This window comes from Thamnophis sirtalis, unplaced genomic scaffold (assembly GCF_051295495.1).
Source record: "Thamnophis sirtalis isolate CommonGarterSnake01/CBP01778 unplaced genomic scaffold, rThaSir2_p1.2 scaffold_3, whole genome shotgun sequence".
NCBI lineage: Eukaryota > Metazoa > Chordata > Lepidosauria > Squamata > Natricidae > Thamnophis > Thamnophis sirtalis.
This window is the reverse complement of record NW_028261383.1, coordinates 23,509,669-23,577,770: the sequence shown is the minus strand read 5'-3', so window position 1 is coordinate 23,577,770 and position 68,102 is coordinate 23,509,669. Positions and strand designations below refer to the sequence as shown.

The 68,102-nt window shown below is 44.3% G+C and overlaps 2 protein-coding genes across 2 annotated transcripts; both read left to right on the top strand.

Annotated features, from left to right (window-relative positions):
• The first annotated feature begins 1,777 nt into the window (after positions 1 to 1,777).
• Positions 1,778 to 19,092, top strand: LOC148047607 (uncharacterized). The gene is made up of 2 exons (XM_087708419.1): positions 1,778 to 1,846; positions 16,781 to 19,092. The coding sequence occupies exon 2, from the start codon at positions 17,601 to 17,603 to the stop codon at positions 19,032 to 19,034; it is 1,434 nt and encodes a 477-aa protein (XP_087564545.1). The 5' UTR covers positions 1,778 to 1,846; positions 16,781 to 17,600; the 3' UTR covers positions 19,035 to 19,092.
• A 16,778-nt stretch (positions 19,093 to 35,870) lies between these two features.
• Positions 35,871 to 62,454, top strand: LOC148047606 (uncharacterized). The gene is given in 7 exon segments (XM_087708091.1): positions 35,871 to 38,251; positions 38,335 to 39,161; positions 40,946 to 40,996; positions 41,494 to 41,679; positions 57,478 to 58,564; positions 58,648 to 59,249; positions 62,033 to 62,454. Coding segments are annotated over 7 exon segments (4,221 nt in total). The 5' UTR covers positions 35,871 to 37,074; the 3' UTR covers positions 62,324 to 62,454.
• The last annotated feature ends 5,648 nt before the right edge of the window (positions 62,455 to 68,102 follow it).

The following is a 68,102-nucleotide window of genomic DNA, read 5'->3' as shown; positions in this document are numbered from 1 at the left end:
GGGGGGTTGATTAAAAATTTTATACGGAGCAACAAAATTTTTCATACAACGCAAAAATAGTATTGTAATATTTTTTTTTAATTTCAACATAACTACAATTTACAAATATAAATTGTAACTGTTGCCAAACATCAAAATTTTGATCACGTGACCATGAGGATGCTGAAACGGTCGCTAAGTGTGAAATGGTCGCTAAGTGTGAAAAATGGTCATCAGTCACTTTTTTCAATGCCATTGTAACGTTGGTCACTATACCACCTTTCTGGCCACAGTTCTTAAGTAAATAATTGCAGCTGATAAGTTAATAACATAAGTGAATCTGGTTTCCCCATTTGACTTTGTCAAAAGGTGATTATATGACCCCAGGACAATGAAACCATCATAAATATGAATCTGTTGCCAAACATCAAAATTTTGATCGCGTGACCATGAGGATGCTGCAACGGTCGCTAAATGTGAAAATGGTCGCTAAGTGTGAAAAATGGTCATCAGTCACTTTTTTCAATGCCATTGTAAGTTTGGTCACTAAGCCCATTATACCACCTTTCTGGCCACAGTTCTTAAGTGAATAACTGCAGCTGGTATTTTGTATTTTGGATAGAATCTTTTTTTAAATAGCCCAAGCCACGATGTAAAAAGATGTTGAGATTCTAGAAAGAGTGAAGACTAAAATATATAAAGAAGGGTTGTTGGAATTGGGTATGTAAAGTTTAATGAAAAGAAGGACTAGGGGAGACATGATAGCAGTCTTCCAATATCTCAGGGGTTGCCACAAAGAAGAGGGAGTCAAACTATTCTCCAAAGCACCTGAAAATAGGACAAGAAGCAATGGGTGGAAACTAATCAAGGAGAGAAGCAACTTAGAACTGAGGAGAAATTTCCTGATAGTTAGAACAATTAATCAATGGAACAACTTGCCTCCACAAGTTGTGAATGCTCCAACACTGGAAGTTTTAAAGAAGAGATTGGACAACCATTTGTCTGAAATGCTACAGGGTTTCCTGCCTAAGCAAGGGGTTGGACTAGAAGATCCCTTCCAACTCGTTCTGTTATTTCTTCTACTATATATTGACAATTGTCCCCTTAGCCCCCATTTTCTAGGCCCTGCTGCTGCATATCTTCTTCTATCTGTGACCAAATGGAGACTTCCCTGCAAACAAATTTACAGAATTTACACATGGGTTTTAACATTTAGCAGATATCCAATTTCCTCTTTCAGGAATAAAGCTTAATGCTGGGTGCTCTTGGATGTAGCCCTGGTTAGTAGAAGTGAAGCTGGCTCCCCTGGGACGTCTTGCCTGATGGTGCTGCCATATCCTAAATCCTTGGGAGCCACATTAAATACGTTATAAAGATTTGGGGTGTAGAAAGGCTTTGATCTCAATTGAGAGACACCCCCAAGGAAGCTTAGTCTGTAATTCTGTAAGAAAAAAAAAATCATAAACTTTTAGGGCTCTGCACGTAGTTAATCTTCATAAGGTTAAGTGGCCTCACATTTCACTATTTCACTTGACTCAGTTGCAAAGGTCGGTTGCTAGAAGTCAAAAACAACTTAATAGCAATTAAACAGTGAAAACATCTTGCAAACGCCTTAGGTAGTAGAGACGGGACAAGCGAGGTTTTTCTACCTCCTACTTGGAGATGGCGATCAGGTAAGCAACATCTATGCCTTTAAAATACATAGTGCATAATAAAGGAGTTAAAACCATCGAGTACCTTATTGCTAGAAAGGATTGGAGTAGATGAGAAGCGCAGAGGAACTTCCTGTTCCGGATGACTCGTGGGAGGAAGGTGGTGTGCAGACCGGCTTTTGTGCTGTTCCCATGGTCGAAGCAGCAGCTGGAAGGTAAGTGGAGGGCAGGAGGGAAGAGAGTCAGGGAGCAAGTCGGGCTGTTCGGTTTCCTCCACGGCCTGGAAGCAGAGAAGCAACTGGGCTGAAGCATCTCAGCTGCTGCTGCTGCAGATTCCTTACCTCACCAAATTAAAGCCCACGTGCTGCATGCTGTGAAACTGGTGGCTGCAATTTTCCTTCTGGTGAATAGATTTAAAATGCCTCTTTTAAGCTAAGGTTGATTCTCCAGAGGTGGTAGGTGCTCCATCACTAGAGGAGTGTAACAGAGGAACATAGTTTGAAGGATTCTTGGAGGTCTTCTATTCCTACGCCATGATCAAGCAGGAGACCCAATATCATTTCAGACAAATGGCTGTCCAGTCTCTGCTTAAAAGCCTCCAGTGATGGATCACCCACAACTTCTGAAGGCTAAGCTGTTCCATTGGTTAATTATTTTGGGTGTCAGGAAATTTCTCCTTAGTTCTAGGCTACTTATCTCCTTGCTCCATCCAGTTTCTTGTTCTATCTTCAGTTGCTTTGGAGAATAGGTTGACACCCCCACTCTTTCTTTGTAGCAACCCCTCAAGTATTGGAAGTTGCTATCATGTTCTTTTCACTAGATTAGACATATCCAATTCCTGCAACCAGTCTTTCTTTGTTTCAGTGTCCAGCCCTCTAATCATTCTTGCTACTCTTCTATGGGCTCTTTATGGAGTCTCAACATCTTTTTAATAATAGTTGCGGTACTAAGTGTGGTCTTACCAAAGCAATATAAATTCGAACTAACGCTTCACTTGATCTTGACTGTATCCCTCTGTTATTACAGCCTAAGATTGCATTGGCTTTTTTAGCCACTGCAACACCCTGCTGGCTCATATTTAAATGATTGTCCACTAGGATTCAATGTTCCCTCCCATAGGTACTGCCAGGTTCCACCTATTCTGTACCTGTACATTTGGTTTTTCTTGGTTAAGTGTAAAACCTCTTTTTTTCTCCATTGAATTTCATTTTGTTAAATAGGGCCCAGTGTTCAAGTCTGTTGAGATTCTTCTGTATCTTGACCCTATCTTCTGGGGTGTTGGATATTCCTGCCAGCTTGGTGTCATCTGAAATTTGATGAGAATATAAATCACCAGGACCTGATTCTCAGAACACCAGGGTTCTGAGGAAGCTGGGAGAAGTTATCTCAGAACCATTGTACTATATCTTTCAAAAATCCTGGGGTACACTGGGATATTACCTGAGGATTGGAAAAGAGCTGATGTAATTCCCGTCTTCAAAAAAAGAAAAAGAAAAACCAGACCTAGGAAACTACAAAACTACAGACCAATCAGCATGTCAGATTTATGTATCTGCAATTCTTTGGTAGAAGAAGGGTGGGTGGGTTTGGATTTGATACATGTTGTTCTTTCTCCTTTCTGTGTATCCTAGGTATCCTATTTCTTGCCTTGACTTGACTTTTTGCATAATCTTTTGCCTGATTTATTACTGTTGCCTGGCACCTCAGATGCCTGGAAAATTCTCACCTCTTGGGGAATGCAGGGGAGGGAGAGCCATGTGGATTGCAATTCCGGAATATGACCCTGAGAACCTCTTCTTATCTACTTCTCAGAGAGGCCAGTAGAATAACATCTTCATATGTGCAGATTGGTGGGAATCCACACCAGACTGTTGGGAAGAGTTCCTAATTTCCTTTATCATGGATTGTATGGCCTGAGAGCCCTCATAGCCTGCTTTGCATTTTGACTAGCTTTCACCTCTTTCAATTTCCTTTTGAAATACAAAGTTTTCAAGAGTCTATATCCGTGATGCCGAACCTATGGCATGCGGGCCATAGTTGGCATGCAGAGCCATTTGTTAGGACACGCGAGGCTTCCCTGAAAAACCACCCAACACACAAATCTGAAGCTTCCGGAGGGCGAAAAACGACCCTACGGGCAAACCGGAAGTTTGGGAATGGACTTTTGTTTTTCCCATAAGGCCGTTTTTTTTGGTTCCACCACAAATGCGCGCACAACAAAAGCGCGCCTGACTAAACCGCGGTGTCTAAAGCGCAGTGACAAAACCGCGCGACGAATGAGCAACTAATTAGCCCAAAAGCGCGCCGACAGAAGCGCGCTGTAACGTAACCCTAAACCTAACCCTCAACCTAACCCTAAACCTAACCCTAAATCTTACCTTAAATGAAATCGCGCTTCTGTCGGCGCGCTGTTGTCGGCGCGCTTTTGAAATCGCGATTTTAGCGCCGCGGTGTTGTCGGCGCGCTTTTGACGGGTCACGGTTTTTTTGCCCTCTGGAGCCTTCAGGAGGCTTCCCTGAAGCCTCCGGAGGGCAAAAAATAGCCCTACGGGCAACCTGGACTTCCATTTTGCCCATAGGGCCATTTTTTGCCCTTTAGAGACTTCAGGGAAGCCTCCTAAAGGCTCCGGAGGGTGAAAAATGGCTCTATGTCACCGTTCCCAAACTTCCAGGTTGTTTGTAGGGCTGTTTTTCGCCCTCCGGAGCCTTCATGAGGCTTCCCTGAAGCCTCCGGGGGGAGGCTGTTTTCGCTCTCCCCAGGCTTCTAGAAAGCCTCGAGCTTGGGAAGGGCAAAAAATGGGTCCATCGCGCACCAAAAGCGGGGGAGAAGGTTAGGGTTAGGGTTGCATGCACATAGCATTATGGGTGTGGGCACGCATGCACATGACCCCCCTGTGCTCCTCCCGCTTTTGGCACGCGATCCGAAAAAGGTTAGCCATCACTGGTCTATACTTTCTTGGAAGGGGGAAAGGCTACTCCTTACACTAACATCGATACTGGAAAAAATAATAAAAAAGAAAATCTGCGAACATCTAGAACCAAAAAAAGTTTTAATTAAAAGCCAGAATGGATTTGTTAAAAACAGGTTATGCCGAACTTCTTATTTCATTTTTTGACAAGGTGACTAAATTAGTAGACCAGAGAAATATATTTCGATTTCAGCAAGGCATACGATAAAATAGACTACAACCTACTTTTTAATAAGCTAGAAAAATGTGATTTGCAGCTCACCTGATTCACGTGGCACAGTGGATTGCTGCGCCTCAGCTGTTTTACTCACTGGCTCTGCAGCAGAAGGTAAGTTTTAGAGCTGAAAATGGGCGGTTTTCAAATGCTGCGGACGTGCGTAAAGTGTGCACGCAAATCACATGGTCACCGAACCAGTTTTTAAACCAGTTGAATCCCATCACTGCCAACAGACAAACCATACTCAATAAGTAATCTTTAATGGTACTACATCTACTTGAAAGGAGGTAAGCAGTGATATGTCACAGGGTTCTGTCTTAGGCCCAGTACTCTTCAGTATCTTCATACATGACTTAAGGGAATAGAAGGGGAACTCATCAAAATTGCAGATGACACTAAGCTGGCAGGAATAGCCAACACCCCAGAAGACAAGCTTAGGATCCAAAAAGATTTTGACAAGATTTGAACAATGGGCCCTATCCAACAACATGAAAACCAATGTGAAGAAAAGCAAGATTTTATACTTGGGCAGGAAAAACCTCTTCTTAAAAACCTCCAGTGATGAAGCATCCACAACGTCTAAAGGCCAAGATAGATCCAAGATGGTGCCGATGACTGCTGCCTTAGTAAAATGCGCTCTAATGGTTTCTTTATTTTTTAATATTCTCTGCGATTCTCTAAGGATTTCACACTCACAAGACCATCTGCTAAGAATTAAGCAATGTTTCTTTAAGGAGCAGTGCTCTGTAACCTCACCCCCCACCCCCCACCCCGTCTTTACAAACACAGAGGATATTCTAACACGGGAGGAAGCAATTTCCCCGAAACTATGGATCACCAAAAGCAAACAAAGACAGCAGAGATAGAGAGGTAAACGGATGAGAATTTTCAATAGACTAAGGCATAGCGGAAATTAAAAAAAAACCCCACTTCAATCCAACCCTTCAATCTTTCTGATTAATTTACGTTCACTTGCTAATAAGATGGATGAAATACTCCTTTTAAACAGATGCAATTTCAATTTTTACAACACATCTTCCCTATGCTTTTTTGAATCCTGGCTAAACAAAGAAATTGGTGTAAACAGTATGCATATACCAGGGTTTCAGATACTTAGAGCAGGCAGGATTGCAGAATCAACAGGTAAAAAGAAGGGAGAAGGCTCATGTATATATATCAACAACAATTGGTCTCAAGATATAACTATAATACATAAGTTCTGTGATGAAAACTTAGAGTCTTTATCAACTGCAAATCTTTTTATTCTCCCTGAGAGTTTTCCTGATTTCTCCTAATTGCTGTGTATGTTCCTCCACAAGCTTGTATAAACAAGGCATTATGAACTCTAGCTGATCAGATTAGGGTTAGGGTGAAGGCTGAAGCCAAATACCCAGATTCACTGGCCATTCTAGGTGATTTCAACAAAGGTAACTTAAGGAAAGAGCTTCCAAAATATTTTCAGCATGTCAGTTGTTCCCCCAAAGGCAAGAATACTTTAGACCATTGCTGTGCTGACCAATTGGCCCCCATCTTCACCCAAATTTTCAACAAATCACTAGAGATATGCCACAAAAGATGCTTATTGGTCCTTACCATGAGTAGCTGTGGACCACTCTGATCATTGCATGATTCACCTTGTACCTGGGAGTTGCGGGGGCCACGGGGGTGGTTGAGGGGACCAGAGACACGGGAGAGGGTCGGGGTATTGCGGTCGTAACAGGGATGGGCAGATATGGCGGGGACTTTAGGGCAGGCCATTACCGGGGAAGGAGGGTTCGCTACATTACAGAGATCCCTCCTTCCGGCCCTAGGAGTCCCACTCCAAGACCAGATGGCGCAAGTAGTCAGGACCCTGGTCTCAGGCTGTTGCTGCTAAATGCCAGGTCTGTAGTTCATAAAGCTCCTCTCGTCCAGGACTTAATTTTAGACGAGAGGGCAGACCTGGCATGTATTACTGAGACCTGGCTGGGCCCAGAGGGAGGAGTCCCCCTTGTAGAGCTGTGCCCAGAAGGATTTCAGGTGCTGCATCAGCCGAGAGCCCAGGGAAGGGGTGGGGGTGTGGCCGCTGTTATCCGGGAGTCGTTAGTTCCTCGTAGGGTCCCTGCTCCGGAGATTGTCGGGTGTGAGTCTTTGCTGTTAAAGTTGGACCTCAAGGGTCAAGTGGGTTTGCTGCTAACGTACCTGCCTCCCAACAGCGTTGCAGCGGCCCTCCCCTCGCTCCTCGAGTCGGTAGCCGAGCTGGCAATTGAGTTCCCTAGGTTGATGGTCCTGGGGGACTTTAATTTGCCGTCGCTCGGTGAAAACTCTGATGGGGCGCAGGAGTTCATGGCTTCCATGACAGCCATGGGCTTGACCCAAGTAATTCGAGGCCCAACCCATTCAGCGGGACACATGCTTGACCTCGTATTTCTCTCGGAGCAGTGGATGTATGATCTTGGTCTGAGGGGGAACGACATCATACCCCTGTCGTGGTCAGACCACTGCCTACTGAGGCTCGACTTCCGGAGGCCAAACCCCCACTGTAGGGAGGAGGAGCCGACCAGGTGGTTCCGCCCCAGGCGCCTTATGGAGCCGTCAAGGTTCCAGACAGAGCTTGGGGTTATTCCTGACACTTTCGCCCACAGCCCGGTTGAGACTCTGGCTGCTGCGTGGCACTCGGCAGCGTCGGAGGCCCTCGACCGGATTGCGCCACTGCGGCTCCTCCGAGGCGGCGGATCCCGGAGACCTCCTTGGTTCACCGAGGAGCTCCGGGAGATGAAGCGCCGGAGGAGATGCCTAGAGCACCGTTGGAGGTCCGATAAGTCCGAATCGAACCGAGCAATGGTAACCACCTGCACCAGGGAATACACCAGGGCACTTAGGGCAGCAAAAAGATCACATATAGCCACCCTGGTTGCATCCGCTGAGTCCCGTCCAGCCGCCCTGTTCAGGATAACCCGCTCCCTATTGAACAAAAGGGAGGCGGGGGAACCCTTGCAGGGCAGAGCTGAAGAATATGCCCAATTCTTAGCGGACAAAATTGCTCGGTTTCGGTCGGACTTGGACTCCACACCCGCAGCTCCAGCCGAGGCACAGGAGGATCAAGTAGAACAGCTCTGGGTTGAGTTTCAGGATGTTACCCCCGGGGATGTGGACAAGGCCATGAGAGCTGTAAGTACCTCCACCTGTGTTCTGGATCCGTGTCCCTCATGGCTGGTTACTAACTGCAGTGAGGTGACACGAGGCTGGATCCAGGCGGTAGTAACCGCCTCCCTTCGGGAGGGGAACTTCCCCGCCGCACTGAAAGCAGCGGTGGTGAGACCCCTCCTGAAGAAACCATCTTTGGATCCAGCTGTTCTTAATAGCTACCGTCCAGTCTCCAACCTTCCCTTCCTGGGGAAGGTTGTTGAGAAGGTGGTGGCCTTCCAGCTCCAACGGTCCTTGGAGGAAGCAAACTACCTAGACCCCTTCCAGTCAGGCTTCAGACCCGGTTACAGCACAGAAACCGCTTTGGTCGCATTGATTGATGATCTCTGGAGAGCCAGGGATGAAGGATATTCCTCCATCCTGGTCCTCCTTGACCTCTCAGCGGCTTTCGACACCATCGACCATGGTATCCTTCTGCGACGACTGCGGGAGGTGGGGGTGGGAGGCACCGTGTTACGGTGGTTCTCCTCCTACCTCTCGGACAGGTCGCAGTCGGTGTTAGTGGGGGGGCAGAGGTCGTCCCCTAGGCCCCTAAATTTTGGAGTGCCTCAGGGTTCGGTCTTATCCCCCCTACTATTCAACATCTACATGAAACCGCTGGGAGAGATCATCCGCAGGCACGGGATTAGATACCATCAATATGCGGACGATACTCAATTGTATCTGTCCGCCCCGTGCCAACTCAATGAAGCGGTAGACGTGATGAGCCGGGGCCTTGAGGCCGTTATGGACTGGATGAGGGTTAACAAGCTTGTACTCAACCCGGAAAAGACCGAGTGGCTGTTGTGTTTCCCTCCCAAAGATTTGACGGATATTCCACCACTCAGGCTGGGGGGCCAAATTTTATACCCCTCAGAGAGGGTTCGCAACTTGGGAGTCCTCCTGGATCCACAGCTGACATTCGACCACCATTTAACGGCTGTGACCAGGGGGGCATTCGCCCAGGTTCGCCTGGTGCGCCAGTTGCGACCCTACCTGAATCGGGAGGCTCTCACAACAGTCACTCGGGCCCTTGTGACCTCTAGGCTGGAATACTGCAATGTGCTCTACATGGGGCTGCCCTTGAAGAGCATCCGGCGACTTCAGTTAGTGCAGAACGCAGCCGCGCGAGTGATCGCGGGTGCACCTCGATTCACCCGCATAACACCTATCCTCCGCGAGCTGCGCTGGCTACCTGTCGATCTCCGGATGCGCTTCAAGGTGCTATTAGTCACCCATAAAGCCCTACATGGCAGTGGATCTGGATACTTGAGAGACCGCCTCCTGCCAATTACATCCCTGCGACCAATAAGATCTCATAGGTTAGGCCTCCTCCGCATCCCATCGGCCAGCCAGTGTCGGCTGGCAACTACAAGGAGGAGGGCCTTCTCAGCAGTAGCCCCGACCCTTTGGAACGAACTCCCCGTGGAGATTCGTACCCTCTCCACCGTCCAGGCCTTCCGCATAGCCTTGAAGAACTGGCTCGCCCGTCAGGCCTGGGGTTAAGGATAGTTACCCCGCCCGAATGATGAGTGTATGTTGCCTACTATTTTATTATATGTTGTATCTCAGTGTTTGTATTCCCCCTCCCCGGTTTTATGTGAGCCGCCCTGAGTCCCCTCAGGGAAAAGGGCGGCCTACAAATTCTAATAAAACCTAAAAACCTAAACCTACCTGCTTGCAGACAAAGACTTAAAGCCACTAAACCAACAATTAAATCAGTGAGGACTTGGACTGAAGAGACAAAGTTAAAGCTACAGGCTTGCTTTGCACTGATTGGAATATTTTTGAAGATACCTCTGCAGACCTAGATGAACTCACAGATACTGTAATATCATATGTCAGCTTCTGTGAAGACCTATGTGTACTGAACAGGAACGTGCGAATATACAAACAATAAACTTTGGTTCACAGCTAAACTTAAGCAGCTACGTCATTCCAAAGAGGAAGCCTACAGAAAAGGTGATAGAATGCTGTACAATCAGGCCAGAAACGTATTAACAAGGTTAGCAAAAAGAAGCTACTCTGAAAAGCTAAGGAATCAGTTCTCAACAAATGAACCAACAAACGTGGGAAGCTCTTAAAAAATATCACCGGTTACGGCAAACCTTCCTACGGCTGAAGGAAATTAACAACTGGCAGATGACCTGAACGTGTTTTACTGCAGGTTGGAAAGGAAACTACAGCCACCTACCTCCACAATCCCCATTCCAACAACAGCCAAGCCTCCTCCAACTAACTCTGTCCTAGTGGGTTCACAACCCCTGGTGATCACAGAAAAGGAAGTGCAAGATCTATTTCACAGACAGAAGCCAGGAAAAGCACCAAGCCCAGACAAGATAACTCATTCTTGCTTAAAAGTCTGTGCTGACCAATTGGCCCCCATCTTCACCCGAATCTTCAATAAATCACTAGAGATATGCCATCTTCCTTCTTGCTTCAAACACTCCACTATCATCCCAGTGCCAAAGAAGCCCTCCATCAAGGAACTGAATGACTACAGATGCTTTAACATTTGTCGTTATGAAAACCTTTGAAAGGTTAGTGCTGTCTCACTTGAAAACCATCATGGATCCGCTGTTAGACCTCCCTGCAATTTGCATACTGAACAAATAGATTGACAGATGATGCTTTTAATATGGCTCTGCACTACATCCTACAACATCTTGAATTGCCAAAGACCTACCCAAGGGTCCTCTTTATAGACTTTAATTCAGCATTCAATGCCATCACACAGATCATTCTTCTAAACTAAATCACCTAGTGGTACCTGAACACACTTGTAAATGGATCATAAGCTTCCTAACAGACAGAAAGCAGCAGGTGAAGCTGGCAAAATCACATCAGATACCTGTACAATTAGCACAGGAGCGCCCCAGGGCTGTGTGCTCTCTCCTCTATATATCAATGATTGCATCTCAAATGATCCATTTGTTAAACTACTGAAGTTTGCAGATGATACAACAGTGATTGGTCTCATTCGAGATAACAATGAAACTGCATACAGAAACCTGGCTGTTCCGGCAGGCCTGGGGCTGTTGATCAGCATCCAGCCCCATTTTATGTATGTTGTATAATTTTAAATAATTGTATTTCTATTTTTAATTTTTTTATATTCCCTTGTTGTCTGTAAGCCGCCCAGAGTCCCCTGGGAGTGGGCGGCATACAAATGCTAATAAACTTCCAAACTTCCAAACTTCCACTTAACATCAAAAATATCATCAAAAAAGCACAACAAAGATTGTTCTTTCTGTGCTAACTCAGGAAGCTCAGAATGCCCAAGGAGCTGCTGATACAGTTCAACAGAGGAATTATTGAGTCTGTCATCTGCACCTCTATAACTGCCTGGTTTGCTTCTGCAACCCAACAAGACAGACATAGACTTCAGAGGAGAATCAGAACTGCAGAAAAAACAGTTACTGCCAACCTGCCTTCCATTGAGGACCTGTATATTGCACGGGTCAAAAAGAGGGCTGTGAAAATGTTTACAGATCCCTTGCATCCTGGACATAAATTGTTTCAACTCCCACCCTCAAAATGTTGCTATATAGCACTGTACAGCAAGACAACTAGACCCAAGAAGAGTTTTTCCCAAATGCCATCACTCTGCTAAACAAATAATTCCCTCATCAAACTATTCACTAAGGCTGCATTACTATTGCTATTACTCTTCTCATCATTCCTACCACTCATCTCCTCCCACTTATAACTGCAGGACTGTAACTTTGTTGCTTGTGTCCTTACGATTTATATTGATATTGTTTCCCGATTGCTTATTTGTACCCTATGACTAAGTGTTGTACCTTATGATTCTTGACTAATGTAGCTTGTCTTTTTATGCACACTGAGAGCAGATGCACCAAAGACAAATTCCTTGTGTGTCCAATCACACGGACAATAAAGAAATCTATCTTCTATCTCAAGCTATTCTATTGGTTAATTGTCCTCACTGTTAGGAAGTTTCTCCTCAATTCCAGGTTGCTTCTCTCCTTGATTAGTTTCCATACATTGTTTCTTGTCCTACCCTCTGGTGCTTTGGAAAATAAATTGACCCCTTGTCTTTATGACAGCCTCTCAAATACCGAATACTGCTATCATGTTCCCCCCCTGATCTTTCTTTTCTCTAGACTAGCCAAACCCAAATCTTCCAACCATTCTTCGTATGTTTTAGTCTCCAGTGGTAGTAATACTTCATGTGATTTTGATTCTATTCCTCTGTTTATATAACCAAGGATTGCATTAGCCTTTTTTGGCAGCTGCTGCACACTGCTGACTCATGTTTAAGTGATCATCCACTAAGACTCTAAGGTCCCTCTCACAGTTACTGCTTTGGAGCCAGGTTTTGTCTAATCTGTACTTAGCAATAGCAGTTAGACTTATATACCGCTTCATAGGGCTTTCAGCTCTCTCTAAGCGGTTTACAGAGTCAGCATATTGCCCCCACAGTCTGGGTCCTCATTTCACCCACATCGGTACTTGTTCCTTTAGTTTTTTTTTTTGTCCAGGTGCAAATTTGATGAATTCTGCTTCTATATTTTCATCTAAGTCATTTATGAAGATATTGATGTAGTTACCAAGAAGTAGGTTGTGGGTCTACTTTGTCAAATGCCTTGCAGAAATCCAAATCCACAGCATTTTGCTGGTCTACTAATGTAGTCACTTCAACGAATGAAATAAGATTGGTTTCGCATGATCTGTTTTCAACAAACCTGTGCTGGCTATTAGTTATAATTTTATTTGTTTCTAGTTGTTCACAGATCTGTTTTTTAATTATTTTTCCAGTATCTTCCCAGGTATTGATGGTAGGCTGATTGGTCTGTAGTTTTCTGGGTCTATATTTTTTTCCTTTTTTAAAGATGTGAACTGCATCAGTTCTTTTCCGATTCCCAGTGCTCCAATATTTTTTTAAAGATATGATACAATGGTTATGAGATAACATCTGCCAGCTCCCTCAAAACCCTGGTTTTCTGATAACCAGGTCCTGTTGATCTATATTCATCAAGGATAGGTGTTCTTTTACCATTTTCTTGCTTATTTTAATTTTTATTTCTAGTCAGTTTTTTACAGTTTTTGGTAGGTTGGACAATAGTTTCCTTTTGTGTGAAGACTGATGCAAAGAATGAGTTAAGCAGCTCTCATTTCTCTCTACTGCCTGTTACTTTCCTGTTGTCTTCTCTCTTTAGTAGACCGACAGTTTCCTTTACTTTTTTTGTTATTTATATGTTGAAACTTTTTGAACTATCTTAGAAATTTTTTTGCAAGTCTTTGTTCATTGTGAGTTGATTTCCCCATCCCATTGGGTTCACAACCCCTAATGATCACAGAAAAGGAAGTGCAAGGTCTATTTTACAGACAAAAGCCAGGAAAAGCTCCAGGCTCAGACAAGATTAACTCCTTGCTTAAAAGTCTGTGCTGACCAATTGGCCCCCATCTTCACCCGAATCTTCAATAAATCACTAGAGATGTATTATGCTCCTTCTTTCTTCAAATGCTCTACTATCCATCCCAGTGCCAAAGAAGCCTACCATCAAGGAACTGAATGACTACAGATGCTCTGTAGTTATGAAAACCTTTGAAAGTTTAGTGCTGTCCCACTTGAAAACAATCACAGATCCGTTGTTAGACCCCCCTGCAATCTGCATACTGAAAAAATAGATCAACAGATGATGCTGTTTATATGGCTCTGCACTACATCCTACAACATCTTGAATCTCCAAAGACCTATGCAAGGGACCTCTTTGTAGAATTCAGCTCAGCATTCAGTACCATTATTCCAGATATTCAGCATTATTCCAGATATTCTTCTAACTAAACTAAATCAGATAGCTGTACCTGTTCAAATTTGTAAATGCATCATAACCTTACTAACAGACAGGAAGCAGCAGGTGAAGCTAGGCAAAAATCACATCAAATACCTGTACAATTAGCACAGGATCCCCCGTAAGGCTGTGTGCTTTCACCACTTCTCTCTATACACCAATGACTGCATCTCAAAAGATCCCTCTGTTAAAATACTGAAGTTTGCAGATGATACAACAGTGATTGGTCTCATTTGAGACAATGATGAATCTGCATGCAGACGGGAGTTTGAACAACTAGTCTTATGGTGCAACCAGAACAATCTTGAACTAAATACACTCAAAGCCGTAGAAATGGTGGTAGATTTTAGGAGAAACCCTCCTATACTACCTCCTCTTACAATACTAGACAACACAGTATCAACAGTAGAGACCTTTAAGTTTCTAGGTTCTATCATACCTTAAGACTTAAAATGGACACCTAACATCAAAAATGTCATCAAAAAAGCACAACAGATTGTTCTTTCTGCGCCAACTCAGAAAGTTCAAACTGCCCAAAGAGCTGCTGATTCAGTTCTACAGAGGAATTATTGAGTGTGTCATCTGCACCTCCATAACTATTTGTTTCGGCTCTGCAACCAAACAAGACAACAGATACTTCAACAGATAATTAGAACTGCAGAAAAAACAATTGCTACCAATCACACTTGGCCAATAAAGAATTATATTTCATTCCATTCTATTCTATCTTTAAAGATTCAGGCTATCTGCTGATATTCTGCCTTAGTTATGTGTCCCTCTTTCCACTTTTTGTACTTATTCTTTTTGCCTTTTAGTTTATCAAAGATATCTCTCTGCAACCATGCTGGTTTCTTGTTGCATTTCTTGCTTTTCTTTTTTAGTGGTATAGTGTTTGACTGGGCTTATTTTTCAATGTTTCCCACGCTTCTTGAGTTGTTTTCTCTTTATGGTTTTTATCCATGAAATTTTGCTTAGGATCTCTCTGAATTTGTTAAAATCAGCTCTTCTAAAGTTTAAGACACTGGTTGGAGTATATTCTATTACTTGTGTTTGCATTGTATAGAATTTCAGTAAAATGTGATCACTCTTGCCCAAGGTTACGACAACTTCAGCTCCTTCTATCACTTCTCTATTAGTAAGAATTAAGTTGAGTATAGTTTTTCCTCTAGTTCCCTCCTCTACCTTTTGGATGATAAAGTTGTCAGTTAAGTTGGTTAGGAATCTATTCTACTTGCTGTAGAGTTTGCGTCCCAGTTGATATCAGGGTAGTTAAAGTCTCCCATTATATTTTGATGTTGCCCTCTTGATATAATTTGTAATCCAGACATATTAAAAATGACAGATGAATAAAATTTACAAGGCTTTTTATTTCCATGTCTCACCTATAAATATGGTATTTCCTGTCCCATCTATGTATTAACCAGGTTCAATTTTGCTTAATCCAGCACTTCCTAAGAAAGAGCTATTGAGAACCTTTGGGGATCTTTGGTTATACAGGTAGTCCTCACTTACCACTTCTTCCCTGACCCTTCAAAGTTACTATGGCACAGTAGAAGCAGACGTGCACCTGGTTCACAAAATTTGCGGTAATCCCAGCCCTTGTTCAGTGACTGCACTTCAGCAGTGACTGTGGTTTTGAAGCTGCAGGAAAAGGAGTTGCACCAATTCGGGTTCTGCCAATAGTTGCATATTTATGATGGTGGCAGCATCCCACACTCATGATCCCCATTTGTGACCTTCCCAGCTAGCTTCTGACAAGCAAAATCAGTGGATATACTGGCACAAAATTGCAAGCCACGGTCATATGAAATTGCCTTTAACAACCCACAGTATATTTGCTTAGCAACTACAGAGGAACAGATGGAAGTTGGCATTGTCATGTGGTATCATGCTTAATGATTAAGCTGCTTAGTGACCTAAATATCAGTTCCAATTGCAGTAAGTTAAGAGAGGACTACTTGAACTAGGGTGTTACCAGAGGGGTAGACAGTATTTTCAGCCCTTTTTTGTAGCTGAGGACTTCCATGAGCAAAAGTGATGCTTCAAAGCTTGCAGATGCTTTCGGCATCATTTCATCAGTCTAAGCCCCCACATCTCTAAATTTAGTGCAGAAGGTTTGACTGTAACCATTTTGGGACATTTTTCCAAGCTTGAAAAACGTAGATTTTCTCCATATATACATATGGAGGTTGGTGTATCTGTATTTCTCACTATGCATATATCTCCAATTACATATCCTATCCCCAGCACTTCAAGATATATTTGATGATAACACTTTGCATTGCTAAGAATTTGTGAAATTGAACATAGTTCTCAATAGTACTCCATGTGTCATGAATCATCAATAATGTAAGTAATTATTCTAGTATCAGCATGTTTTTTTTCATTGTAATATATACTTTTTTTCTTTTTTCACATCATTACTAACCATTTTATAAACAACTAGTTGATAACCCGGTGTAGCCCAGGTTATGGATTTATCCCAATCCTGTATTAGACAGAGCCCTCTTGTGGAGTATGGCAAGTCCACTGTGCTGTACAGTAGAAGTCATTTTAAGGCACAACAGGCTGTATCTTAACAGAACTTGAATCCAAAATGCACACATTGTCAAAAGTACCGTGACTTAACACTATAGGTATAATTCAGTCATTTTCATTTTAGCTCCCAGAGGTTCCGGATTATGCTAGAACACACAGACACAGACGGGACACACACACACACACACACACACACACACACACACCCCGAAGGGTGTTAGGGGTGTCTTACCCCCACAGAGTTTGTTTCCAGGCAGTAAGTAAGCTATGTACCAAGTTTGGTTGAAATTTCTCGAGGTGTTCCAGAGATGCTGGAACATACACACACACAGTCATTTGTAGATAGATAGATAGATAGATAGATAGATAGATAGATAGATAGATAGATAGATAGATAGATAGATAGATAGATTAAATTTGCTCTTTTCTTTGAATCTTACAGACAAAGAGGATGGCAATAAGAGCACTCGTGACAACTGTAAATAACAAGCAACGTTGAAAAGGGAAGGAAATCAAGCCAGAAATCAAAATATTTTCCATTTCCTGCAGAAAACCATACAATTCTGATCCTCCACCAGCGGATGTTAGACAAAAAGAGAAAATCAAGAAAGAATAAGCAGATTATGCAGAACGAAAGGATACATTACGTGAAAAAGTGAAGGGAGATTTTTTTTCATTCAGCAAAAGAGGGAAATATCTGGAAGTCTGTTGGGAGGAAAAGATCAATAGTAAACCCACGTAAAAGGGACAGAAATGCAGGCCTCTTCCTGTGAGGAAGAAGACCGCTTGAATGAAAACACCATTAAACAAGGCATTGTCCATATTTTTTACCTCCTCAAGAATATCAGTTGTGGAAAAGCTCCCTAGATTTGCCTATTGTGGAAAAAGCATAGATGGCAAATCACTGCTGATTATACACACAAGGAGCCAAAAGGAGAAAAACGATACAAATTACATGAATATTGCAAAACTCGAGGTCAACAGCTCCCTTGTGGTTCATGGAAGCACCTCAACACAAGAGGGAAGCCACAAAAGAGCTCCCAATTCAGTAAATGCTTTAGTGAGCATGGCAACAAGGTGCTACATCAGATAACTCACAGGAGGGAGAAAACGTATGACTTTGCAAATTGTGTGAAAACTTCTGTGGAATTTTCCATCTCATGAGACACCAGAAAACACACACAGAATAAAAAACCCTTTGAACGTACTGATTATGCGAAAGTGACAATTACAGATTGGTAATACACCAGAGGATTCACTTCATGGAGAAACCTTATAAGTGTCAAAATTGTGGGGAAGGTTTCATTACACATTCCCACCTCCTGAGACACAAGACCATGCACACAGAAGAGAAACCCTTTGAATGTCCTGACTGTGGGAAAAGCTTTAGTAATAATTCCGGCCTGGGGAAACACCAGAAGACTCACACAGCAGAGAAACCTTTTGAATGTCTTCTCTGTGGGAAAAGCTTTAGACATAATTACAACCTAGTGAAACATCAGAGGACTCACACAGGAGAGAAACCCTTTGAATGTCCTATCTGTGGGAAAAGCTTTACTGATAATTATAGCGTGGTGACACACCAGAGGATTCACACAGGAGAAAGGCCCTTTGAATGTCCTATCTGTGGGAAAGGTTTCAGTCAGAATACCAATCTGGTGACTCATCAGAGGACTCACACAGAAGAGAAACCCTTTGAATGTCTTGGTTGTGGGAAAGGTTTCAGTCAGAATTCCAGGTTGGTTAGACACCAGAGGATTCACACAGGAGAAAGGCCCTTTGAATGTCCTGATTGTGGGAAAGGTTTCAGTTATATTTCCAGCTTGGTTAGACACCAGAGGACTCATGCAAGGGAGAAACCATTTGAATGTCCTGATTGTGGAAGAAGTTTCAGTCAAAATACCCATCTGCTGATTCATCAGAGGACTCACACAGGAGAGAAACCATTTGAATGTCCTGCTTGTGGTAAATGTTTCAGTGATAATTCCAACTTGGTTAGACACCAGAGGACTCACACAGGAGAGAAACCCTTTGAATGTCTCTATTGTGGGAAAAGTTTCAGTCAGAGTTCCTACCTAGTGATACACCAGAAGACTCACACGGGAGAGAAACCCTTTGAATGTCTCTATTGTGGGAAAAGTTTCAGTCAGAATTCCTACCTAGTGATACACCAGAAGACTCACACAGGAGAGACAGCCATTGAATGTCCTGATTGTGGGAAAGGTTTCAGTAAGAAATCCAGATTGGTTAGACATCAGATGATTCACACAGGAGAAAGGCCCTTTAAATGTCCTGATTGTGGGAAAGGTTTCATTGAGAATTCAAGCCTGGTGATTCATCAGAGGACTCACACAGGAGAGAAACCCTTTGAATGTCCTACCTGTGGGAAAAGCTTTAGTAATAATTCTAGCCTGGTGACACACCAGAGGACTCACACAGGAGAGAAGCCTTTTGAATGTCCTATCTGTGGGAAACGTTTTAGTGATAATTCCAGTCAGTTGAGACACCAGAGGAAACACACAGGAGAGAAACCCTTTGAATGTCCTATCTGTGGGAAAAGCTTTCCTGATAATTACAGCCTGGTGACACACCAGAGGATTCACACAGGAGAAAGGCCCTTTGAATGCCATATCTGTGGGAAAGCTTTTAGTCAGAATAGCAATCTGGTGACTCATCAGAGGACTCACACAGAATGAAACCCTTTGAATGTCCTGCTTGTGGGAAAGATTTCAGTCATATTTCCAGCTTGGTTAGACACCAGAGGACTCATTCAAGGGAGAAACCATTCGAATGTCCTGATTGTGGGAAAAGTTTCAGTCAAAATTCCCATCTGCTGCTTCATCAGAGGACCCACACAGGAGAGAAACCATTTGAATGTCCTGATTGTGGTAAATGTTTCAGTGATAATTCCAACTTAGTTAGACACCAGAGGACTCACACAGGAGAGAAACCTTTTGAATGTCTCTATTGTGGGAAAAGTTTCAGTCAGAGTTCCCACCCAGAGGACTCACACAGGAGAGAAGCCTTTTGAATGTCCTATCTGTGGGAAACGTTTTAGTGATAATTCCAGTCAGTTGAGACACCAGAGGACTCACATAGGAGAGAAGCCATTTTAATGTCCTATCTGTGGGAAAAGCTTTAGTGATAATTCCAATGTGGTGATACACCAGAGGACTCACACCCCAGAGAAATCTTTGAATTGGCTAGTCTGTGGACATTACTTCAAGCATACACCATCCCTTATTGCACACAAGGTAATCTATATTAGGAAAAGAAGCTGAGTTTAGAGAATGCTTGATTTTCATTTGTGCTTTATTGAAAGTGTAGGTGAATAATCCCCTTTTGGGTTATTTTATTCTCTTATCTCCATACAACAGTTCCAGAATCAAAATCCACTATCCTCCCCATCCATGCCTTATTAAATCTGCATTAAAAATGGCATTGCAGATTGTCTTTCTAAAAAGATTAGCCTGGTGATCAGTTAACCATGTGGTTTGATGGGCTATTCTATTTTTGCCTCTCTTTTTTTACATTTTTTTGGGGAAGTGGGAAATATTTCTTCTGCCCTATCGAGGCAATTATGCCATCTTTCTTAGGCTCCATTTTCTATGCCCTGCTGTATATGTTTCTCTGTATGACCTAATGGGAGACTTCAGTGCAAGTAAATTTACAGAATTTACACCGGGCATTTAGCAGATATAAAATTTCCTCCTCCCTTCCTTCCTACCTACCAAGAATGAAGCTTGATGGTTGATGCTCTTGGATGCAGCCCTGGCTAGCAGGAGTGAAGCTTGTTCCCCTGGAGTGTCTGGCCTGATGCTGCTGCCATGTCCTAAAATCCTGGGAGCCACAGGAAATCAGTCATAAAGTGTTGGGGTATTAGAGAGGTTTTGATCTCCACTGAGAATCACTTCTAAGAAAGCTGATTGTGTAATTCTGTAAAACCTTCATGAACTTTTAGGGCTTGGCACATAGCTAATCTTCGTAAGCTGAGCACCATCCCATTTTAAGGCTAAGTTACAAAGATCGGTTGCTAGAAGTCAAAAATGATTTGATAGCATTTAATCAGTGGAAACATGTTGCAAATGCCTTAGGTAGAAACTGGAGAAGGATGTTTTTCTGCCTCTTATCTGGAGATGGTGGTCAAACAGGCAACACCTGTCCCTAGAAGGAGGATAATACCTGTGGTTGAGCTTAAAAGAGTTAAAACCATCAAGTACTGTATTGCTAGAAAGGTTGGAAGGCGATGGGAAGAGTAGAAGAAAGAAAGTTCAGTTGCCTTTTGAAAAAAGCACCTTTGGGACAGCTGAACTTCCTGTTCCGGATCACTCATGTGAGGATAGTGGTGTGCAGAGCGGCTTTTGTGCTCTTCCCATGGTCGAAGCAACTGCTGTAAGGTGAGTTGAGGGCAGGTGGGAGGAGAGTCCTTGCAGTGAAGGTGTCAGGGCAATCCAACAGGTGTCAGGGCAATGGGGGGGCTGCCTGCGATGGTCCTAAGGTAAGCGGATAAGACATGCCCCGAAACTAAGACCTGCTGCTTATTTTTGGTCACAAAGGAAAATAAAACTGGGTCTTATTTTGGGGAAAACAAGGCTATGTATAAATGTATAATCTGTCTCCAGCACTTCCAAGTATATTCTATAATAACTCTTTGCAATTCTATGAACTCATGATCGACCCAAGTCAACAAATACATTTCGTAACTGAATGGGTATTTGACATGTATATTGAAAATGTAAATCATGAATGTAAGCGGTTAAGTTAGCATTTTGGCATCTTTGCCTTTTATTTTAATGTATACTTTGGCTGTTTAAAAAAATATTGTGCTGTCATTTTATAAACCATCATTGAACTAACCCTTTTATGTGAATCTTGCAGGCAAAAGAAAGCCAAATAAAGCACTGTGGAAAACTGAATCACAAGCAGCATTAAAATGGAAAGAAAACCAAGGCAGCAATCAAACTCTTATTAGTTCTTCTGGAATATCCAAAACGTTTCTTTCCCAGCAGCTTACAGACAAGAAAGACAAAGCAAGGAAAAGATTTTTGAGCTGGACAAAATACAAAGTACCTGGAAGAAACATGAAAATATCAAGGGGAATAATTTCCTACTTCAGAAAAAGAGGGAAATATATGGAAGTCAGTGGAAACAAAAAGGCCACTTGGACAGTCAGATGAGGCAGACTGTAATGCAGGCCTCGTCCTGTGAGGGAGGAAACAGTTACTTGAATCAATGCTCCATCCAACAAGGGATTGAGAGTATTTTTGATGTCCTTGAGAATCCAAGAATGTCAGTGGTGAAAAATATCCACAGATCTGCCTGTTGTGGCAAAAGCAAAGATTATAGATCACAGCCGATTATGCCTAATAGGATCCACACTGGAGAAAAGCCATATCAGTGTTCCCAATGCAGCAAAGCTTAGTTAGAAGAGCTTCCCTGTTGCTCATGGAAAAGCTCACACCAGAGAAAAGCCCTATCAGTTGTCCCAATGTGGCAAAAGCTATAGCAAGCAGAGGATTCACACTGGAGAAAGACCCTTTGAATGTTCTGACTCTGAGAAAAGTTTCAGTCGTAATTTTGAACTGGTGATACACCAGAGGATTCATACGAGAGAGAAGCCTTTTGAATGTTCTGATGGTGGGAAAAGGAATGCTATTTGGGAGTGGTTAGCGCAAGAAGGAAGTGAGAATTATCAAGAATGTTTGTACTATCTGTCTTATAGGAGTATCGGCACACCCACACTATTCAAAGACACATGGAAGCTCTCCCATTCATCTACCTCCATATTAAGCAGGGGTCCTCAAACTTTTTAAATGGGGCCAATTCACTGTCCCTCAAACTGTTGGGGGCGGATCAGCTGGGTGGGGTGTGGCTAGGTCATCATGTGACTGGATGGGCATGGCCAATTTAGCAGTCCATTAAAGAATACACAGCAGCCCCCTTTTCTTTTTATGCATGAAGTTTTTCCTGTAGGGTTGCTTTCTTTTTACCAGGCGCCCAAGAGAAGCACTGGTTGGCCATTTTGAAAGGGGCGGGAGCAGTTTATGTAGTGAGCAAGCCGCGGGATACACGGCTTCTTGGTTGGGGCACCTCACTGGGAATTGCTGCCCAGCCTAGGTGTTAGGAAAAACAGGACAGTGTGGAAAGGGGAGCCAGTCAGCAAATAAAAGCTACAAGGCTTTGCCATAGTTTGGGGGGGGGGGGTGGCGAGCCATCCCCGCGCAGCTCTTCGATCCCTTCCCAAACTGGCCCAGGAGGGGCGTGTTATCTTGCACCCATCCTTAACTTCTTCCCACCCGGCCACCAGCTTTTTAACTTGAGCAGAAGCTGCTGATTGGAGGAAGGCTAACCGTTATGCTCAGCTCCTGCAGTTGCGAGTGCCAATGTGTAGTTAGAGTTGCAAGAAAAGTGTGAGGTTGTGGCGGAAAGAGTTGGCGCAACACTCGAGAGCTTGGATTAGAAGGTGTGAACAAGGTGGCAGATTTTTTCGCCGTTAACTAAGCCCACTGTGCCAATTGAAGTATGGGCAATTTGTTGCGGTGGGTTCAATTACCGCCAAGAGTAGCTGCTGCCTTGCACCTCCTCATCCACGCGCCTGGGTGTCATCCACGCGCCTGCTCTGGTTCTTTCCGGTACAGCCACACACAGCATTTTATTCCACCTATGCCTTGGCACTCACACCCATGGGAGCCCATTACTGTGGTTCCCCTCGCTCCAACCAGCCTATGTTAGTGTCAAAAAGCTGGCGGCTGGGCAGGAGGAGGCCAAGAATGGGTGCAAGGTGACACGCTTCCTTGCCAGTCCGGCTGGCGGGTGGGTGAGCAGGCGGCCGTCAGAGAAGAGCACTGCACTGAGCGATGCATCCCTGGTCACAGGCTATATTGCAGGGCCCGAAGCATGAGATTGCCGGTCAGACTTGTCTGGAACTGTTGCATTGCCCAGTTGCAAGCTAGATGCAGAGCCTGAAGTTGGAGTGGAGGGCAGGCAGGCAGCCCCTGTGGGACTGCTGCGCTGGGGCATGCATGCGGCAGATGACCCGAATCAGTGCAGAAACCAAGAAGCAGGCCTGAAAGGCACAAGCTAAGACTTTGATGGCTTTCTGGCTCACAGAAGCAGAGATGGGCAAGAGGCTGGAGAGCACACAGTGCCACAATGCGGCAGTCCCACAGGGGCTGCCTGCCTGTCTGCCCTCCACTCCAACTTCAGGCTCTGCATCCAGGCCACGAGTGGGGAACGCACCACTTCCAGACTAGTCCGGACGGTGATCTCCCGCACGCTTCCCTTGCAGGCCAGGCCAGCTTCAAGAAACACCCCAGAAAAACTCCGATGCTGTGAACTCCCATGCTCTGCCCTCACGGGCCAGACCAGCTTCGGGAAATACCCCGGAAGGGCTCCGATGCCGTAATTTCCCATGTGCTCCCCTCGCAGGCCAGGCTGCCTTCTGACTCCTCCGGGAAGAGTTCTGTTGCACGGTCCCCTACCATCCCACACATGTCAGTCCACCAACCGCACTGCCCCTCCGTCAGCTTGCCCTCCGCCCGCCCCCGAGGTGGCGCAGTGGTTAAATGCAGCACTGCAGGCTACTGCTAGATCAGCAGTTCAGCGGTTCAAATCTCACCGGCTCAGGGTTGACTCAGCCTTCCATCCTCCCGAGGTGGGTAAAATGAGGACCCAGATTGTTGGGGGCAATATGCTGACTCTCTGTAAACCGCTTAGAGAGGGCTGAAAGCCCTATGAAGCGGTATATAAGTCTACTGCTATTGCTATCTGGCCCATGCCCTGCGGCCTTGTGAGCAGCAATGAGCAGAAGTACGCAGATGTGCGGCTACATTCTGACAGCTGGAGGAGGGACGATGAGGGTGGTGGGAAAAACCAGCCATGTAAGGAGTGGATGGAAGATGAGGGGTCTCCCTTAATCCCACCACTGTGGTCTGGATACATTGTGTTGACGGGGCATATCCAGCTAGGAGGCCTCAAGTTTTGAAGACCCCTGACAAAAGCTTTCCCTGGCTGGTTCTTGCTTTTTGGCAATAAGGCCCAAGTAGTCCTACTGTGCTGCCAATTCCATGGGGAGGGGGCATATCCCTTCAGTCAATTTCCGCACTAAAGAGCTAGCAGAAAAGAAATTTCCAAACCCCAAGTCCTGATTCCGACTCACAAGTGATGCGGCCCAGTAAAGCAGGATATGTTGCAATGGTTATCCACTGCATTAGTAGGAGTCCCCAGGCTCATTGTCCGCAACTTCAACAATATTCATAGTCTGGCTAGCACACTGGCTAAACTTAATTTGGCCTCAGAAATCCTAGTTGCAATAAACTAAATTAGGTTCAGGAAGCAATCCTTGGAAATGGGCAGGCTTTGATTATCTACTAAAGCAGAATCATGGCTGCAAAGAATTTTGGGACGTGCTCACAGTAAGTGACATCAGACATCTAAAAACAATTGGCACAGAAAATCACATTTCTTTTCTACTTAACAGAATTTCTGCCCCTGGATGCTAGGCCTTCCTGTGTGAAAAACACTCCTTTTGGGGGCCACTGCCATAAACATGAGAATCCTCTGCTCCCTCCACCGTTGTCCCAGTAGCCTGCAAAATCACCTCCCATTTCAATAGACCCCAAGGAAAGATGCCAGGCAAATATCCCTCATGGTCTGCCAGGTATATAGAAGGTACAGAGACCATTTTAATGGTTCATAGGTTGGGCAATATATGTAAATATATATAGTCCAAAAGGGGGAAATTGTGGGAATTCCCTCTCTAGAGAATGAAATGTTTTGGGGAATATTAAAAGAGGTAAATATTCTATTTCTCCAAAGGAGAAATGGAGAAACATGTTCTTAAAGGCAGAAAGTAGCCCCCAGTCTTTCCTATGCTCATTAAAAAATCCTGGGCCAGCCTATTCACAAAGAAAATACCTTCACCTCCATCCAGGTGATGGGATTAAGGACAGGACATGACCTTCACCCCATGCCTTGAAAAAAGTGGGGGGGAAAATGCAGGTCCATTAAGGAAGAAATGCAGAGAACTGGAATTTTAGCTCTGCAGATGAATCATCCAGATTTTGCTGACGATCCCTCTGCAAATGGATGCCCACAACCAGGACCAGGTCAGGCCTTAGCCTCCAGCTCCAAGTAGCCTCAAATTTAAATACGTTGACATTTTCTAAATTTTAAAACATTAAAAATAGATTTAATATTTATAAAAATACATTTATATTTGGTGTCTTTTTTTGTTGTTGTATAGCTGTCATGTCTCATTATGGTTAGGACCTAAAAATGCTTAAAATGAAGCTTCGGCAACTTACTGGGACCACTCAGAAACTCTGCTTATGACTCACAGATGTTTTGTGCAAAGGAGATGCTGGCTAGGAAATTCTGGCCTCAAAATCTGGAAGACGTTCAGGATGCAGAAGGAGGAAACTGAACGTTGCGTTTCTCTAAAACCAGGGTCTTTCAGCATCTCAGCCCTTCCTTCCCTTCTTCACCAACATTGAAGCATGTGATCACCTTTTCTGTTTAGGACTCAAGCCATGTGGTCCTGTCCACCATTAAAACCATCTTTCCGAGCAGCCTCCATGTTTCCAGTGTTTTTTCCCCACTTGGAGCCGAACCCAGAAGGACATTTCTTTCAACAGGGGTTTTCAATTTGAGCTTGAATTCTGATGGGTTGGCAGACTCCCATGGGGCGATGCAGGGGCAAATGTGTAGGCTGTCCTGAGTTACAAACTTGGTCTACTTTCTGGGCGATGTAATCTTTCCAGGTGCCATGTGGTGAGATGGGTAGAGGATTAATCCTATCAAGTCCTGAGGGCCATGTCTTAATCCCATCACTCTGGAGCTGAAGTGGGGGGCAGGGAGCTGCTTTGTCATTAAAAACATGTTTCTCCTTTTCTCGTCCAGGGAAATATAATATTCTGCCTTTTTAATATTTCCCAGAAAATTTCATTCTTCTAGAAAGAGGGTGGGCTCTAACTCCCTACAACTGTAAATAGCAGCATTCTACCCATGAAGTGCTTTATATGCCATCTTGAGTTTCTGAATGAAAAGCAAATCAATTAAAGTTTGGGGTTATTTTATTCCAGATCCCTCCATACAACATATCCCAGAACCAAAAGCCATTATCCTCACCATCCATACCTTATTAAATCTGCATTAAAAAGGACGTTGCAGGGTGTCATGGCGTTTGATGAACTATTCTATTTTTGCCTTTTTTTAAATAATGTTTTTGGTGGGGAAACATTTATTCTACCATATATAGGCAATCATGCGATCTTTCTTGGGCTCCATTTTCTAGGCCCTGCTGTACATGTTTCTCTGTACGACCTAATGGGAGACTTCAGTGCAAGTAAATTTACAGAATTTACACTGGGCATTTAGCAGATGTAAAATGTCCTCCTCCAAGAATGAAGCTTGGTGGTTGATGCTTTTGGATGCAGCCCTGGCCAGCAGGAGTGAAGCTCGTTCCCTTGGAGTGTCTGGCCTGATGCTGCTGCCATGCCCTAAAATCCTGGGAGCCACAGGAAATCAGTCATAAAGTGTTGGGGTATTAGAGAGGTTTTGATCTCCACTGAGATCACTTCTAAGAAAGCTGATTGTGTAATTCTATAAAACCTTCATGAACTTTTAGGGCTTGGCACGTAGCTAATCTTCACAAGGTTAAGTAACATCACGTTTCACTATTTCACTAGACTCAGCTGCAAAGTCGGTTGCTAGAAGTCAAAAACGACTTGATAGCATTTAATCAGTGGAAACTTCTTGCAAACGCCTCAGGTGAAACTGGAGGAGGGTGTTTTTTTAACGCCTCCTATCTGGAGATGGTGATCAAACCGGCAACACGTGTGCCTAGAAAGCGGATAATACCTGTGGTTGAGCTTGAAGGAGTTAAAACCATCGAGTACTGTGTTGCTAGAAAGGTTGGAAGGCGACGGGAAAAGTAGAAGAAAGAAAGTCCAGTTGCCTTTTGAAAAAAGCACCTTTGTGAACAGCTGAACTTCCTGTTCCTGATCGCTCATGTGAGGAGAGTGGTGTGCAGAGCGGCTTTTGTCCTCTTCCCATGGTCGAAGCAGCAGCTGGAAGGTGAGTTGAGGGCGGGTGGGAGGAGAGTCCTGGAAGCAGAGAAGCAACTGGGCTGAAGCATCTCAGCTGCTGCTGCTGCTGCAGGTTCCTTCCCTCCCCGAGTTTAAGCCCACTGGGGCTGCACGCTGTGAAACTGGTGGCTGCAATTTTCCTTCTGGTGGGAAGATTGGAAAAGTCTCTTCCAAGTGAAGGTGGATTGTTTGGGAATGGCTTCCCTCCAGAGGTTGTGGGGGTCCCATCACTGGAGGGTTTGTGACAGAGTTGGGCGGGACCTTGCAGGTCTTCTATTCCGACGCCCTGATCAAGCAGGAGACCCAACATCATTTCAGACAAATGGCTGTCCTGCCTCTGATTAAAAGCCACCAGTGATGGAGCCCCCACAACCTCTGAAGGGAAACCCTTCCACTGGTTCACTGTTCTTAGTGTCAGGAAGTTTCTCCTTAGTTCGAAGTTGCTTCTCTCCTTGATTAGTTTCCATGGAGTTTATTGTCGTGCTTTCAGGGGCTTTGGAGAATAGGTTGACGCCCCTCCCTCTTTTGTGGCAACTCCTCAAGTATTGGAAGATGGCTATCATGTCTCCCCTAGTACTTCCTTTCACTAATTCAATTCAATTCAATTTTATTAGATTTATAGGCCGCCCAATCCCGGAGGACTAGACTAGACATATCCAATTCCTGCAACCCCTTAATTATATTTTTAGCCTCCAGCCCTCTAATCCTCTTTGTTGCTCTTTTCTGCATTCTTTCCAGAGTCTCCACCATCTTTTTTATGATATGGTGACCAAACTGTGTGCAATTTTCTAAGTGTGGTCTTACTCTTTATAAAGTGGTACTAGTACTTCACATGATCTTGATTCTATCTCTCTGTTAATGCAGTCTAGTATTCTATTGGCTTTTTTTTACCACTGTAATACACAGTTGGCCGATATCTAAATGATTGTCCACTAGGACTTCAAGGTTCCCCTCATAGTTATTACTTGAGCCAAGTGGTACCTATTCTGTACCAGTACATTTGATTTTTCTTGAATAAGTGTAAAACCCTTTTCCCCCCTTGCATTGAATTTCATTTTGTTAGGTACAGCCCAGTGTTCTAATTTACCAAGAAGTCTACTTATAGTCTACTTTGTCAACTGCCTTACTGAAATCTAATTATACAATGTATTAGATTGGTCCGCTAATTTAGTCACGTTGTGTAAGAATGAAATAACATATGTTTGGAATGATCTGTTTTTGAAAAACCCATGTTAACTTCTGGTTATATATTTGCTTGCTTCTGTTGAAAGAAATGTCCTTCTGGGTTCAGCTCCAAGTGGGGAAGAAGACACTTGAGACATGGAGGCTGCTTGGAAAGATGGTTTATTGTTGGACAGGGCCACATGTCTTGAGCCCTGTACAGAAAAGGTGATCACATGCTTCAATGTTGGTGGAGAAGAAGAGAGAAGGGCTGAGGAAGGGGCTTGCTAGGCTTTTTATACCCTGTTTAGTTCCGCCTCTCTGTTTCCTGTTCCTGTGTAAGAAATGTATTCTGATTGGTTGTCAGACTCCCATGGTGCCATGCAGGGGGCTACTCTCTAGGATGTTTTGAATCCAGGTATGAGTTCTCAGATGCCATGTGGAGACCTGAGTAAAAGGCCAATATTATCATGCCTTTCTGTAGCTGCTGCTGAAGTCTTTATTATGTAAAGTGGGCTAGCCTGGCTAGTCTTAATGGGCCTATTGACAACATGGGGGGTGGGCAGGAAGCTACAGGCAACTATTCTGTCTTTTAAAACATGCTTCTTTTCACATCCAGAGAAACATTCTGCCTTTTCAATATTTCCTAGGATATTTCATTTTTCTGGGAGAGGGCTGGATGATAACTTCCCACACTTATAGGTGTTTGCAGATCTTTTGCTTCATTATCTATTCCAGGATCTTCTCAGGTAGTGATGTCAGGCTAATTGACCTATAATTTTATGGATCTATTTTTCTCCCCTCTTTTGAAGATGGGAACTATATCAGGTCTTTTCCAATCCACCTATAGATCCTTGGTGCATGAAGATCTTTGAAAGATATGGTTCAATGGTTCTTAAATCACATCTGCCGACTCCTTCACAACTCTGGGATGTAATCAATCTGGTCCTGGTGGTTAGAACTCTTCTAGAATGGACAGGTGTTCTCTTACCATTTTCTTGCCCGTTTTAATTTGTATTCCTACTCTGGCTTTTACAGTTCTGTTTTTGGTAGGTTTGGCTATTTTTTCTTTTTGCCTGAAGATAGATGTAAATAATGAATTAAGTAGCTCTGTTGTGTCTCTACTGCCCATACCTTCTTTGCCATCATCTCCCATCAGTGGACTGACGGTTTCCTTGACTTTTTTTTTTCTTGTTTTATACATGTTATAAAATGATTTTTGACATTTATTGCAAGTCTTAGTTCATTCTCACCATGAGCTTGATTTCATCTTTGCCAATTCGGGCTATATATGCTCCTATTCTGCCTTAGTTATGTGTCCCTCTTTCCATTTTTTTATACTGATTCTTTTTTTCTTTCAGTTTAGCAATAGCAATAGCAGTTAGACTTATATACCGCTTCATAGGGCTTTCACCCCTCTCTAAGCGGTTTATAGAGTCAGCATATTGCCCCAACAACAATCTGGGTCCTCATTTTACCCACCTCGGAAGGATGGAAGGCTGAGTCAACCCTGAGCCGGTGAGATTTGAACAGCCGAACTGCAGCTTGCAGTGCTGCATTTAACCACTGCGCTACCTCGGCTCTAGTTTATCAGAGAGATCTTTATGAAACCATGCTGGTTTCTTCTTGGATATCTTGTGTAATGATGTGTATGTTTTATGCTATATTTCAAGGTCAATTGTTGTACCTAGCTCTTTAAGAAGGTTAGGAAACAGTTAACTTTTTTTAATGATGTCATCTGGGACAGAAGGTACTTTTAATCAGGAGTGGGGTGAGAAGAATCATGGCAGCAAACAGCAACACAAAGGACATTCCTTCCCTGGATTTGGAGTCAGGGAACATATCTGAAAATTGGTCAAAGTGGAGGGAGCTGATAGAGCTTATGTTTGCAAGACCTGATGCAGACAAATGGACTAATCAGCAGAAAGCAGTGCACTTTCTAATATGTGTGCAGAGGCTAGTAAGCAAGTGGGGAGATCACTGCAGAGGACAAAAAGAAAACAGAGGTACTGTTTGCTAAGTTTGAAGCATACTGCAACCCGAGAAAAAACTCCACAGTACAGAGAAACCTCCTTTTATGAGAGAAACAAGTGTGGAGGTGAATCTGCGGATGAATGGGTGACCCAGTTGCACTTGCTTGACAAAGACTGTGCTTTTTATGATGCTGGAGATATGATTAAAGGCAGTATTATGATGGGCAGTAAGTTTAAGGAAGTTAAGGAAGAACTTCTGCAGGAGGAAGACTTAAATCTTGAGAAAGCCATAAGGATTGCCAGAGCATATGAAGTATCAAGAAAAGACATGCAGATACTGGAAGGAACACAGCACCAGGTTAATGCTATAGAAACTCAAAGTAGCAGATATGGTCAAGAAAGGATTTGGATTTGGATTGTTTATTTATATGCCGCCCTTTTCCCTGGGGGGACTCAGGGCGGCTCACAATCAAAAGGAAGGGGGGGACAGACTTTTACATATAAGACAGTACATGATTAAAACGCAACATTCATACCATTCGGGCGGGTTACAATCTTTAGCCCCAGGCCTGACGGGATAGCCAGATTCTAAGGGCTGTGCGGAAGGTCTGGAGGGTGGTGAGGGTACGAAGCTCCACGGGGAGATCGTTCCATTGGGTCAGGGCTACCACCGAGAAGGCTCTCCTCCGCGTGGTGGCCAGTCGGCATTGGCCAGCGGATGGAACTCGGAGGAGGCCTAAACGATGAGATCTAATGGGTCGTGTGGAAGTGATCGGCAGTAGGCGGTCTCTCAAGTACCCAGATCCACTACCATGAAGGGCTTTATAGGTGGCAAGTAGCACCTTGAAGCGTATCCGGAGATCGACAGGTAGCCAGCGCAGCTCGCGGAGGATAGGTGTTATGTGGGTGAAGCGAGGTGCACCCACAATCGCTCGCGCGGCTGCATTCTGGACTAGCTGAAGTCGCCGAATACTCCTCAAGGGCAGCCCCATGTAGAGCACATTGCAGTACTCCAGCCTAGAGGTCACAAGGGCCCGAGTGACTATTGTGAGGGCACACAAAGGAACAAAAAGCACCTATGGCACTGGAACAAGTAACAGAGAAGCAGCTTGTGGATATTGTGGAAATATGCACCACAAAAACAATGTCTCTCCTGCGGGGGGGGGGGGGGGAATATGCAACAAATGCAAGAAAAGAGGACACTTTGCCAGGGTGTAAGGGCCTCACTCAACAGACAGCACTGTTACGTGCATTGCTGCAGAAGGATGCCATTTGGTTATTGGGATGCAAACATGGAAAGGGCTTTTGACAAAGTGAAGAAACTGATCACCAAACTTCCAGGGCCAATACTGAAATACTTGGATGCAAATGCTGACACCGTGCTTCAAGTGGATGCATCCCAGGTTGGGCTAGGTGCTACCACGACACAAGCTGATTATGCTCAAATTGAGGAAGAGATGCTGGGCAATGTGAATGGATGTGAGAAATTTCACCAGTTACATATATGGGTCACCCAGTAGTTGTAGAAACTGACCACAAGCCGTTGGGAGTGCATACTACAAAAACCACTAGCTTCTACACCTCCACGCTTGCAGCGAATGGTTATGAAATTACAGCAGTTATGATCTCACAGTGAAGTATAAGCCTGGGAAGGAAATTCCAATGGCAGATTGCCTGTCAAGGGTGTTTCCCAAAGGACATGAAGCCAGGGATGAACCTGAGTTGGAAGAGCAGGTACTTACAGTACTAGTGAACATGCCAATATCAGATGTACGGCTGGAGAAGATAAGACAAGACACCAAACAGGATAAAGTACTAGAGAAACTATTTGTGTCATGTGCTGGCCAGAAAAACGCAAGAAGCTGTGTCCTGAACTGCAGGAATTCTGGCCTGTGAAAGATGAACTATCCATTCATGAGGAAAGCATACTCATGGGTGACCGTATTCTTATGTCTAAGTCACAGCAGGCAGAAGCAATGGAACAAATTCATCAGGGACATTTGGGCATTACTCTGTGTAAGCACAGAGCACAGGATACTGGACTCTGGTATTGAAACACTTGTAAACACTTGTGTGACACCTGCCAGACATTTAAAAAAAAAAAACAATGCGAAAGAACCTCTTACACAATGGAATGCTCCTTCACGGGCATGGCAGAAATTGGCTACAGACATTTTTCATTTTGGAGACATCCACTACCTGATGATAGTAGACTACTACAGCAAATACTTAGAACTAGTGCAGCTGGGAAGTCTAAAAGCATCAACAGTCACATGGGCTTTCAAGACAATACTTTCAAGACATGGAGTGTGTGAAGAACTTGTGTCTGACAATGGGCCACAATTCTCATGTGCTGAATTCCAGTGCTGAATGGGGAATCAAGCACAAACCCACAAGCCCTGATCACCCACAGGCCAATGGCCTAGCAGAGAAGTATGTTGGCATAGCCAAATCCATTTTACAGAAAGCCCAATTGTCAGGTCAGGATGTGTGTTTAGGCCTATTAAACTATCGTGCAACACCCATTGAGGGTTTATGCTCACCGGCGCAGCTGCTAATGGGGAGAACACTGAGGTCTACAGTGCCCACTGCTTTGCATAAATTGCAGCCTCGTTCCATCGCACACGAGCAGGTAACAGCTCAGAGGAACATAAACATGAGAAAGCAAAAAATGTATTTTGATAAATCTACCAAGCCTCTTTGTCCACTGTGTGCCAGGCAAGCTGTGAGACACAGAGTCACTGGGAGAACATGGGAACCTGCTCGAATTGTCAGAGAAGGCAATTCACCAAAATTATAGGTAATTGAAACCAAGTGTGGACAGCAATTCAGAAGAAACAGGTGTCATCTTCGTCCAGACACTGCTGCTGATACTGCGTTGGAAGAAGAAAACAACGAGGAAAATGAAGCACAAGCGCAGGATGGCACAGAATTCCTGAACACGGATATACCGTCTACCAAGAACGCCAAGGACATTGTAAGCATATGAGCTTGTGACAATGCCGGGACTGACTCACAACCTGACAGCAATTTTACTGATGATCTGACAGTGGTAACTTTCTCTCGCGATGGTCGAGCTACTAAAGCAAAAATATGGAAAGACTTTGTATCATATTAGATGTTTTATACTTAAGGGAGATGTAATGATGTGCATGTTTTTATGCTATATTTCAAGTTCAATTGTTATGCCTAGCTCTTTAAGAAGGTTAGGAAACAGTTAACTTTTTTAATGACGTCATCTGGGGCAGAAGGTAGTTTTAAGATGGCTGCCGCTGAATAAAGACAAGCCTCTAGTTCAAGCTCCCTGCGGTCTGCCTTTATTTTATGCCAAATCATCATATCTTGTTTTCCCTTTTTAGTGGTATTGTGTTGGACTGGGCTTCTATGATCATACTTGTCGGCTGGATAACTGTGCTTAACTACGGAACTGGAAGAGCAATCGGTAGCATTCTTCACCATCACGCTCCATTATCCCGTAGCTGTAAAAAGTAGCAGCAGACACGGTCTTCTTGAGAGGAACTCGGGTGTTTGGTTCCGCACTGGGGTATATTGAATTCCAGTAAGACATGGTCACTCGCACAACATTCCAACAACTTCAACTCCTTCTATTAGTAAGAATTAGGTTGAGTAGTTTTTCCTCTAATTCCCTCCTCTTCTTTTTGGATGACAAAGTTGTCAGCTAAGTTGGTTAGGAATCTGTTCAATCTCCTACTTGCTGTAGAGTTTGTCTCCCAGTTGATATCAGGGTAGTTAAAGTCTCCCATTATACCTTTTTTTTTTAAGCAAAACTTTTTTATTTTCCATTTTCATAACATATAAATCACATGTATACTATTACATAGCCAATATCATATTGTACTAATTATTAATTACATCCGTTTGTCTTGCCATCAACTCCCGGGGGGAAAAAAGAAATAAAAAAACAAAAAAAATTAAAACCAATTATTGACTCTTCTGCTCTCCATACACCCTGTTTATGCCTTATCCACCCCTTTCTTCTGCCTGTCTCTTCCCCCCTCCCTACTTACTTTCTCCCCTCCATCATCCTTTTCTACTCTACTTCCCCTTCCTTTCTCCTTCTCTTCTCTCCTCTTTCCACTCCTCCTTATTCTCCTCATCTCCCCCCCTTGCCCTCTCTCCTGTCCCTCTCTTCCTATCTTTCTTCTCTCCTCTACTTCCCACTCTTCCTCTCATTCACTTGGTGTATTTCAGCTTCTGAGCAAACTCCATTCTGTGTTGATGGTATTTATACTTCCATTTCAATATACATAACATACCTTAGTTCAGGGGTGGGTTTCTCGCCCCGTTCCAACCGAATCGGTTGGAACGAGGCCGGCGGCGTCCTCGCGCGTGCATGCACGTGGCGCGCGCATGCGTATTAGCGTCTGCGCGATGCTCCAGCTGCTCCTGGAGGATCGTGCAGGCGTTCTGCGCATGCGTGGAAAGCGCAAAATTCAAAAAAACCGGGTAAGGAGCGGGCGCAGGTGTGCGGGTGCGCGCGGGCGCGGGGGGGGCTTCGCCGTTCCCGGAAGTTACTTACTTCCGGGTTCGGCGACCAACCGGATCGCAGGGACCGGTGCGAACCGGTTGAAACCCAGCCCTGCCTTAGTTTTAAAGAGAAAATAAGAGAAAACAGTATAGATGTAACAATCATATTATTTTAAACCTAACACCCCTCCTCAAGCCTAATATACTTCCCTCCCTCCCCCCCAGCCCCCACCAACTTTCCCTCCCCTGACTTCCCAGAACCAATACACAATATAAATCTTTAACAAAAACAGTTTAAAATATATTTGAAAAAAAGAATAAGAAATTAATAAAGTCTCCCATTATATCTTGATGTGGTTTGTAATCCACACGTGTACTAACAATAACAAATAAAATGTACTAATTTTTTTACTTCCATGTCTTGCCAATAAGTATGGTATTTCTTTTCCGATCCATGTATTAACCAGATTCAATTGTGCTTAATCCACCATTTTGTAAGAAGTAGCTATTGAGGATCTTTTGGCATCTTTGGTTATAAAGGTAGTCCTTACCACTTCTTCCCTGGGCTATATTACATACTAGGCAGATATATATATTTTCTTTTGTTCACATCATTTCTAACCATTTTATAAACAACTAGCAGATAACCTGGCGTAGCCCAGGTTATGTATTTATCCCAATCTTGTATTAGAGAGAGCACCCTTTTGGAGTATGGCAACTCCACTGTGATGTACAGTAGAAGCCATTTTAAGGCGCAACAGGCTGTATCTTAACAGAACTTGAATCCAAAATGCACACTATCATTGTCAAAAGTATTGTGACACAACACTATAGGTATAATTCAGTCCTTTTCATTTTAACTCCCAGAGGTTCCGGATTATGCTAGAACACACAAACACAAATGGGGGGACACGTGCACGCGCGCGTACGCGTGTGCGCGCGCGCGCTCACACACACACACACAACCCAAAGGGTGTTAGGGGTGTCTTACCCCCACAGAGTTTGTTTCCAGGCAGTAAGTAAGCTATGTACCAAGTTTGGTTGAAATTTCTCGAGGTGTTCCAGAGATGTTGGAACATACAAAAACACAGCCATTTATATATATAGATAGATTAAATTTGCTCTTTTCTTTGAATCTTAGAGACAAACAGGATGGCAATAAGAGCACTCGGGACAACTGTAAATAACAAGCAACGTTGAAAAGGGAAGGAAATCAAGCCAGAAATCAAAGTATTTTCCATTTCCTGCAGAAAACCATACAATTCTGATCCTCCACCAGCGGCTGTTAGACAAAAAGAGAAAATCAAGAAAGAATAAGCAGATTATGCAGAATTAAAGGATACATTACATGAAAAAGTGAAGGGAGATTTTTTTTCATTCAGCAAAAGAGGGAAATATCTGGAAGTTAGTGGAGTGGAAAAGGTCAATATAAGCCACGTAGAACAGACAGGAATGCAGGCCTCTCCCTGTGAGGAAGACGGCTTCAATGAAAGCACGCTTAAACAAGGTATTGTCCATATTTTTTACCTCCTCAAGGATATCAGTTGTGGAAAAACTCCATAGATTTGCCTATTGTGGAAAAAGCACAGATGGCAAATCACAGTTGATTATGCACAAGAGGGGCCAGAAAGGAGAAAAACCACACAAATTACCTGAATGTTGCAAAACTCAAGGTCACAAAAGCTCCCTTGTGGTTCATGGAAGCACCTCCACACAATAGGGAAGCCACAAAAGCTCCCAATTCAGTAAATGCTTTAGCGAGCATGACAACATGGTGCTACATCAGATAACTCACAGGAAATTGCAAATTGTGTGAAAACCTCTGTAGAAATTTCCATCTCATGAGACACCAGAAAACTCACACAGAAGAAAAAACCCTTTGAATGTATTGATTATGTGAAAGTCACAATTCCAGACTGGTGATACATCAGAAGACTCACATAGGAGAAAAACCCGTTCAATGTCCTGACTGTGGGAGAAGTTTTAATCATAATTCCTGCCTCGTAATACACCAGAGGATTCACTCCATGGAGAAATCTTATAAGTGTCAAAATTGTGGGGAAGGTTTCATTACACATTCCCACCTCCTGAGACACAAGATCACACACAGAGGAGAGAAACCCTTTGAATGTCCTATCTGTGGAAAAAGCTTTTCTGATAATTACAGCGTGGTGACACACCAGAGGATTCACACAGGAGAAAGGCCCCTTGAATGTCCTATCTGTGGGAAAGGTTTCATTCAGAATACCCATCTGGTGGTTCATCAGAGGACTCACACAGAGGAGAAACCCTTTGAATGTCCTATCTGTGGGAAAGGTTTCAGTCAGAATACCCATCTGGTGGCTCATCAGAGGACTCACACAGAAGAGAAACCCTTTGAATGTCCTGCTTGTGGGAAAAGTTTTAGTCAGAATTCCAGCTTGGTTAGACACCAGAGGACTCATTCAAGAGAGAAACCATTCGAATGTCCTGATTGTGGGAAAAGTTTCAGTCAAAATTCCCATCTGCTGATTCATCAGAGGACTCACACAGGAGAGAAACCATTTGAATGTCCTGCTTGTGGTAAATGTTTCAGTGATAATTCCAACTTGGTTAGACACCAGAGGACTCACACAGGAGAGAAACCCTTTGAATGTCTCTATTGTGGGAAAAGTTTCAGTCAGAATTCCTACCTAGTGATACACCAGAAGACTCACACAGGAGAGACAGCCATTGAATGTCCTGATTGTGGGAAAGGTTTCAGTAAGAAATCCAGATTGGTTAGACATCAGATGATTCACACAGGAGAAAGGCCCTTTAAATGTCCTGATTGTGGGAAAGGTTTCATTGAGAATTCAAGCCTGGTGATTCATCAGAGGACTCACACAGGAGAGAAACCCTTTGAATGTCCTACCTGTGGGAAAAGCTTTAGTAATAATTCTAGCCTGGTGACACACCAGAGGACTCACACAGGAGAGAAGCCTTTTGAATGTCCTATCTGTGGGAAATGTTTTAGTGATAATTCCAGTCAGTTGAGACACCAGAGGAAACACACAGGAGAGAAACCCTTTGAATGTCCTATCTGTGGGAAAAGCTTTCCTGATAATTACAGCCTGGTGACACACCAGAGGATTCACACAGGAGAAAGGCCCTTTGAATGCCATATCTGTGGGAAAGCTTTTAGTCAGAATAGCAATCTGGTGACTCATCAGAGGACTCACACAGAATGAAACCCTTTGAATGTCCTGCTTGTGGGAAAGATTTCAGTCATATTTCCAGCTTGGTTAGACACCAGAGGACTCATTCAAGGGAGAAACCATTCGAATGTCCTGATTGTGGGAAAAGTTTCAGTCAAAATTCCCATCTGCTGCTTCATCAGAGGACCCACACAGGAGAGAAACCATTTGAATGTCCTGATTGTGGTAAATGTTTCAGTGATAATTCCAACTTAGTTAGACACCAGAGGACTCACACAGGAGAGAAACCTTTTGAATGTCCTGCTTGTGGTAAATGTTTCAGTGATAATTCCAACTTGGTTAGACACCAGAGGACTCACACAGGAGAGAAACCCTTTGAATGTCTCTATTGTGGGAAAAGTTTCAGTCAGAATTCCTACCTAGTGATACACCAGAAGACTCACACAGGAGAGACAGCCATTGAATGTCCTGATTGTGGGAAAGGTTTCAGTAAGAAATCCAGATTGGTTAGACACCAGATGATTCACACAGGAGAAAGGCCCTTTAAATGTCCTGATTGTGGGAAAGGTTTCATTGAGAATTCAAGCCTGGAGACTCATCAGAGGACACACACAGGAGAGAAACCCTTTCAATCTCCTACCTGTGGGAAAAGCTTTAGTTATAATTCTAGCCTGGTGAAACACCAGAGGACTCACATAAGAGAGAAGCCTTTTGAATGTCCTATCTGTGGGAAATGTTTTAGTGATAATTCCAGTCAGGTGAGACACCAGGGGACTCACATAGGAGAGAAGCCATTTTAATGTCCTATCTGTGGGAAAAGCTTTAGTGATAATTCCAATGTGGTGATACACCAGAGGACTCACACCCCAGAGAAATCTTTGAATTGGCTAGTCTGTGGACATTACTTCAAGCATACACCATCCCTTATTGCACACAAGGTAATCTATATTAGGAAAAGAAGCTGAGTTTAGAGAATGCTTGATTTTCATTTGTGCTTTATTGAAAGTGTAGGTGAATAATCCCCTTTTGGGTTATTTTATTCTCTTATCTCCATACAACAGTTCCAGAATCAAAATCCACTATCCTCCCCATCCATGCCTTATTAAATCTGCATTAAAAATGGCATTGCAGATTGTCTTTCTAAAAAGATTAGCCTGGTGATCAGTTAACCATGTGGTTTGATGGGCTATTCTATTTTTGCCTCTCTTTTTTTACATTTTTTTGGGGAAGTGGGAAATATTTCTTCTGTCCTATCGAGGCAATTATGCCATCTTTCTTAGGCTCCATTTTCTATGCCCTGCTGTATATGTTTCTCTGTATGACCTAATGGGAGACTTCAGTGCAAGTAAATTTACAGAATTTACACCGGGCATTTAGCAGATATAAAATTTCCTCCTCCCTTCCTTCCTACCTACCAAGAATGAAGCTTGATGGTTGATGCTCTTGGATGCAGCCCTGGCTAGCAGGAGTGAAGCTCGTTCCCCTGGAGTGTCTGGCCTGATGCTGCTGCCATGTCCTAAAATCCTGGGAGCCACAGGAAATCAGTCATAAAGTGTTGGGGTATTAGAGAGGTTTTGATCTCCACTGAGAATCACTTCTAAGAAAGCTGATTGTGTAATTCTGTAAAACCTTCATGAACTTTTAGGGCTTGGCACATAGCTAATCTTCGTAAGCTGAGCACCATCCCATTTTAAGGCTAAGTTACAAAGATCGGTTGCTAGAAGTCAAAAATGATTTGATAGCATTTAATCAGGGGAAACATGTTGCAAATGCCTTAGGTAGAAACTGGAGAAGGATGTTTTTCTGCCTCTTATCTCGAGATGGTGGTCAAACAGGCAACACCTGTCCCTAGAAAGAGGATAATACCTGTGGTTGAGCTTAAAAGAGTTAAAACCATCAAGTACTGTATTGCTAGAAAGGTTGGAAGGCGATGGGAAGAGTGGAAGAAAGAAAGTTCAGTTGCCTTTTGAAAAAAGCACCTTTGGGACAGCTGAACTTCCTGTTCCCGATCACTCATGTGAGGATAGTGGTGTGCAGAGCGGCTTTTGTGCTCTTCCCATGGTCGAAGCAACTGCTGTAAGGTGAGTTGAGGGCAGGTGGGAGGAGAGTCCTGGAAGCAGAGAAGCAACTGGGCTGAAGCATCTCAGCTGCTGCTGCTGCAGGTTCCTTCCCCCCCCCCCCCCCCGGCGCGAATTTAAGCCCACTGGTGGTGCACGATGTAAAACTGGTGGCTGCAATGTTCCTTCTGCTGGGCAGATTGAAAAAGTCTCCTTGCAGTGAAGGTGTCAGGGCAATCCAACAGGTGTCAGGGCAATGGGGGGGCTGCCTGCGATGGTCCTAAGGTAAGCGGATAAGACATGCCCCGAAACTAAGACCTGCTGCTTATTTTTGGTCACAAAGGAAAATAAAACTGGGTCTTATTTTGGGGAAAACAAGGCTATGTATAAATGTATAATCTGTCTCCAGCACTTCCAAGTATATTCTATGATAACTCTTTGCAATTCTATGAACTCATGATCGACCCAAGTCAACAAATACATTTCGTAACTGAATGGGTATTTGACATGTATATTGAAAATGTAAATCATGAATGTAAGTGGTTAAGTTAGCATTTTGGCATCTTTGCCTTTTATTTTAATGTATACTTTGGCTGTTTAAAAGAATATTGTGCTGTCATTTTATAAACCATCATTGAACTAACCCTTTTATGTGAATCTTGCAGGCAAAAGAAAGCCAAATAAAGCACTGTGGAAAACTGAATCACAAGCAGCATTAAAATGGAAAGAAAACCAAGGAAACAATCAAACTCTTATTAGTTCTTCTGGAATATCCAAAACGTTTCTTTCCCAGCAGCTTACAGACAAGAAAGACAAAGCAAGGAAAAGATTTTTGAGCTGGACAAAATACAGAGTACCTGGAAGAAACATGAAAATATCAAGGGGAATAATTTCCTACTTCAGAAAAAGAGGGAAATATGTGGAAGTCAGTGGAAACAAAAAGGCCACTTGGACAGTCAGATGAGGCAGACTGTAATGCAGGCCTCGTCCTGTGAGGGAGGAAACAGTTACTTGAATCAATGCTCCGTCCAACAAGGGATTGAGAGTATTTTTGATGTCCTTGAGAATCCAAGAATGTCAGTGGTGAAAAATATCCACAGATCTGCCTGTTGTGGCAAAAGCAAAGATTATAGATCACAGCCGATTATGCCTAATAGGATCCACACTGGAGAAAAGCCATATCAGTGTTTCCAATGCAGCAAAGTTTAGTTAGAAGAGCTTCCCTGTTGCTCATGGAAAAGCTCACACCAGAGAAAAGCCCTACCAATTCTTCCAATGTGGCAAAAGCTATAGCAAGCAGAGGATTCACGCTGGAGAAAGACCCTTTGAATGTTCCGACTGTGAGAAAAGTTTTAGTCGTAATTTTGAACTGGTGATACACCAGAGAATTCATACAAGAGTGAAGCCTTTTGAATGTTCTGATGGTGGGAAAAGGAATGCTATTTGGGAGTGGTTAGCACAAGAAGGAAGTGAGAATTATCAAGAATGTTTGTACTATCTGTCTTATAGGAGTATCGTCACACCCACACTATTCAAAGACACATGGAAGCTCTCCCATTCATCTACCTCCACATAAAGCAGGGGTCCTCAAACTTTTTAAATGGGGCGACTTCACTGTCCCTCAAACTGTTGGGGGCGGATCAGATGGGTGGGGTGTGGCTAGGTCATCATGTGACTGTGACTTCCATTAAAGAATTCACAGCAGCCCCCTTTTCTATTCTTTTTATGCATGAAGTTTTTCCTGTAGGGTTGCTTTCTTTTTACCAGGCGCCCAAGAGAAGCACCGGTTGGCCATTTTGAAAGGGGCGGGAGCAGTTTATGCAGTGGGCAAGCTGCGGGATACACTCTGAACCTTCTTGGTTGGGACGCCTCACTGGGAATTTCTGCCCGGCCTAGTTGTTAGGAAAAACAGGACAGTGTGGAAAGGGGAGCCAGTCAGCAAATAAAAGCTGCAAGGCTTTGCCATAGTTTGTGGGGGCGAGCCATCCCCGCGCAGCTCTTCGGTCCCTTCCCAAACTGGCCCAGGAGGGGCGTGTCATCTTGCACCCATCCTTAACTTCTTCCCACCCGGCCACCAGTTTTTTAACTTGAGCAGAAGCTGCTGATTGGAGCAAGGCTAACCGTTATGCTCAGCTCCTGCAGTTGCGAGTGCCAATGTGTAGTTAGAGTTGCAAGAAAAGTGTGAGGTTGTGGCGGAAAGAGTTGGCGCAACACTCGAGAGCTTGGATTAGAAGGTGTGAACAAGGTGGCAGATTTTTTCGCCGTTAACTAAGCCCACTGTGCCAATTGAAGTATGGGCAATTTGTTGCGGTGGGTTCAATTACCGCCAAGAGTAGCTGCTGCCTTGCACCTCCTCATCCACATGCCTGGGTGTCATCCACGCGCCTGCTCTGGTTCTTTCCGGTACAGCCACACACAGCCTTTTATTCCACCTATGCCTTGGCACTCACACCCATGGGAGCCCATTACTGTGGTTCCCCTCACTCCAACCAGCCTATGTTAGTGTCAAAAAGCTGGCGGCTGGGCAGGAGGAGGCCAAGAATGGATGCAAGGTGACACGCTTCCTCGCCAGTCCAGCTGGCGGGTGGGTGAGCAGGCGGCCGTCAGAGAAGAGCGCTGCACTGGGTGATGCATCCCTGGTCACAGGCTATATTGCAGGGCCCGAAGCATGAGATTGCCAGTCAGACTTGTCTGGAACTGTTGCGTTGCCCAGTTGCAAACTGGATGCAGGGCCTGAAGTTGGAGTGGAGGGCAGGCAGGCAGCCCCTGTGGGACTGCTGCGCTGGGGCATGCATGCGGCAGATGGCCCGAATCAGTGCAGAAACCAGGAGGCAGGCCCGAAAGGCACTTTTACGGCTTTCTGGCTCATAGAAGCAGAGATGGGCAAGAGGCTGGAGAGCACACAGTGCCACAATGCGGCAGTCCCACAGGGGCTGCCTGCCTGCCCTCCACTCCAACTTCAGGCTCTGCATCCAGGCCACGAGTGGGGAACGCACCACTTCCAGACTAGTCCGGACGGTGATCTCCCGCACGCTTCCCTTGCAGGCCAGGCCAGCTTCAAGAAACACTCCAGAAAAACTCCGATGCTGTGAACTCCCACGCTCTGCCCTCACGGGCCAGACCAGCTTCGGGAAATACCCTGGAAGGGCGCCGATGCCGCAATTTCCCATGTGCGCCCCTCGCAGGCCAGGCTGCCTTCGGGAAGGGTTCTGTTGCTGTGGTGTCCCGCACGGTCCCCTACCATCCCGCACATGTCAGTCCACCAACCGCACCGCCCCTCCGTCAGCTTGCCCTCCTCCGCCCACCCTCTGGCCCATGCCCTGCGGCCTTGTGAGCAGCAATGAGCAGAAGTACACAGATGTGCGGCTACATTCTGCAAGGCTGACAGCTGGAGGAGGGACGATGAGGGTGGTGGGAAAAACCAGCCATGTAAGGAGTGGATGGAAGATGAGGGGTCTCCCTTAATCCAACCACTGTGGTCTGGATACATTGTGTTGACAGGGCATATCCGGCTAGGAGGCCTCAAGTTTTGAGGACCCCTGACAAAAGCTTCCCCTGGCTGGTTCTTGCTTTTTGGCAATAAGGCCCAAGTAGTCCTACTGTGCTGCCAATTCCATGGGGAGGGGGCATATCCCTTCAGTCAATTTCCGCACTAAAGAGCTAGCAGAAAAGAAATGTCCAAACCCCAAGTCCTGATTCCGACTCACAAGTGATGCTGTCCAGTAAAGCAGAATATGTTGCAATGGTTATCCACTGCATTAGTAGGAGTCCCCGGGCCCATTGTCCGCAACTTCAACAATATTCATAGTCTGGCTTGCACACTGGCTAAACTTAATTTGGCCTCAGAAATCCCAGTTGCAATAAACTAAATTAGGTTCAGGAAGCAATCCTTGGAAATGGGCAGCCTTTGATTATCTACTAAAGCAGAATCATGGCTGCAAAGAATTTTGGGACGTGCTCACAGTAAGTGACATCAGACATCTTAAAAACAATTGGCACAGAAAATCACATTTCTTTTCTACTTTACAGAATTTCTGCCCCTGGCTGCTAGGCCTTCCTGTGTGAAAAACACTCCTTTTGGGGGCCACTGCCATAATCATGAGAATCCTCTGCTTCCTTCACCATTGTCCCAGTAGCCTGCAAAATCACCTCCCATTTCAATAGACCCCAAGGAAAGATGCCAGGCAAATATCCCTCATGGTCTGCCAGGTATATAGAAGGTACAGAGACCATTTTAATGGTTCATAGGTTGGGCTTCTGCCATTTCTGCTCTGAAAATCAGAATACTTACAATATGTGTGTGTTCACATTTGGCTTAAGGCTTTGCTAAGTGAATAAATAAGCCCTACCAACTCCCTGCCTGCCTGCGAGGGGGCCACCTCCAGCACTCCTCTGCCACCTCCCTTGCCTCTTAGCACCCCCCTGTCACCCCCTCCCTTCTTAGCGCCCCCCTAAGACCGCCCACTTTGGGAACCACTGGCCTAGAGAGTTGCCTCTGCATGGGCCCATGGGAGTCTGACCTCCAATCAGAATACAAGATCAAGATCAAAGGCCAGAGAGGGCATAAAACCAGGGTCTTTCAGCATCTCAGCTCTTCCTTCCCTTCTTCTCCACCAACATTGAAGCATGTGATCACCTTTTCTGTTTAGGACTCAAGCCAGGTGGTCCTGTCCACCATTAAAACCATCTTTCCGAGCAGCCTCCATGTCTCCAGTGTCTTTTTCCCCACTTGGAGCCGAACCCAGAAGGACATTTCTTTCAACAGGGGTTTTCAATTTGAGCTTGAATTCTGATGGGTTGGCAGACTCCCATGGGGCGATGCAGGGGCAAATCTGTAGGCTGTCCTGAGTTACAAACTTGGTCTACTTTCTGGGCGATGTAATCTTTCCAGGTGCCATGTGGTGAGATGGGTAGAGGATTAATCCTATCAAGTCCTGAGGGCCATGTCTTAATCCCATCACTCTGGAGTTGAAGGGGGGGGGGGCAGGGAGCTGCTTTGTCATTAAAAACATGTTTCTCCTTTTCTCATCCAGGGAAATATAATATTCTGCCTTTTTAATATTTCCCAGAAAATTTCATTCTTCTAGAAAGGGGGTGGGTTCTAACTCCCTACAACTGTAAATAGCAGCATTCTACCCATGAAGTGCTTTATATGCCATCTTGAGTTTCTGAATGAAAAGCAAATCAATTAAAGTTTGGGGTTATTTTATTCCAGATCCCTCCATACAACATATCCCAGAACCAAAAGCCACTATCCTCACCATGCATACATTAAATCTGCATTAAAAAGGACATTGCAGGGTGTCTTTCTAAAAAGCTTAGTCTGGTGATCAGTTAATCATGGCGTTTGATGAACTATTCTATTTTTGCCTTTTTTTAAATAATGTTTTTAGTGGGGAAACATTTATTCTACCATATATAGGCAATCATGCGATCTTTCTTGGGCTCCATTTTCTAGGCCCTGCTGTACATGTTTCTCTGTACGACCTAATGGGAGACTTCAGTGGAAGTAAATTTACAGAATTTACACTGGGCATTTAGCAGATATAAAATGTCCTCCTCCAAGAATGAAGCTTGGTGGTTGATGCTTTTGGATGCAGCCCTGGCCAGCAGGAGTGAAGCTCGTTCCCCTGGAGTGTCTGGCCTGATGCTGCTACGATGTCCTAAAATCCTGGGAGCCACAGGAAATCAGTCATAAAGTGTTGGGGTATTAGAGAGGTTTTGATCTCCACTGAGATCACTTCTAAGAAAGCTGATTGTGTAATTCTATAAAACCTTCATGAACTTTTAGGGCTTGGCATGTAGCTAATCTTCACAAGGTTAAGTAACATCACGTTTCACTATTTCACTAGACTCAGCTGCAAAATCGGTTGCTAGAAGTCAAAAACGACTTGATAGCATTTAATCAGTGGAAACTTCTTGCAAACTGGAGGAGGGTGTTTTTTTAACGCCTCCTATCTGGAAATGGTTCTCAAACAGGCAACACCTGTGCCTAGAAAGCGGATAATACCTGTGGTTGAGCTTGAAGGAGTTAAAACCATCGAGTACTGAATTGCTAGAAAGATTGGAAGGCGACGGGAAAAGTAGAAGAAAGAAAGTCCAGTTGCCTTTTGAAAAAAGTACCGTTGGGACAGCTGAACTTCCTGTTCCTGATAGCTCATGGGAGGAGAGTGGTGTGCAGAGCGGCTTTTGTGCTCTTCCCGTGGTCGAAGCAGCAGCTGGAAGGTGAGTTGAGGGCGGGTGGGAGGAGAGTCCTGGAAGCAGAGAAGCAACTGGGCTGAAGCATCTCAGCTGCTGCTGCTGCAGGTTCCTTCCCTCCCCGAATTTAAGCCCACTGGGGCTGCACGCTGTGAAACTGGTGGCTGCAGTTTTCCTCCTGGTGGGAAGATTGGAAAAGTCTCTTCCAAGTGAAGGTGGATTCTTTGGGAATGGCTTCCCTCCAGAGGTTGTGGGGGCTCCCATCACTGGAGGGTTTGTGACAGAGCTGGGAGGGACCTTGCAGGTCTTCTATTCAGACGCCCTGATCAAGCAGGAGACCCAACATCATTTCAGACAAATGGCTGTCCTGACTCTGATTAAAAGCCACCAGGGATGGAGCCTCCGCAACCTCTGAAGGGAAAACGTTCCACTGGTTCACTGTTCTTAGTGTCAGGAAGTTTCTCCTTAGTTCGAAGTTGCTTCTCTCCTTGATTAGTTTCCATCCAGTTTATTGTCGTGCTTTCAGGGGCTTTGGGGAATAGGTTGACGCCCCTCCCTCTTTTGTGGCAACTCCTCAATATTGGAAGATGGCTATCATGTCTCCCCTAGTCCTTCCTTTCACTAGACTAGACATATCCAATTCCTGCAACCCCTTAATTATATTTTTAACCTCCAGCCCTCTAATCCTCTTTGTTGCTCTTTTTCTGCATTCTTTCCAGAGTCTCCACCATCTTTTTTATGATATGGTGACCAAACTGTGTGCAATTTTCTAAGTGTGGTCTTACTCTTTATAAAGTGGTACTAGTACTTCACATGATCTTGATTCTATCTCTCTGTTAATGCAGTCTAGTACTGTATTGGCTTTTTTTACCACTGTAATACACAGTTGGCCGATATCTAAATGATTGTCCACTAGGACTTCAAGATTCCCCTCATAGTTATTACTTGAGCCAAGTGGTACCTATTCTGTACCAGTACATTTGATTTTTCTTGAATAAGTGTAAAACCCTTTTCCCCCCTTGCATTGAATTTCATTTTGTTAGGTACAGCCCAGTGTTCTAATTTACCAAGAAGTCTACTTATAGTCTACTTTGTCAACTGCCTTACTGAAATCTAATTATACAATGTATTAGATTGGTCCGCTAATTTAGTCACGTTGTGTAAGAATGAAATAACATATGTTTGGAATGATCTGTTTTTGAAAAACCCATGTTGACTTCTGGTTATATATTTGCTTGCTTCGGTTGAAAGAAATGTCCTTCTGGGTTCAGCTCCAAGTGGGGAAGAAGACACTTGAGACATGGAGGCTGCTTGGAAAGATGGTTTATTGTTGGACAGGGCCACATGTCTTGAGCCCTGTACAGAAAAGGTGATCACATGCTTCAATGTTGGTGGAGAAGAAGAGAGAAGGGCTGAGGAAGGGGCTTGCTAGGCTTTTTATACCCTGTTTAGTTCCGCCTCTCTGTTTCCTGTTCCTGTGTAAGAAATGTATTCTGATTGGTTGTCAGACTCCCATGGTGCCATGCAGGGGGCTACTCTCTAGGATGTTTTGAATCCAGGTATGAGTTCTCAGATGCCATGTGGAGACCTGAGTAAAAGGCCAATATTATCATGCCTTTCTGTAGCTGCTGCTGAAGTCTTTATTATGTAAAGTGGGCTAGCCTGGCTAGTCTTAATGGGCCTATTGACAACATGGGGGGTGGGCAGGAAGCTACAGGCAACTATTCTGTCTTTTAAAACATGCTTCTTTTCACATCCAGAGAAACATTCTGCCTTTTCAATATTTCTTAGGATATTTCATTTTTCTGGGAGAGGGCTGGATGATAACTTCCCACACTTATAGGTGTTTGCAGATCTTTTGCTTCATTATCTTTTCCAGGATCTTCCCAGGTAGTGATGTCAGGCTAATTGACCTATAATTTTATGGATCTATTTTTCTCCCCTCTTTTGAAGATGGGAACTATATCAGGTCTTTTCCAATCCACCTATAGATCCTTGGTGCATGAAGATCTTTGAAAGATATGGTTCAATGGTTCTTAAATCACATCTGCCGACTCCTTCACAACTCTGGGATGTAATCAATCTGGTCCTGGTGGTTAGAACTCTTCTAGAATGGACAGGTGTTCTCTTACCATTTTCTTGCCCGTTTTAATTTGTATTCCTACTCTGGCTTTTACAGTTCTGTTTTTGGTAGGTTTGGCTATTTTTTCTTTTTGCCTGAAGATAGATGTAAATAATGAATTAAGTAGCTCTGTTGTGTCTCTACTGCCCATACCTTCTTTGCCATCATCTCCCATCAGTGGACTGACGGTTTCCTTGACTTTTTTTTTCTTGTTTTATACATGTTATAAAATGATTTTTGACATTTATTGCCAGTCTTAGTTCATTCTCACCATGAGCTTGATTTCATCTTTGCCAATTCGGGCTATATATGCTCCTATTCTGCCTTAGTTATGTGTCCCTCTTTCCATTTTTTTATACTGATTCTTTTTTTCTTTCAGTTTAGCAATAGCAATAGCAGTTAGACTTATATACCGCTTCATAGGGCTTTCACCCCTCTCTAAGCGGTTTACAGAGTCAGCATATTGCCCCAACAACAATCTGGGTCCTCATTTTACCCACCTTGGAAGGCTGAGTCAACCCTGAGCCGGTGAGATTTGAACAGCCGAATTGCAGCCTGCAGTGCTGCATTTAACCACTGCGCCACCTCGGCTCTAGTGTATCAGAGAGATCTTTATGAAACCATGCTGGTTTCTTCTTAGATATCTTGTGTAATGATGTGTATGTTTTATGCTATATTTCAAGTTCAATTGTTGTACCTAGCTCTTTAAGAAGGTTAGGAAACAGTTAACTTTTTAAATGATGTCATCTGGGGCAGAAGGTCGTTTTAATCATCACATGGTACCAGGAGTGGGGTGAGAAGAGTCATGGCAGCAAACAGCAACACAAAGAACATTCCTTCCCTGGATTTGGAGTCAGGGAACATATCTGAAAATTGGTCAAAGTGGAGGGAGCTTGTGTTTGCAGGATCTGATGCAGACAAATGGACTAATCAGCAGAAAGCAGCACACTTTCTAATATGTGTGGGACAGAAAGGACACAATGTGTGCAGAGGCTGGAAAGCTAGTGGGGTGATCACTGCAGAGGACAAAAAGAAAACAGAGGTGCTGTTTGCAAAGTTTGAAGCATACTGCAACCTGAGAAAAAACTCCACAGTGCAGAGAAACCTCCTTTTATGAGAGAAACCAGTGTGGAGGTGAATCTGCGGATGAATAGGTGACCCAGTTGCACTTGCTTGCCAAAGACTGTGCTTTTTATGATGCTGGAGATATGATTAAAGACAGTATTATGATGGGCAGTAAGTTTAAGGAAGTTCAGGAAGAACTTCTGCAGGAGGAAGACTTAAATCTTGAGAGAGCCATAAGGATTGCCAGAGCATATGAAGTATCAAGAAAAGACATGCAGATACTGGAAGGAACCCAGCACCAGGTTAATGCTATAGAAACTCAAAGTAGCAGATATGGTTAAGAAAGGATTTGGATTTGGATTGTTTATTTATATGCCGCCCTTTTCCCTGGGGGGACTCAGGGCGGCTCACAATCAAAAGGAAGTGGGGGACAGACTTTTACATATAAGACAGTACATGATTAAAACGCAACATTCATACCATTCGGGCGGGTTACAATCTTTAGCCCCAGGCCTGACGGGATAGCCAGATTCTAAGGGCTGTGCGGAAGGTCTGGAGAGTGGTGAGGGTACGAAGCTCCATGGGGAGATTGTTCCATTGGGTCGGGGCTACCACCGAGAAGGCTCTCCTCCGCGTGGTGGCCAGTCGGCATTGGCCAGCGGATGGAACTTGGAGGAGGCCTAAACGATGAGGTCTAATGGGTCGTGTGGAGGTGATCGGCAGTAGGCGGTCTCTCAAGTACCCAGATCCATTACCATGAAGGGCTTTATAGGTGGCAAGTAGCACCTTGAAGCATATCCGGAGATCGACAGGTAGCCAGCGCAGCTCGCGGAGGATAGGTGTTACGTGGGTGAAGCGAGGTGCACGCACAATCGCTCGCGCGGCTGCATTCTGGACTAGCTGAAGTCGCCGAATACTCCTCAAGAGCAGCCCCATGTAAAGCACATTGCAGTACTCCAGCCTAGAGGTCACAAGGGCCCGAGTGACTGTTGTGAGGGCACACAAAGGAACAAAAAGCACCTATGGCACTGGAACAAGTAACAGAGAAGCAGCTTGTGGATATTGTGGAAATATGCACCACAAAAACAGTGTCTCTCCTGCGGGTGGGGGGGGGAATATGCAACAAATGCAAGAAAAGAGGACACTTTGCCAGGGTGTGTATGGGCCTCACTCAACAGACAGCACTGTTACGTGCATTGCTGCAGAAGGATGCCATTTGGTTATTGGGATGCAAACATGGAAAGGACTTTTGACAAAGTGAAGAAACTGATCACCAAACTTCCAGGGCCAATACTGAAATACTTGGATGCAAATGCTGACGCCGTGCTTCAAGTGGATGCATCCCAGGTTGGGCTAGGTGCTGTACTGACTCAACAAGGACATCTTGTGGCATATGCTTCACGTGCACTGACCACGACACAAGCTGATTATGCTCAAATTGAGGAAGAGATGCTGGGCAATGTGAATGGATGTGAGAAATTTCACCAGTTACATATATGGGTCACTCAGTAGTTGTAGAAACTGACCACAAGCCGTTGGAGTGCATACTACAAAAACCACTAGCTTCTACACCTCCACGCTTGCAGCGAATGGTTATGAAATTACAGCAGTTATGATCTCACAGTGAAGTATAAGCCTGGGAAGGAAATTCCAATGGCAGATTGCCTGTCAAGGGTGTTTCCAAAAGGACATGAAGCCAGGGATGAACCTGAGTTGGAAGAGCAGGTACTTACAGTACTAATGCCAATATCAGATGTACGGCTGGCGAAAATAAGACAAGACACCAAACAGGACAAAGTACTGGAGAAACTAACTCGCGTCATGTGCAATTGCTGGCCAGAAAAACGCAAGAAGCTGTGTCCTGAACTGAGGAATTCTGGCCTGTGAAAGATGAACTATTTATTCATGAGGAAAGCATACTCATGGGTGACCGTATTCTTATGTCTAAGTCACAGCAGGCAGAAGTAATGGAACAAATTCATCAGGGACATTTGGGCATTACTCTGTGTAAGCACAGAGCACGGGAGGTGGTCTACTGGCCTCATCTGGACTCTGATATTGAAACACTTGTAAACACTTGTGTGACACCTGCCAGACATTTAAAAAAAAAACAATGTGAAAGAACCTCTTACACAGTGGAATGCTCCTTCACGGGCATGGCAGAAATTGGCTACAGACATTTTTCATTTTGGAGACATCCACTACCTGATGATAGTAAACTACTACAGCAAATACTTAGAACTAGTGCAGTTGGGAAGTCTAAAAGCATCAACAGTCACATGGGCTTTCAAGACAATACTTTCAAGACATGGAGTGTGTGAAGAACTTGTGTCTGACAATGGGCCACAATTCTCATGTGCTGAATTCCAGTGCTGAATGGGGAATCAAGCACAAACCCACAAGCCCTGATCACCCACAGGCCAATGGCTTAGCAGAGAAGTATGTTGGCAAAGCCAAATCCGTTTTACAGAAAGCCCAATTGTCAGGTCAGGATGTGTGTTTAGGCCTATTAAACTATCGTGCAACACCCATTGAGGGTTTATGCTCACCGGCGCAGCTGCTAATGGGGAGAACACTGAGGTCTACAGTGCCCGCTGCTTTGCATAAATTGCAGCCTCGTTCCATCGCACACGAGCAGGTAACAGCTCAGAGGAACATAAACATGAGAAAGCAAAAACTGTATTTTGATAAATCTACCAAGCCTCTTTGTCCACTGTGTGCCAGGCAAGCTGTGAGACACAGAGTCACTGGGAGAACATGGGAACCTGCTCGAATTGTCAGAGAAGGCAATTCACCAAAATTATAGGTAATTGAAACCAAGTGTGGACAGCAATTCAGAAGAAACAGGTGTCATCTTCGTCCAGACACTGCTTCTGATACTGCGTTGGAAGAAGAAAACAACAAGGAAAATGAAGCACAAGCGCATGATGGCACAGAATTCCTGAACACGGATATACCGTCTACCAAGAACGCCAAGGACATTGTAAGCATATGAGCATGTGACAATGCCGGGACTGACTCACAACCTGACAGCAATTTTACTGATGATCTGACAGTGGTAACTTTCTCTCGCGATGGTCGAGCTACTAAAGCATAAATATGGAAAGACTTTGTATCATATTAGATGTTTTATACTTAAGGGAGATGTAATGATGTGCATGTTTTTATGCTATATTTCAAGTTCAATTGTTATGCCTAGCTCTTTAAGAAGGTTAGGAAACAGTTAACTTTTTTAATGACGTCATCTGGGGCAGAAGGTAGTTTTAAGATGGCTGCCGCTGAATAAAGACAAGCCTCTAGTTCAAGCTCCCTGCGGTCTGCCTTTATTTTATGCCAAATCATCATATCTTGTTTTCCCTTTTTAGTGGTATTGTGTTGGACTGGGCTTTTATGATCATACTTGTCGGCTGGATAACTGTGCTTAACTAGGAAGAGCAATCGGTAGCATTCTTCACCATCACGCTCCATTATCCCGTAGCTGTAAAAGGTAGCAGCAGACACAGTCTTCTTGAGAGGAACTCTGGTGTTTGGTTCCGCACTGGGGTATATTGAATTCCAGTAAGACATGGTCACTCGCACAACATTCCAACAACTTCAACTCCTTCTATTAGTAAGAATTAGGTTGAGTAGTTTGTCCTCTAATCCCCTCCTCTTCTTTTTGGATGACAAAGTTGTCAGCTAAGTTGGTTAGGAATCTGTTCAATCTCCTACTTGCTGTAGAGTTTGTCTCCCAGTTGATATCAGGGTAGTTAAAGTCTCCCATTATATCTTTTTTTTTTAAGCAAAACTTTTTTATTTTCCATTTTCATAACATATAATCACATGTATACTATTACATAGCCAATGTCATATTGTACTAATTATTAATTACATCCGTTTGTCTTGCCATCAACTCCCGGGGGGAAAAAAAGAAATAAAAAAAACAAAAAAAATTAAAACCAATTATTGACTCTTCTGCTCTCCATACACCCTGTTTATGCCTTATCCACCCCTTTCTTCTGCCTGTCTCCTCCCCCTCCCACTTTCTTCCCTCCATCATCCTTTTCTACTCTACTTCCCCTTCCTTTCTCCTTCTCCTCTCTCCTCTTTCCACTCCTCCTTATTCTCCTCATCTCCCCCCCTTGCCCTCTCTCCTGTCACTCTCTTCCTATCTTTCTTCTCTCCTCTACTTCCCACTCTTCCTCTCATTCACTTGGTGTATTTCAGCTTCTGAGCAAACTCCATTCTGTGTTGATGGTATTTATACTTCCATTTCAATATACATAACATACCTTAGTTCAGGGGTGGGTTTCTCGCCCCGTTCCAACCGGATCGGTTGGAATGAGGCCGGCGGCGTCCTCGCGCGTGCACGCACGCGGCGCGCGCCTGCACGCACGCAGCGCACGCACGCAGCGCACGCACGCAGCGCACGCATGCGTATTAGCATCTGCGCGATGCTCCAGCTGCTCCTGGAGGATCGCGCAGGCGTTCTGCGCATGCGTGGAAAGCGCGAAATTCAAAAAAACCGGGTAAGGAGCGGGCGCGGGTGTGCGGGCGCGCGTGGGCGCGGGGGGGGGGGGGGCTTCGCCGTTCCCGGAAGTTACTTACTTCCGGGTTCGGCGACCAACCGGATCGCAGGGACCGGTGCGAACCGGTTGAAACCCAGCCCTGCCTTAGTTTTAAAGAGAAAATAAGAGAAAACAGTATAGATGTAACAATCATATTATTTTAAACCTAACACCCCTCCTCAAGCCTAATATACTTCCCTCCCTCCCCCCCAGCCCCCACCAACTTTCCCTCCCCTGACTTCCCAGAACCAATACACAATATAAATCTTTAACAAAAACAGTTTAAAATATATTTGAAAAAAAGAATAAGAAATTAATAAAGTCTCCCATTATATCTTGATGTGGTTTGTAATCCACACGTGTACTAAAAATAACAAATAAAATGTACTAGTTTTTTTACTTCCATGTCTTGCCAATAAGTATGGTATTTCTTTCTTCAGCCAAGGTGGCGCAGTGGTTAAAATGCAGCACTGCAGGCTACTGCTAGATCAGCAGGTCAGCTGTTCAAATCTCACCGGCTCAGGGTTGACTCAGCCTTCCATCCTTCCGAGGTGGGTAAAATGAGGACCCAGATTGTTGGGGGCAATATGCTGACTCTCTGTAAACCGCTTAGAGAGGCCTGAAAGGCCTATGAAGCGGTATATAAGTCTACTGCTATTGCTTTTCCGATCCATGTATTAACCAGATTCAATTGTGCTTAATCCACCATTTTGTAAGAAGTAGCTATTGAGGATCTTTTGGCATCTTTGGTTATAAAGGTAGTCCTCACCACTTCTTCCCTGAACCTTCAAAGTTACTATGGCACAGTAGAAGCAGACATGCACCTGGTCCCCAACATTTGTGTTAATCCCAGCACTTGTTCCATGACTGCATGTCAGCAGTTACTGTGGTTTTGAAGGTGCAGGAAAAGGAGTTGCACCAATTCGGGTTCTGCCAATAGTTGCACATTTATGATGGCGGCAGCATCCTACACTCATGATCCCAATTTGTGACCTTCCCAGCTATCTTCTGATGAGCAAAATCAGTGTATATACTGGCAGGAAATTGCAAGTCACGGTCATATAAAATTGCCTTTAATAACCCACAGTAATTTCCATAACAACTACAGAGGAACAGACGTAAGTTGGCACTGTCATGTGACATCATGCTTAATGATTGAGCTGCTTAGTGACACAAATATCATTTTCAATTGCAGTAGGTTAAGTGAGGACTACTTAAACAAGGGTGTCACCAGAGGGGATATGGACAGTATTTTCAGCTGTTATTTTTAGTGGAGGACTTCCATGAGCAAAAGTGGTGCTTCAAAGCTTGCAGAGGCTTTTGGCATCATTTCATCAGTTAAAGCCCCCACATCTCTAAATTTAGGGCAGAAGGTATGACTGTAATCATTCTGGGACATTTTGTCAGGCTTGAAAGACATAGATTTTCTCCATATATACATGTGGAGGTGTGTATATCTATATTTCCCATTATATATATATATATATACAACCCTTGGTAAGCCCCAATTATGGGAGGAAGCCAACTGCTTCCATCATCTGTCAATCGGCTCGTCACAAGAGTCCATCACGACAGAAACCCAATATTTTTACTGTTGCCTTTGTTATATTTGTGGGGTTTTTTTGTTTTTTTTTATTTGTGCTGATAAATAAAGGGAGACTAGTATAGATCTATTTCGAGCTATTTAGCTCTCATCAGCTAGCCATACCCTTACTGGGATTTGAACCTGGGCTATATTACATACTAGGCAGATATATATATTTTCTTTTTTTCACATCATTTCTAACCATTTTATAAACAACTAGCAGATAACCTGGCGTAGCCCAGGTTATGTATTTATCCCAATCTTGTATTAGAGAGAGCACCCTTGTGGAGTATGGCAACTCCACTGTGATGTACAGTAGAAGCCATTTTAAGGCGCAACAGGCTGTATCTTAACAGAACTTGAATCCAAAATGCACACTATCATTGTCAAAAGTACCGTGACACAACACTATAGGTATAATTCAGTCCTTTTCATTTTAACTCCCAGAGGTTCCAGATTATGCTAGAACACACAAACACAAATGGGGGACACGTGCACGCGCGCGTATGCGCGTGTGCGCACGCGCGCACACACACACACATAACCCGAAGGGTGTTAGGGGTGTCTTACCCCCACAGAGTTTGTTTCCAGGCAGTAAGTAAGCTATGTACCAAGTTTGGTTGAAATTTCTCGAGGTGTTCCAGAGATGTTGGAACATACAAAAACACAGCCATTTATATATATATATATAGATTAAATTTGCTCTTTTCTTTGAATCTTAGAGACAAACAGGATGGCAATAAGAGCACTCGGGACAACTGTAAATAACAAGCAACGTTGAAAAGGGAAGGAAATCAAGCCAGAAATCAAAATATTTTCCATTTCCTGCAGAAAACCATACAATTCTGATCCTCCACCAGCGGCTGTTAGACAAAAAGAGAAAATCAAGAAAGAATAAGCAGATTATGCAGAATTAAAGGATAAATTACATGAAAAAGTGAAGGGAGATTTTTTTTCATTCAGCAAAAGAGGGAAATATCTGGAAGTTAGTGGAGTGGAAAAGGTCAATATAAGCCACGTAGAACAGACAGGAATGCAGGCCTCTCCCTGTGAGGAAGACGGCTTCAATGAAAGCACCCTTAAACAAGGTATTGTCCATATTTTTTACCTCCTCAAGGATATCAGTTGTGGAAAAACTCCATAGATTTGCCTATTGTGGAAAAAGCACAGATGGCAAATCACAGTTGATTATGCACAAGAGGGGCCAGAAAGGAGAAAAACCACACAAATTACCTGAATGTTGCAAAACTCAAGGTCACAAAAGCTCCCTTGTGGTTCATGGAAGCACCTCCACACAATAGGGAAGCCACAAAAGCTCCCAATTCAGTAAATGCTTTAGTGAGCATGACAACATGGTGCTACATCAGATAACTCACAGGAAATTGCAAATTGTGTGAAAACCTCTGTAGAAATTTCCATCTCATGAGACACCAGAAAACTCACACAGAAGAAAAAACCCTTTGAATGTATTGATTATGTGAAAGTCACAATTCCAGACTGGTGATACATCAGAAGACTCACATAGGAGAAAAACCGGTTCAATGTCCTGACTGTGGGAGAAGTTTTAATCATAATTCCTGCCTCGTAATACACCAGAGGATTCACTCCATGGAGAAATCTTATAAGTGTCAAAATTGTGGGGAAGGTTTCATTACACATTCCCACCTCCTGAGACACAAGATCACACACAGAGGAGAGAAACCCTTTGAATGTCCTGACTGTGGGAAAAGCTTTACTGATAATTACAGCGTGGTGACACACCAGAGGATTCACACAGGAGAAAGGCCCTTTGAATGTCCTATCTGTGGGAAAGGTTTCAGTCAGAATACCAATCTGGTGACTCATCAGAGGACTCACACAGAAGAGAAACCCTTTGAATGTATTGCTTGTGGGAAAGGTTTCAGTCAGAATACCAATCTGGTGGCTCATCGGAGGACTCACACAGAAGAGAAACCCTTTGAATGTCCTGCTTGTGGGAAAGGTTTCAGTCAAATTTCCAGCTTGGTTAGACACCAGAGGACTCATTCAAGGGAGAAACCATTCGAATGTACTGATTGCGGGAAATGTTTCAGTCAAAATACCCATCTGCTGATTCATCAGAGGACTCACACAGGAGAGAAACCATTTGAATGTCCTGCTTGTGGTAAATGTTTCAGTGATAATTCCAACTTGGTTAGACACCAGAGGACTCACACAGGAGAGAAACCCTTTGAATGTCTCTATTGTGGGAAAAGTTTCAGTCAGAGTTCCTACCTAGTGATACACCAGAAGACTCACACAGGAGAGACAGCCATTGAATGTCCTGATTGTGGGAAAGGTTTCAGTAAGAAATCCAGATTGGTTAGACATCAGATGATTCACACAGGAGAAAGGCCCTTTAAATGTCCTGATTGTGGGAAAGGTTTCATTGAGAATTCAAGCCTGGTGATTCATCAGAGGACTCACACAGGAGAGAAACCCTTTGAATGTCCTACCTGTGGGAAAAGCTTTAGTAATAATTCTAGCCTGGTGACACACCAGAGGACTCACACAGGAGAGAAGCCTTTTGAATGTCCTATCTGTGGGAAACGTTTTAGTGATAATTCCAGTCAGTTGAGACACCAGAGGAAACACACAGGAGAGAAACCCTTTGAATGTCCTATCTGTGGGAAAAGCTTTCCTGATAATTACAGCCTGGTGACACACCAGAGGATTCACACAGGAGAAAGGCCCTTTGAATGCCATATCTGTGGGAAAGCTTTTAGTCAGAATAGCAATCTGGTGACTCATCAGAGGACTCACACAGAATGAAACCCTTTGAATGTCCTGCTTGTGGGAAAGATTTCAGTCATATTTCCAGCTTGGTTAGACACCAGAGGATTCATTCAAGGGAGAAACCATTCGAATGTCCTGATTGTGGGAAAAGTTTCAGTCAAAATTCCCATCTGCTGCTTCATCAGAGGACCCACACAGGAGAGAAACCATTTGAATGTCCTGATTGTGGTAAATGTTTCAGTGATAATTCCAACTTAGTTAGACACCAGAGGACTCACACAGGAGAGAAACCTTTTGAATGTCTCTATTGTGGGAAAAGTTTCAGTCAGAGTTCCCACCTAGTGATATACCAGAAGACTCACACGGGAGAGAAACCCTTTGAATGTCTCTATTGTGGGAAAAGTTTCAGTCAGAATTCCTACCTAGTGATACACCAGAAGACTCACACAGGAGAAAAAGCCATTGAATGTCCTGATTGTGGGAAAGGTTTCAGTAAGAAATCCAGATTGGTTAGACACCAGATGATTCACACAGGAGAAAGGCCCTTTAAATGTCCTGATTGTGGGAAAGGTTTCATTGAGAATTCAAGCCTGGAGACTCATCAGAGGACACACACAGGAGAGAAACCCTTTCAATCTCCTACCTGTGGGAAAAGCTTTAGTTATAATTCTAGCCTGGTGAAACACCAGAGGACTCACATAAGAGAGAAGCCTTTTGAATGTCCTATCTGTGGGAAATGTTTTAGTGATAATTCCAGTCAGGTGAGACACCAGAGGACTCACATAGGAGAGAAGCCATTTTAATGTCCTATCTGTGGGAAAAGCTTTAGTGATAATTCCAATGTGGTGATACACCAGAGGACTCACACCCCAGAGAAATCTTTGAATTGGCTAGTCTGTGGACATTACTTCAAGCATACACCATCCCTTATTGCACACAAGGTAATCTATATTAGGAAAAGAAGCTGAGTTTAGAGAATGCTTGATTTTCATTTGTGCTTTATTGAAAGTGTAGGTGAATAATCCCCTTTTGGGTTATTTTATTCTCTTATCTCCATACAACAGTTCCAGAATCAAAATCCACTATCCTCCCCATCCATGCCTTATTAAATCTGCATTAAAAATGGCATTGCAGATTGTCTTTCTAAAAAGATTAGCCTGGTGATCAGTTAACCATGTGGTTTGATGGGCTATTCTATTTTTGCCTCTCTTTTTTTACATTTTTTTGGGGAAGTGGGAAATATTTCTTCTGTCCTATCGAGGCAATTATGCCATCTTTCTTAGGCTCCATTTTCTATGCCCTGCTGTATATGTTTCTCTGTATGACCTAATGGGAGACTTCAGTGCAAGTAAATTTACAGAATTTACACCGGGCATTTAGCAGATATAAAATTTCCTCCTCCCTTCCTTCCTACCTACCAAGAATGAAGCTTGATGGTTGATGCTCTTGGATGCAGCCCTGGCCAGCAGGAGTGAAGCTCGTTCCCCTGGAGTATCTGGCCTGATGCTGCTGCCATGTCCTAAAATCCTGGGAACCACAGGAAATCAGTCATAAAGTGTTGGGGTATTAGAGAGGTTTTGATCTCCACTGAGAATACTTCTAAGAAAGCTGATTGTGTAATTCTGTAAAACCTTCATGAACTTTTAGGGCTTGGCACATAGCTAATCTTCGTAAGCTGAGCATCATCCCATTTTAAGGCTAAGTTACAAAGATCGGTTGCTAGAAGTCAAAAATGATTTGATAGCATTTAATCAGTGGAAACATGTTGCAAATGCCTTATGTAGAAACTGGAGAAGGATGTTTTTCTGCCTCTTATCTGGAGATGGTGGTCAAACAGGCAACACCTGTCCCTAGAAAGAGGATAATACCTGTGGTTGAGCTTAAAAGAGTTAAAACCATCAAGTACTGTATTGCTAGAAAGGTTGGAAGGCGATGGGAAGAGTAGAAGAAAGAAAGTTCAGTTGCCTTTTGAAAAAAGCACCTTTGGGACAGCTGAACTTCCTGTTCCGGATCACTCATGTGAGGATAGTGGTGTGCAGAGCGGCTTTTGTGCTCTTCCCATGGTCGAAGCAACTGCTGTAAGGTGAGTTGAGGGCGGGTGGGAGGAGAGTCCTGGAAGCAGAGAAGCAACTGGGCTGAAGCATCTCAGCTGCTACTGCTGTAGGTTCCTTCCCCCCCCCCCCCCCGGCGCGAATTTAAGCCCACTGGTGGTGCACGATGTAAAACTGGTGGCTGCAATGTTCCTTCTGCTGGGCAGATTGAAAAAGTCTCCTTGCAGTGAAGGTGTCAGGGCAATCCAACAGGTGTCAGGGCAATGGGGGGGGCTGCCTGCGATGGTCCTAAGGTAAGCGGATAAGACATGCCCCGAAACTAAGACCTGCTGCTTATTTTTGGTCACAAAGGAAAATAAAACTGGGTCTTATTTTGGGGAAAACAAGGCTATGTATAAATGTATAATCTGTCTCCAGCACTTCCAAGTATATTCTATGATAACTCTTTGCAATTCTATGAACTCATGATCGACCCAAGTCAACAAATAAATTTCGTAACTGAATGGGTATTTGACATGTATATTGAAAATGTAAATCATGAATGTAAGCGGTTAAGTTAGCATTTTGGCATCTTTGCCTTTTATTTTAATGTATACTTTGGCTGTTTAAAAAAATATTGTGCTGTCATTTTATAAACCATCATTGAACTAACCCTTTTATGTGAATCTTGCAGGCAAAAGAAAGCCAAATAAAGCACTGTGGAAAACTGAATCACAAGCAGCATTAAAATGGAAAGAAAACCAAGGCAGCAATCAAAATCTTCTTAGTTCTTCTGGAATATCCAAAACGTTTCTTTCCCAGCAGCTTACAGACAAGAAAGACAAAGCAAGGAAAAGATTTTTGAGCTGGACAAAAAACAGAGTACCTGGAAGAAACATGAAGATATCAAGGGGAATAATTTCCTACTTCAGAAAAAGAGGGAAATATGTGGAAGTCAGTGGAAACAAAAAGGTCACTTGGACAGTCAGATGAGGCAGACTGTAATGCAGGCCTCGTCCTGTGAGGATGGAGACAGTTACTTGAATCAATGCTCCGTCCAACAAGGGATTGAGAGTATTTTTGATGTCCTTGAGAATCCAAGAATGTCAGTGGTGAAAAATATCCACAGATCTGCCTGTTGTGGCAAAAGCAAAGATTATAGATCACAGCAATCAAAATCTTGTTAGTTCTTCTGGAAATCCCCAAAACTCTTCCTCCCCGGCAGCTTACAGATAAGGAAGACAAAACCAGGAAAAGAGTTTTGAGCTGGACAAAATGTAGACTATCTGGAAGAAACAGATCCACCCTGGAGAAAAGCCATATCAGTGTTCCCAATGCAGCAAAGCTTAGTTAGAATAGCTTCCCTGTTGCTCATGGAAAGGCTCACACCAGAAAAGAGCCCTACCCAGCTGTTCCAATGTGGCAAAAGCTATAGCAAGCAGAGGATTCACACTGGAGAAAGACCCTTTGAATGTTCTGACTGTGAGAAAAGTTTCAGTCGTAATTATGAACTGGTGATGCACCAGAGGATTCATACAAGAGTGAAGCCTTTTGAATGTTCTGATGGTGGGAAAAGGAATGCTATTTGGGAGTGGTTAGCACAAGAAGGAAGTGAGAATTATCAAGAATGTTTGTACTACCTGTCTTATAGGAGTATCGGCACACCCACACTATTCAAAGACACATGGAAGCTCTCCCATTCATCTACCGCCACATTAAGCAGGGGTCCTCAAACTTTTTAAATGGGGCCACTTCACTGTCCCTCAAACTGTTGGGGGCGGATCAGCTGGGTGGGGTGTGGCTAGGTCATCATGTGACTGGATGGGCGTGGCCAATTTAGCAGTCCATTAAAGAATACACAGCAGCCCCCTTTTCTATTCTTTTTATGCATGAAGTTTTTCCTGTAGGGTTGCTTTCTTTTTACCAGGCGCCCAAGAGAAGCACTGGTTGGCCATTTTGAAAGGGGCGGGAACAGTTTATGCAGCGGGCAAGCCGCGGGATACACTCTGAACCTTCTTGGTTGGGACGCCTCACTGGGAATTTCTGCCCGGCCTAGTTGTTAGGAAAAAGAGGACAGTGTGGAAAGGGGAGCCAGTCAGCAAATAAAAGCTACAAGGCTTTGCCATAGTTTGGGGGGGGGGGTGGCGAGCCATCCCTGCGCAGCTCTTCGGTCCCTTCCCAAACTGGCCCAGGAGGGGCGTGTTATCTTGCACCCATCCTTAACTTCTTCCCACCCGGCCACCAGCTTTTTAACTTGAGCAGAAGCTGCTGATTGGAGCAAGGCTAACCGTTATGCTCAGCTCCTGCAGTTGCGAGTGCCAATGTGTAGTTAGAGTTGCAAGAAAAGTGTGAGGTTGTGGCGGAAAGAGTTGGCGCAACACTCGAGAGCTTGGATTAGAAGGTGTGAACAAGGTGGCAGATTTTTTCGCCGTTAACTAAGCCCACTGTGCCAATTGAAGTATGGGCAATTTGTTGCGGTGGGTTCAATTACCGCCAAGAGTAGCTGCTGCCTTGCACCTCCTCATCCACGCGCCTGGGTGTCATCCACGCGCCTCCTCTGGTTCTTTCCGGTACAGCCACACACAGCCTTTTATTCCACCTATGCCTTGGCACTCACACCCATGGGAGCCCATTACTGTGGTTCCCCTCGCTCCAACCAGCCTATGTTAGTGTCAAAAAGCTGGCGGCTGGGCAGGAGGAGACCAAGAATGGGTGCAAGGTGACACGCTTCCTCGCCAGTCCGGCTGGCGGGTGGGTGAGCAGGCGGCCGTCAGAGAAGAGCGCTGCACTGGGCGATGCATCCCTGGTCATAGGCTATATTGCAGGGCCCGAAGCATGAGATTGCTGGTCAGACTTGTCTGGAACTGTTGTGTTGCCCAGTTGCAAGCTGGATGCAGGGCCTGAAGTTGGAGTGGAGGGCAGGCAGGCAGCCCCTGTGCTGGGGCTGCGCTGGGGCATGCATGCGGCAGATGGCCCGAATCAGTGCAGAAACCAAGAGGCAGGCCTGAAAAGCACAGGCTAAGACTTTTACAGCTTTCTGGCTCATAGAAACAGAGATGGGCAAGAGGCTGGAGAGCACACAGTGCCCCAATGCGGCAGTCCCACAGGGGCTGCCTGCCTGCCCGCCCTCCACTCCAACTTCAGGCTCTGCATCTAGGCCACAAGTGGGGAACGCACCACTTCCAGATTAGTCCGGACGGTGATGTCCCGCACGCTTCCCTTGCAGGCCAGGCCAGCTTCAAGAAACACCCCAGAAAAACTCCGATGCTGTGAACTCCCACGCTCTGCCGTCACGGGCCAGACCAGCTTCAGGAAATACCCCGGAAGGGCTCCGATGCCGCAATTTCCCATGTGCTTCCCTCGCAGGCCAGGTTGCCTTCGGGAAGGGTTCTGTTGCTGTGGTGTCCCGCACGGTCCCCTACCATCCCGCACATGTCAGTCCACCAACCGCACCGCCCCTCCGTCAGCTTGCCCTCCTCCGCCCACCCTCTGGCCCTTGCCCTGCGGCCTTGTGAGCAGCAATGAGCAGAAGTACGCAGATGTGCGGCTACATTCTGCAAGGCTGACAGCTGGAGGAGGGACGATGAGAGTGGTGGGAAAAACCAGCCATGTAAGGAGTGGATGGAAGATGAGGGGTCTCCCTTAATCTCACCACTGTGGTCTGGATACATTGTGTTGATGGGGCATATCCGGCTAGGAGGCCTCAAGTTTTGAGGACCCCTGACAAAAGCTTCCCCTGGCTGGTTCTTGCTTTTTGGCAATAAGGCCCAAGTAGTCCTACTGTGCTGCCAATTCCATGGGGAGGGGGCATATCCCTTCAGTCAATTTCCGCACTAAAGAGCTAGCAGAAAAGAAATTTCCAAACCCCAAGTCCTGATTCCGACTCACAAGTGATGCTGTCCAGTAAAGCAGAATATGTTGCAATGGTTATCCACTGCATTAGTAGGAGTCCCCAGGCTCATTGTGCGCAACTTCAACAATATTCATAGTCTGGCTTGCACACTGGCTAAACTTAATTTGGCCTCAGAAATCCTAGTTGCAATAAACTAAATTAGGTTCAGGAAGCAATCCTTGGAAATGGGCAGCCTTTGATTATCTACTAAAGCAGAATCATGGCTGCAAAGAATTTTGGGATGTGCTCACAGTAAGTGACATCAGACATCTTAAAAGAATTGGCACAGAAAATCACATTTCTACTTAAAAGAACTTCTGCCCTCCCTGAGTGGAAAACACTCCTTTTGGGGGCCACTGCCATAATCATGAGAATCCTCTGCTCCCTCCACCGTTGTCCCAGTAGCCTGCAAAATCACCTCCCATTTCAATAGACCCCTAGTAAGGATGCCAGGCAAATATCCCTCATGCTCTGCCAGTACAGAGACCATTTTAATGGTTCATAGGTTGGGTAATATATGTAAATATATATAGCCCAAAAGGGGGAAATTGTGGGAATTCCCTCTCTAGAGAATGAAATGTTTTGGGGAATATTAAAAGGGGTAAATGTTCTATTTCTCCAAAGGAGTTCTCCAAACATGTTCTTAAAGGCAGAAAGTAGCCCCCAGTCTTTCCTAATAGCCTACAGCAGATGCTCATTAAAAAATCCTGGGCCAGCCTATTCACAAAGAAAATACCTTCACCTCCATCCAGGTGATGGGATTAAGGACAGGACATGACCTTCACCCCATGCATTGAAAAAAGTGGGGAAAAAATGCAGGTCCATTAAGGAAGGAATGCAGAGAACTGGAATTTTAGCTCTGCAGATGAATCATCCAGATTTTGCTGACGATCCCTCTGCAAATGGATGCCCACAACCAGGACCAGGTCAGGCCTTAGCCTCCAGCTCCAAGTAGCCTCAAATTTAAATATGTTGACATTTTCTAAATTTTAAAACATTAAAAATAGATTTAATATTTATAAAAAGACATTTATATTTGGTGTCTTTTTTTGTTGTTGTATAGCTGTCATGTCTCATTATGGTTAGGAGCTAAAATGCTTAAAATGAAGCTTCGGCAACTTACTGGGACCACTCAGAAACTCTGCTTATGACTCACAGATGTTTTGTGCAAAGGAGATGCTGGCTAGGAAATTCTGGCCTCAAAATCTGGAAGACGTTCAGGATGCAGAAGGAGGAAACTGAACATTGCGTTTCTCTAAAACCAGGGTCTTTCAGCATCTCAGCCCTTCCTTCCCTTCTCCACCAACATTGAAGCATGTGATCACCTTTTCTGTTTAGGACTCAAGCCATGTGGTCCTGTCCACCATTAAAACCATCTTTCCGAGCAGCCTCCATGTCTCCAGTGTCTTTTTCCCCACTTGGAGCCGAACCCAGAAGGACATTTCTTTCAACAGGGGTTTTCAATTTGAGCTTGAATTCTGATGGGTTGGCAGACTCCCATGGGGCGATGCAGGGGCAAATGTGTAGGCTGTCCTGAGTTACAAACTTGGTCTACTTTCTGGGCAATGTAATCTTTCCAGGTGCCATGTGGTGAGATGGGTAGAGGATTAATCCTATCAAGTCCTCAGGGCCATGTCTTAATCCCATCACTCTGGAGCTGAAGTGGGGGGGGGGCAGGGAGCTGCTTTGTCATTAAAAACATGTTTCTCCTTTTCTCGTCCAGGGAAATATAATATTCTGCCTTTTTAATATTTCCCAGAAAATTTCATTCTTCTAGAAAGGGGGTGGGTTCTAACTCCCTACAACTGTAAATAGCAGCATTCTACCCATGAAGTGCTTTATATGCCATCTTGAGTTTCTGAATGAAAAGCAAATCAATTAAAATTTGGGGTTATTTTATTCCAGATCCCTCCATACAACATATCCCAGAACCAAAAGCCACTATCCTCACCATGCATACATTAAATCTGCATTAAAAAGGACATTGCAGGGTGTCTTTCTAAAAAGCTTAGTCTGGTGATCAGTTAATCATGGCGTTTGATGAACTATTCTATTTTTGCCTTTTTTTAAATAATGTTTTTAGTGGGGAAACATTTATTCTACCATATATAGGCAATCATGCGATCTTTCTTGGGCTCCATTTTCTAGGCCCTGCTGTACATGTTTCTCTGTACGACCTAATGGGAGACTTCAGTGGAAGTAAATTTACAGAATTTACACTGGGCATTTAGCAGATATAAAATGTCCTCCTCCAAGAATGAAGCTTGGTGGTTGATGCTTTTGGATGCAGCCCTGGCCAGCAGGAGTGAAGCTCGTTCCCCTGGAGTGTCTGGCCTGATGCTGCTACGATGTCCTAAAATCCTGGGAGCCACAGGAAATCAGTCATAAAGTGTTGGGGTATTAGAGAGGTTTTGATCTCCACTGAGATCACTTCTAAGAAAGCTGATTGTGTAATTCTATAAAACCTTCATGAACTTTTAGGGCTTGGCATGTAGCTAATCTTCACAAGGTTAAGTAACATCACGTTTCACTATTTCACTAGACTCAGCTGCAAAATCGGTTGCTAGAAGTCAAAAACGACTTGATAGCATTTAATCAGTGGAAACTTCTTGCAAACTGGAGGAGGGTGTTTTTTTAACGCCTCCTATCTGGAAATGGTTCTCAAACAGGCAACACCTGTGCCTAGAAAGCGGATAATACCTGTGGTTGAGCTTGAAGGAGTTAAAACCATCGAGTACTGAATTGCTAGAAAGATTGGAAGGCGACGGGAAAAGTAGAAGAAAGAAAGTCCAGTTGCCTTTTGAAAAAAGTACCGTTGGGACAGCTGAACTTCCTGTTCCTGATAGCTCATGGGAGGAGAGTGGTGTGCAGAGCGGCTTTTGTGCTCTTCCCGTGGTCGAAGCAGCAGCTGGAAGGTGAGTTGAGGGCGGGTGGGAGGAGAGTCCTGGAAGCAGAGAAGCAACTGGGCTGAAGCATCTCAGCTGCTGCTGCTGCAGGTTCCTTCCCTCCCCGAATTTAAGCCCACTGGGGCTGCACGCTGTGAAACTGGTGGCTGCAGTTTTCCTCCTGGTGGGAAGATTGGAAAAGTCTCTTCCAAGTGAAGGTGGATTCTTTGGGAATGGCTTCCCTCCAGAGGTTGTGGGGGCTCCCATCACTGGAGGGTTTGTGACAGAGCTGGGAGGGACCTTGCAGGTCTTCTATTCAGACGCCCTGATCAAGCAGGAGACCCAACATCATTTCAGACAAATGGCTGTCCTGACTCTGATTAAAAGCCACCAGGGATGGAGCCTCCGCAACCTCTGAAGGGAAAACGTTCCACTGGTTCACTGTTCTTAGTGTCAGGAAGTTTCTCCTTAGTTCGAAGTTGCTTCTCTCCTTGATTAGTTTCCATCCAGTTTATTGTCGTGCTTTCAGGGGCTTTGGGGAATAGGTTGACGCCCCTCCCTCTTTTGTGGCAACTCCTCAATATTGGAAGATGGCTATCATGTCTCCCCTAGTCCTTCCTTTCACTAGACTAGACATATCCAATTCCTGCAACCCCTTAATTATATTTTTAACCTCCAGCCCTCTAATCCTCTTTGTTGCTCTTTTTCTGCATTCTTTCCAGAGTCTCCACCATCTTTTTTATG

Coding starts and splice junctions, on each gene's coding strand:
- LOC148047607 (XM_087708419.1), top strand. CDS start 17,601: ATGGAGAAACCTTATAAGTGTCAAAATTGTGGGGAAGGTTTCATTACA.